The 60948-nt window shown below is 63.5% G+C and overlaps 1 protein-coding gene across 1 annotated transcript; it reads right to left on the bottom strand.

The window, feature by feature from the left end:
* Positions 1-2062: 2062 nt before the first annotated feature.
* RUNX3 (RUNX family transcription factor 3) lies at positions 2063-57156 on the bottom strand. Its single transcript, XM_051856666.2, has 6 exons — positions 56385-57156; positions 24889-25160; positions 23048-23204; positions 15455-15559; positions 7093-7251; positions 2063-4241 (listed from the first exon to the last, which is right to left on the bottom strand). Exons 1-6 carry the CDS (start codon positions 56440-56442, stop codon positions 3700-3702), a joined length of 1293 nt encoding a protein of 430 aa, XP_051712626.1. The 5' UTR covers positions 56443-57156; the 3' UTR covers positions 2063-3699.
* Positions 57157-60948: the final 3792 nt, after the last annotated feature.

Here is a 60948-nt window from a genome sequence, read left to right as displayed (position 1 = left end):
GAGGTGGGGTTTGGTGACAGCAAATACGTGCAGGACAAGGCCTTAAAGACAGGGGTCAGAGCAGAGTGGTGTGGCGCTGGGCCCCAGAGCGCCCCCACGGCAGGCACACAGGGAGGGTGGCTCCTGGGCCCCGGCCTGGCGACTCCTGCAGGCTGTGCCCGGGCTCTCGGAGGTGAGGGTAAACACTGCACGCAGTGCTCTTAGCTGCAGGACTAAAAATAGGAAGCTGCGGCTCCCTGGACCACACAGGTGCGGCTGCGGACGCCGGCAGCGGAGCCGGGACTTCCGCCAGGAACAGTTCATTCTTTCTGTCTGCACCCCGCCCGTCCCGCTCCCCAGCTCCTTCCGTTTACGACCCCGAAATGAACTGGCAGGCTGAGGGGCCTTCCCTCCGCCCCTGGCCGGGCTTGGGGCGTGCTGGCGCTGAGAGCCCGCCCCTGGGCTGAGCTGGGAGGTCTGGGGTGCGTTTATGGGGTGCAGCCTGGGGCAGGGATGTCTGGGCGAGGGTGAGGGGGCCTGTGCCACCTCCCCCACTCTCATGGTTCCCACGGGTACCTGGCCTTTCTTCCGGCCTGGGACTGCCTGCCAGACGTGGCTGCATTTCCAACCCCAGCTCTCCCATGGCCAGACAGGCTGCGGGGCTGCTCCCTGCCAGGGCCACCTCCCTGTCGTTCCCAGGCCAGCCCCAAGGGACACCAACAGCACCTCAAACTGTAGGGACTTCGGAGACCGAGGGCTCCCAGCCCCAGGGACACACGGCCTCCCCCTTGCCCCAGCCAAGGAGACGCCTACCTAGGGGCAGGGGCCTGTTCACTACCTGAGGGAGGAGGGGCTGCAGAGACGGCTCCAGGCCTACGGGAGGAAGCCCCGTCCTGCACGTCAGGGTGCTTCCCCAGGCCCTCTCGGAGTCCTCTCCAGGATCCCACCGGAATTCTGGCTGTCACACCGGATGTGCCTTCTCCCCCTCTCCCCGGAGGGGAGGCGGTCGCTCCCTCTCCACCTGCTGCCCAGCGACACCCGCCCTGCCGCCACCTGCAGGCCACTGCAGGTACTGCAGCGAGTCCTGGTGCGGCCCTGGGGGGCATGGCTGGGTCCTCTGGCGAGCGGGTGCGCCGGCCTGAGCCTGCTGGGGTGCTCACGAGGAAGGCTCGAGGGGCTCTGGATGTTGCGGCCCCCTTCCCATCGGTGTGGGGGAGGGGCCTCGGCTCCCTAACGTGACCCCGGAGAAGCAGAGACAGCAGCGGGGACACCATGCAGGCAGTGCCACTGGACCTGCTCTGTTGAGCCCTGCCAGGTGCCACCCAGCGTGGCCAGGACCCTGCCAGAGACAAACCTGCTGTCCCTGGGGCTGGGGAGATGGCAGCCTCCTGCTGGGTGCTGGGGTCCGGGCAGAGGCTGGGCGCCCTCTGAATTCAGTGCCCGTGGGCATCACTCAGTAGCGAGGCCTGTTCCCTGGGGACTGCTCTCTGCCAGTCGCAGCTGGCAGGCACCTGGCCAGGCATGGGGCTGCAAGGAAGCCGGGACTCCTGGCTGGTCGGGTAAGTGGGGGTGCATGCCGAGCCGTGCTGGTGGCCCATCCCTGGCTGTGGTCCCAGTGGAACCTCCAACAGCCCCCACTGCTGCCTCCTCCACCTCTCAGCACCCCCACCCCGTCACGGTCCCAGCCAAGGATGTCCTGGCGGGAGCACCCACCACGGTAGCTGCACATGCCTTCCGCCTCTGCCAGGCCCCCGAATCCGTGCCCGGGAACCAAGCTGCCGTGGGCACCCAGCGGCTCCTGCTTCCAGCAAGGAACCTAGGCCACTGGGAGCAGGGGTACGTGGTGGCACCTTGATGATCACGGGGTCCCAGCCACGCCAGGGGGAGGCCTCACAGGCCATCCTGGCACCTGAGTGGTTTCCTGATGGAGCGGGACGAAAGGCGGCCATGGGCACAGGAGTTCCCAAAGCAGCAGGTGCAGCCCCCAGCCCCTGCCCTCTCCCCCCAGCCCCCCACACACAGCCCTGGAGGCCTGGCCCCGGGACCCTTCAACACATCTCCGAGTTCTATTACAGTGACAAAGCAGCCGAACTCCCACTTTCCAGTTAAATAGTACTGAAGACAGTTTACTGTACAAGCAGGTTGTGCATTAAAAACACACACACCAAGCAAACAACAGTGCAAAGCAGTTCCCAGCCCTCTGCCCGCCCGTCCGCCCGTGGGGGTTCTGAGGCCGGCGGCCGGCCAGCCTCGGCACGACCACCTGTCACCGGGGCTGGGCCCGCAACCCACGGGCTCCCAGGGACCGCCGCACCCTCTCCTTGTGCTTTTGACATCCGTGAGTTTGCAGGGTCCAACTTGAGGGCAGCCTTGCCAGGGCCCTCGCGTGGGCCCTGGCACTCGGCGAGGCTCTTGCCACACCGGGGCAGGGATGGGGAGGGGATCATAGGGCTACAAAGTGCTGGGCGCTGGCGACCCAAAGGTGCCTCCCTCGCTGGCCCGGGCCAGTCTGCAACCACTGAGCAAGGAAGCGGGGGGGGGGGGGAAGTGGACTTGTAGCTGCTTCCTGAGAAGGGGTGGGGAGGCCCCCGCAGCCACCGGGAAGAGTGGCCTGCTTTCTCCTGTGCGGACAGGAGAAACTGCAGCAGGAGCAACGTGAGCTGGATCACCAGAAGGACTTCCTAACCGGGCCAGGGTGTGCGTCCGGCCTCTGGCTGTTGCTCCACATGTGGGGGTGGCACTGACAGCCACTAAGGAGCATCTCCAGGCGGCCCGGCTGGAGCGGTTATGGGAAGCCACGGCCGACCAGTGCTGTAGTTCTCATCTGTCTCCCTGAAGCCCTCGAACTGGAGAACCCAGATGTGAGAGCCCACGCAGCCTGTGGAGGAGGGACACAGGCCCCTCCCAGCTCCTCCGACCTGCCCTGGAGCCCCCTGCTCTGGGAGGACGCTGACAGCCCCTGACGTGAGACGTGAGGGTCCCCGCGCGGCACCAGAGCTGCTGCAGGAAGGGTGGGGGTGGGGGACCCCCCCGCCCCGATCCCACGCGCTCAGAGACTGTGTTTAAAGAGGTCTGACTGAAGCTTGTTTCTGAAATCCATTTTAAAACCGGCTTCCGGTTCCAGGCTGTTTGCTTTGGGGGCCGCGGAGAGGCTGGGTGGGGCACAGCTTGGTTGGCCCTCGGGGGGCGGGGCGGCTGGCTCAGTAACCCCTCGGCCCAGGACCCCCTGCCCTTCCCAGGGTGGGAACTAGGGGCCCCCACCAAGGGAACTGGAGGGGGCTGCCTCGGGCTAGGAAAGTGCGTGGGGGTGGGGTCCCGGCCTGCAGGTGCTGGGACCCGACGGGCAGCTGGGGGCCAGCACGTCCCCTCCTTGCCGGCGCCGCCGCCAGCCAGGGGCCGGGGCCCACCCCATCCATACCCGGAGCGGGGGTGCTTTCCAGTTCGGACTCAATGTGTGCCAATGCAGCGGGAGGGCGGGGTCTCAGGAAGAGGGTGGAGCACGGGGGGGGGCCCTCTTCCAGGGACCCTGAGGCCTTCCCCGCGGGCAGAGAGGGCCTGGGGCAGTCGCAGGTGCTCAGATGACTGGGCTCAGGGCGGGGGTGGGGGGCGGCGTTCCTGGGGAGGCCCCCAGCCCTCGGTCCAAAGAGGGAGCTGCGCAGGTGCTCTCAGAGCCACCTGCCGCCTGGGAGCGTCAGTCTCGTCCTGCCGGGCCCGCAGCGGTCAGTAGGGCCGCCACACGGCCTCGTCCATGCGGCCCGGCGTGCTGAGGGCCGTGGGCGAGTTGCTGTGGCTGCCGTCGGCCTCCACGCCGTCGCTCTGGCCGCCCAGGCTGGGGTTCATGAGGTTGCCGGCGGCCACGGCGGCGCTGCTGGTGCAGGAGGCCAGCATGCGGCTGGGCGAGCGGTCGCCGCCCCCGCTGCCGGCCACCATGGAGAACTGGTAGGAGCCCGAGGAGGCGGCCCCGTAGTACAAGTGGTAGGGGGACGGGTTGGCCTGGAAGGGCCCGGCCTGGTTCTGCGGGGCGCCGGGGTAGGGCGGCGGGAGGTAGGTGTGGTGGAAGCGGCTGGTGGCCGGCATGCCAGCCACGCTCAGGCTGCTGATGCCCGTGCCGGACGGCGTGGCGCTGTAGGGGAAGGCGGCCGACATGGCCCCCGGGTAGTGCATCCGGGGGTCAGGGAAGCGGCTCTCCGTGAGCGTCTGCAGCGCCGGGAAGGGGCGGTCAAACTGGCGGGGGTCGGAGAAGGGGCTCAGGTCCGAGGTGCCTGGGGAGACAGCAAGGAGGAGGGTCAGTCGCGGCCCGAGACCACCCGAGCGCTCTTCCTGAAGCGAGATGTTGGGGTGCTGTGTGCAAGCCCACCGTGGGGGGTCCCTGGCTCCGATGGGGTTCTGCCTAGGGCAAGGGGTGGGCAGTGCGGGCCTCCCCCCAGGCCCGGCCCGGAGGGGAAGAGGTGGCGTCTCCTGGCGCATGCGCAGGAACGGGTGCCTGCCCAGCCCTGCGGCACCTGGGCTTCCTCCTGGAAGTGGGCCCTGACCCAGTCCCACAGAGACACAAGGGCCGGCCAGAGCCTGTCCCGGCACCCCCAGGAGTGCGGGTCCCCCAGGAGTTCCCGGATAAGTGTTCCCACCTCCACCCCTGACCTCTCATCCCCGTCTCCCCAGACCTCTGCCCTCAGCATGCAAAGTAGCTGAGGTTCAGTCTAACCCAGCTGGAGAGAAAGCAGGCCTGGGGGCAGTGGGCAAGGCACCGGCCCGAGGTCACACAGCCCCCACGCTAGGTAGGCAGCAGGCCCAACTCCCAGGCAGCACAGGAGCCAGGCTGTGTGGCCTCTGGAGCTGGGCAGTTACCTAGGGTTTTGCACTGATTAGCTGTGTGTCCTCGGGCAAGTCGCTTAACCTCTCTGGGCATCAGTTTCTCCATACTGAAAACAAGGACTGTAACAGCTGATCGGGATTAAGCTGGTTAACCCACATAGAACGGAGCCGGGCTGGGGCGGGGCCTGCCAGGTAGAAGGCAGAGGTGAGGCTCTCGCGCAGGGCCCCCTGGTGGTCTGGCAGCAGTGAGAGGAGGGAGCCCCCAGGGGTTCCAAGGTGAAGGTCTGGCCCCACCCGCTCTGTCACCCCTGAAGATGAGGCCAGGAGGGGGCCCTGGAGCAGCGGGTGGCCACCCCAGTCGTGTCCGAGGCGTGGCTGAGGACGGAGGGCTGTGACCCCCGGGGAGAGCTGCGGGGTGCCCTGGTCCTGCGCGTGGGCTGGAGCCGAGTGATGCTCCTGGCCCAGGCTGGGGGAGGCACACGGGGCATGCACGCAGGGCCGCACCTGTCGGAGGCCGGGACCTCGGTGCCGAGCGGAGTGGCAGTGGGTGCTGCCCGTGCATCAGGAACCCCACAAACAGGAGCCGCAGGAAGGGCCTGGGCCTGGCGCGTGGCGCTGGGGGCCCCGTGGGCTGCCTGGACCTGCCGCGGTCCCCTCCTGGCCTTGTCCCCGGGGTGAGGGAAGTCCCTGCTGTCAGACCCCCACCGGCTTCCCCAAGGCCCCCCACCCAGGCCTCGAAGCTCCAGGAAACCCGAGCTGGCCGGGCCACGGTGGAGCAGCCAACCCCAACAGGGGAAGGGAATGTTTATTTTCTTCTCCAAATTGCCCCAGCTGCTGTGTGGCGGCTGAATGAGCCCTTTGAGCTGCGCGAAGCCCCCCATTGTGGGCGGGCTGGGGGCTGGGGTCCGGAGGGGCTGGGCCTCGCCTTGCTTGCCTGGGACCAAAGCTGGGGGTCAAAGCCATTAACAGGCACCAAGGGTGGGCGGAGGCGGCCTGGGGGCAGAGGCTCACCCCACCTGTAGGGGGGTGCAGTGAGCGTGGCTCCCCAAGCTGCGGCCGCCAACCCGCTCTGTGGCTGGGCCCTCCTCCCCACTCTGCAGATGAGAAAGCTGACGCTCAGAGAGGTGCAGTGACTTGCCAAAGATCACACAGCCAACGTGCAGAAGAGCCAGACCCATTCTTAGCGAGGTCTGACCTCGAAGTTCACACTTCGGGGTCCTGGGTTCCCAAGGACTTTCGCTTGCCCCAAAGGGGCCAGGTCTGGGAGGAGCTAGAGGGCCCTGGCTCAGGCTGCAGCAGGAGGATGGGGGTCTAGCCCCCTCTGTCACCCCAGACCCGCCCCCGGAGGTCAAGCTGAGCGTCTCACACCTGCTGGTCCAGGAGCTCAGGGAGGCTGGGCGGGGCCCTCTCCCCAGGTCCGAGTGCAGACCGAAGGGGAGCTTCGTGGGCTACATGGAGCCGCACCTGGAACCCATGGCAAGCGCCTGGGCAGCGGCCAGTGGACCCACCAGCTCAGCCTGGCACAGGGGGCGGGGCGGGCTGGCACAGCTTCTCCTGTGTCCGCAGAGGGACAGGAAGTTCCCCGGGGGCAGGTGCAGTAGGGGCTGTGAGACCCACGGAGGCCCTTAGGCTCTTAGGCCTCGATCCACTCATCTGCCGGGGCCTCTGAGCAGGCCCTGGAGAAGCGAGGGAGAAGGGAGGCTGCGGCCAGCACCTGGCTGTCCTGGCCCCACCCAGTCCCACAGCCCGGCACCCTCTGACCCCCGGCCTAAGGGCGGGCTGTGCACGCAGCCTCCTGACCTGAGAACCTGGAAGATGGAAGAGAGCAAGCCAGGGCCCAGCGGCTTCCCAAGCACCTGCAGGTGCGCATGCGCTCCAAGACCTCTCCGTGGCTGCGCCTGCTGGACCCACGAGGGTCGTGCCCTGGTCCCTCCCATGGGAGGAGTCTGGGCAGGCAGGGGGAGAGCTTGCCCAGAGAGTGCGTGGGCCTGCAGCTGCACCCTACGGCTCGCCACGTGCGCCTGAGTGCCCTGAGCTCGCTCGAACGCCACTCCAGCCCTGGGCAGAGGGAGGCGGAGGCTGGGGGCAGGGACAGGTCTGTCACCTCCTCGGACAAGACGCTGCGGGATTCGCCCCATTTCCCCAGGCAAGCGCGAGCTCCCGGGGCGCAGGGCTGTGTCTGTGCCGCTGGTGGGCGCGGGCACTGTGCACATCGGCTCGCGTCGGCCACCTGGGCCACAGAGGGCCATCCTCGGAGAGGGGCTCTCCACCCCCTCCGCCTGCCGCCCCCGCCGTGTGTACCTTGGATCGGGGTCTGGGCCTGGCTGCTGAAGTGGCTCGTGGTGCTGAGGGAGCCGCGCGGGCTGGGCGTGCTCGGCGCCACCCGCATGCGGAGCCGCTCCAGCTCCCCGAAGCGGTCGGGGAACGCCTTGGTCTGGTCCTCCAGCTTCTGCCGGTGCCCTGCGGAACACGGGGAGCCGTCAGCCGCCGCCGACACGGTAGAGCCCCACTCTCTGCCGGGAAGTTCTCCCTGAGGTCTAGCCACGGGCCTCGGCGGGGAGAACCCTGACATCACCACCAGCCTCCCCTCCAGGGCTTCCGAAAGACCGAACAGAGAACCGGCAGCCTGTCCCACCCCCAGACTGCGGGAGCTCCCCTACACCGCGTGCGCCAGAGGGGCTCAGATCAAAGCCTCTGCAGCACTGCTTGGCAGAAGGGGAAACTGAGTCACCAGGCCCGGGAAATGCCTCAATGCCCAGGGGAGGCGGGGCGAGAACCCAGGAGTGCTGCCGCCCCCGCCTCCTAGACATCCCAGAATGGGAGGGACTGCTCGCTGGTGCCCCCAGAACCCCTGCCCCTCTCCGGGCCCCAGAAGGGAAACTCACCCTCCTGAGGCCACAGTCACAGCTAAGTGACACCCAGCTTGCGGGACAAGTCCTGCACCACGCCCACGCTGCCTCACCGGCTCACTGGACACGCACAGATACACGCGCCACAGGAGGCTCTCCCCGCCTGAGCCCCCGCCCTCTCCAGAGGCCCCGGGACTTTTCCTGGCCAGCTTCTGGCTCAGTGTGTGTAGGAGACCCCGAGCAAGGTCCCCTCGGGCCGGCTGTGCCCCTCCAACTTGCCCTCTGAGCAGCTCAACCTCCGTTTCCTAGTCTGTAAAACTGGCCCCACGGAAGTGACAGCGTGCCCGGAAAACCCTGGGACCCCTCCCTGGGACAGCGAGGGCCCAGCAACTGTGACGAGCACTTCGCCGCGAGCCCACTGGCCGTCCCGCCTGCCACGGGTGCTGAGGGAAGCAGCGCCCTGACCACAGGGCAGGATGCTCGCCGGGGTGACACACGGGGGATGGGGTGGGGCTTCTTGAGCCCCAGGCCCTCATAGGAAAGTGTGGGGAAGCGGCTGTGCAGGAGGGGGAGAGAGAAGGTTTGCCCGAGTCCTGGGGTCTGGTAGAACGTGGAATTTTCTAGATTGACAAACACAGAAGAGAGAAGTAGGTGGGGAGCAAAACACAAGCCGTGCCCGTCCTGCCAGCGACGGGCGATTCCCTAGGGAACGTGTGACGGGGACAGGGACAGCACTGCAGGCTTCCCCAGGCCTGACTCTGATCTTCCGAATGATCCGGTACCCGCAGACCCCCAAGCTCCCCACGTGTCCCTCACAAAGCTCAGACGGGCATCCGAGAGCCCGCAGAAGTGGAGCAGGTGTTCCTGGGAGCCCCAGAGGGTCACCAAGCCCCGGGGGACCCCAGTTAACTTTCCAGTGACGCCCAGGCCATTGGAACACTGTGGGTCACCTGGCAACGGGAGTGAGGCCGTGGCCTCGGTGCAGTCCCCCAGTGCTGCCTCCCAGAATGCTCAGCAACAAAGGGTGAGAGCTGGGGTCCCAGAGGCAGGTGCACACGGGGCTGGGCATGTGGGATGGGTGGGGACTGCGGCAGACAGGAGAGGGCTGGGCCCAGTGTCACCAGTGCTTCCCACACCGGGTGGGGCGCCGGGGAGCGCAGGGTGGTCTGCCTGCCGGATGGCCGTGGGGACCACAGACTGACCTCACGGCAGCCTGGCTGCGGAGGATCTGGGTGTCTCAGTCCACCACAAGCTTGACGTGAGCCTGTGGGCTCCATGAAAGCGGGTGCAAAACCTCAGGCGTGGCTGTTATCGTCACGATTAACAAGGCCCCTTGTTTCTGAGTCACCCACAGACACAAGCGCTTACGGTTACTCCTGTGGCCTGGTGGGGGGCGGGGGAGGGCGGGGTTCACCGCCAGCTGGGGTTCGAGGACCAGCTCAGCAGCTTACAGCCTGGGGGCCTCGCTCAAGTCCTGCTCCCTGCCCCCACCCCAAGCTGCAGGGTCCCCGACACGCTGGCCCGACAGGGCCTGTGGGCAGTCGGCCCGCACGGGGGGCGGGGGACATCGCTCTTAGGACCGGTGCTGGACGCCAGGGAGGCAGGACTGCCCCTCCCCCACCCGACCTTCCAGCCCAGGACACCGAACTCAGGCAGCACTCGCACCCAGATCCCGGCCCCCAGGCCGGTGCTCTCCCCTCGGACATGTTCCTTTCCTCCCAAGACGGGTGCTGTGCTCAGGGGCTGCTCTGGCACCCGGGCTACGGACCCGGGCCCGGCCCCAGAGCACACAGCACGTGCTGTCAGAGGGCAGACTTCTGGAGGAAGGGATGTGTGCAGCAGTCAGGAATGGCTTCCCTGCCAGGAAGGGGAAAGGGGAGCACGGGGCAGGGTCGGGGGCGTGTGGCCAGGGCGCCAGAGAGTCTCAGAGCCACGGGGCTGGGGCCTTCACGCGGGGAGCCGAGCGGAAGTTCCTGCGCCCGAGGAGAGGCCCTCAGAAAAGGCCCTTTCATTCCGGTCCCACAGTGAGACGGGGTGGGTGGTGCTGCCCTCTGCTCACTCAGGCACCTGCGGCCTGGTCCTCCAGGCTCCGTGCCTCGGTTTCCCTCCAGCCCGCTGGCTCACCGAGGCCCCTCCCTCCCACAGCTGGGGCTTGAGGGCTAGGATCAGCCACCCATCAGCCTAGGGCCCCAGAGAGGAGAGCGGGTGGGGCCTCTCCCGGCAGGGCCCACCCATCACCGCCTCTTCCTGCCCCTGCTCTGTAGAGATTCTCCGTCCCCCACACTTCGGCGCCCCTGGCTCAGGACAGCCTCTGCCCGGAGGGGTCTCCTGCCCTTTGGGGCCTAGGCCAAGAGCCCCCTCCTCCAGGAAACCCCGAATCTGTACCGCGGAGCCCCCATGGCACCTCTACAGGCTACGACCACTAGCAGGAGTGGAAACAGCTCGGTGGCGGTGGACACCCCACCCCGCCCTGCCCCTCGTGGTGCCCAGGCTGCCCACATGCGCGCCTGTCCCCATTTTGCAGGTGAGACACGGAGGCCTGGTGCTGGTCACACCTTCTGGAAGGCACCTGGCCTCCTGCTCTCCCTGCAGCCCAGACACCTTTCAGGCAAAGAGCCTCGCACTTAAAAACCTAGGGCTCTGGGGCCAGCGCTGTGGCATAGCGGGTAAAGCCACCACCTGAGGCGCCGGCATCCCATATGGGCGCCGGTTCGAGTCCCGGCTGCTCCACTTCCAATCCAGCTCTCTGCTGTGGCCTGGGAAAGCAGTGGAAGATGACCCAGAAGAAGCTCCTGGCTTCAAATCAGCGCAGCTCCGGCTGTTGCAGCCATCTGGGGAGTGAACCAGCAGATGGAGGACCTCTCTTCCCTGTCTCTGCCTCTCTAGTGCCTTTCAAATAAATAACTTTAAAAAAAAAACAAAACAAAAGAAAGAAAATCTAGGGCCCCAAACTGGGGCGCGGAGCTGCTCTGTGCAGAGGAAGATGAGCAGCGGGCCCTGCCCTGCCCGCGCTCGGAGCTGAGTCTGGCGCTGTACACGCGCCACTCCGGCCCACCGCGGCCCCGCCTCCCCCGGCCTCTGGGAAGCGGCTGTGACACTGTCTAACCCCAAGGGCGTGGCTGAGTTGGGGGACAGATCACAAGTTTTGGAGAGGAAGGTATTTCGGGGGGAGCATGGGCAGCACCTGGGGCACCCCCTCCGTGGCCTGCCTCCAGCAGCCAGGCTCAGATCCCAGAGGGCTCCCCCAGCCTGGTTGGTGCCCAAAGCCCTCACTTCCGGGGGAGCAGAGCACGGCCTGCCCCGCCCCGAGGGGCTCCAGGGGGCCCAGGCCTGTGCCAGGCAGCTCCCGTCCACCAGTGTTCTCGGGTAAACCACCTGTCCCTCTAGGCCTCAGCTGTCCCTGTTGAATGGAGGCCTCGCGGCTAAGGACAGGCCTTGGGCTTCACTGGCGGGGAGGTGACCCGGCTTCCGGCTCTGCCAGCTCATCCTCCTCAAGGCGCCTATGGGGCGGGGTGGGGGGAGACCAGGGTCCCAGCGGGAGAAGGGGTCACACACAGCAGAAGCCACACGACAAGGAAGCTTCCAGGTGCCTGGTGCTTCGGAGGGGCCTGGGCAGCCATTGGGGCCATCCTCCTGCCTCCACGCTGCCCAACACGAACCCCTGTGATGGGAGTGGGGCTTCAGCAGGTCCTGTGCCAGGTAGGCCATGCGTATCAAGTCCAAGGTCCCCACCCCCTGACAAGCTGCTCCTCGGCCCCCTGTTTTACAGATGGCAAAGGGGAGGCACAGCCGAGCAGCACCCACGGGATTCAAACCCGGATTGCTCAGCTGCTTCCCAGGGCCTCCAAGGGAGGAGGGCTGGGTCCCCGGACCACGAGGTGGGCAGCCAGGCAGGAGGGGGGGCAGCGGAGCCGGCAGGGCCACAGGGAACAGCCTGGGCCCCGGCACCGGGCCCTCGGCCCATCCGCGCCGCCTGCTGCGCCGGCCGTGCACACACAGCTGCCACTGTGCCGCAGCCGGGTGGGGCGGCCGGCAGGGCGCTCTGCGGCCTGTCAGGAGATTTACACCGGCTCTCAGCAACCGCGGGGGTGGGGGGTGGCGGCGGGTGCTGGCCCGGGGTGGTCTGTCGTGAATGGGCCCCCTGTGAGCAGATGAAAGGCTGGCGCTGGCAGGGGGCCAGCGGGCAGGGAGGCGGCAGCTCCCTCCCAGGCCTGGGCTTGATTAGGGAGCCCGGGAGGTCTGAGGTTAACCCCTTCCCTCCTGCCGGGGCCCAGGAAGCAGCTGTGCGGCTGCAGTACCTCTGGGGTCACTCTTGGTACCCACGCCTGCCCCACTGGGGGCTCCCTTCCTCGGCGCCGCTGCTGCTGTCCCGGCTGCCCCCACCCCACCTCCCCACGCCTGGAAGCACATGAACTAACTCTGGTCACTCTGGTACTCACTGAATCTCGGCTGAGCACCTACTGAGCGCTCGGGTCTAGCTCTGCAGAGACCCCAGCCCAGCAGAGCAGGTGCATGGCGGGCTGAACAGTCAATGACGTAAGCACGTAAGCGGATGATGCCGGATGCCGCGCCTCCGAGGGGGCAGGTGCTGTGGTGAGGGGAGGGCTGGGGAAGGCTGGAACGGGGTGGGTGCCGGGGAAGGCTTCAGCGTTGGAGCACTGCGCCATGCCTTCAGGTGTGGGCGGGGAAGAGTGCCCCAGGCAGAAGGAACAGCGGTGCAGAGGCCCCGCGGCAGCAGTGTGCCTGGCAAGTTCCAGGACTGGTCAGGAGGCCAGTGTGGTGAGTGGGGTGGGCAGGGAGGAGGGGCTAGGAGAGGGAGGCGGACAGAGCGAGGGGCCCGAATGGGGCGGGGCCTTGCGGGCTGAGGTGACAACAAAACCTGTTAGCATCTCTTCCCCCACCCTGGGGTGTAGGCCCCAAGAGGGCGGGAGCCCCACTGGTTGGGTTCATGGTGGCACATGCCGGGCACGGAGCAGTGCCTGAGACCAAGTAGGTGCCCAAGAAAATGTTTGTTGAAATCATTCCATATTGTACACTTTGGGGAAGAAAGGGCCCACCAGGAGGACCCCAGAAGCAAGCTTCCCTGGGCCTCGGGCAGCGTCAGGACCTCGGGGTCTCCCTTGTATGGCAGCAGCACCCGCGGGGCCCGGAGGATGGAGTCAGCCCTGCCCAGGCCTGGCTCCCCCGGGAGCCGCCGGGCACGGCACAGCTCCTCCGGACCCGCATGCAGCCTGGCAGCCTTGCTCTGTCGCCAGGCCCCAGCGCCTCTGGGACACCAGCATCGCGAACCTCAGAAACCAAGGCCACACAGGCAGGAAGCCACCAAGCCAGCCTCAGACCCAGCTGGCCACCTGGCTGCAGGTTGGGCACGCTCTGCAGGGCACCGGAGGGGAAGAACCCGGCCACAGAACCCACAGCCAGGCCTCAGGGAGCCCCAGGACCAGCCCCCAGGCCCTGCCCTGCCGCCGCCTCAGACCCCACAGGGGGCTGGGGCCTGGAGAGGAGATCCCGGAGTGCAGCTGGCGGTGGCAAACCTGGGGGCCGCCAGGCAGCGAGCATCTCACTGAACCCTCACAGCACTGGCCCGCATCCACACGGACCCCACCCATTTCACAGATGAGCACACTGAGGGGGGAGGCCCCTGGGCTGCACAGAAGCCGTCACCCTGGCTTCGACCTGGTGGTAGAGGGTCTGTTCCCAGAAGCTCTGCACAGCGCACCCAGGGGCTCTCGGGGGGCAGCAGCCCGGGGCTGGCCTCTGCCCTCTCACCCGTGCACAAACCACAGCCAGCAAAGGAGAGGGCGTGTGAGGTCACAGGCTAAAGGCCAGGAGTGGGCTGGAACCAGGGTACTGGAACCGGGGTACTGGAACCAGGCGTACTGGAACCACGGGTACTGGTACGATGTGACCTGGGCCAAGAGCAAGCAGGAGGCCAGCTGAAGATGGGGGGGAAAGAGGGGAGCCCGCGCCCTCCCACCTCGGCCCTGCTCCACGCGGGAGCCTCTACTAAGACTTCCTTTGTGCCAGTCACTTACCCCACTGATCTCCCGCGGCCCAGAGAGGGGCACTGCCTGCCTCGGGTCACACAGCAAGCCGGCATCTTGCCTCCCGGCCCAGCCTCTCTCCCTTCCTCTGGGGCTATCTCAGGCCTGGGAGACCCCAGAGAGAAAAGCAGGCAGTGGACTCAACCAGCGGCTCCCTGAGGGGGGGGCGGGGCCTCACATCCACCCAGGGGCTTCGGTAGGGGACGGCAGGCAGCTCTGGGCCAGGCGGTGCTGGCCCCCTGGGGCCTTCTCACCCAGCCTGCACCCGTGCCTGTAAGAGCAGGTGCTCCTAGACGCCAGCCTCCGCGGGGCCCAGCTGTGCCCGGTCCTCCGCAGCCAGCCTGTGGCTCCCGAGACAGCAGTGTGGGGGTGGGAGGCTCCACTGCTGATAGCCCCACAGGCTCTCAAGCACCCCCATCTGCTCCAGCCACCAGTGACTCCCGTGTCACCACCGTGCGCCAGGCTGCACTTCACGGCCCTGAGTGGTCAGTGTCACGCCCAAGGTCACACAGCAGGTAACAGCCCTGGCTGACACCACCCATCGCCTGCTGCCCCTCCCCCACCCGTGAGCAGATGGACACCACTCCCTCCTCACAACAGCACCCTGGGAATCCCATTTTCCAGACAAGGAAACTAAGGCACAGAGGTGACCTGCCCCAGGCCGGCTGGCTCAGCACCTGCTGGCAGCACCACGGTCTCCCTGGGTCACGAGAGTTCCTCAGCCATCGCTACCTTCAGACGCCTGGGGTCCCTGACCCAGTTTCCAGATGACAAAACTGAGGCCAGAAAGGAGACAGGACTTGCCCAGGGCCAAGGGCACAGACCTGCCCCTGCCTGGTCCTAGCAGAAAGGAAGTGGCAGGGATGTGGCCAGGCCTGGGGACCACGTAACGGAAGGCACACAGGTGGGGCCCTAGGCAGTGACCCTGAGAGGCCAGGAGGGAGCTCCCCAGGGAATGGGACGTGGGTGGATGGGGAGCCAGGCCTGGGCCTCCTGGGCGCTGGGGTGACACCGGGTGCTCCTGCCGCAGGCCCACTCGGCCAGAATGGAAGGCTGGCTCTGGGTGCCCAGCCGTGCACTGTGGGGTTCTCAGCCTGGGGCCTCGCCGCCCTGGGACACAGGTGACCCTCTGTCTCTGCTGCCATGACAACGAACAACACAGAGTGGCAGCTAACACCGATGGGCTGGCTGTCCACACCCAGGCCCAGAGCCCCGGGATGGCTCACCAGCCCACAGCTGTTCCTGGCTTCACTCGCTGGCCCCCTGGGCCCACACAGACCCGCGGCCTCCGCTCAGCTATCCCCACCTTCCCTGCAAAGCCGGCACTCTGATGGGTCAGGTCCCCCTGCACACAATAGGTGCCCCATCCTATCTGGGGGATCAAATGCGCACCCCCGACCCCCCTGGCTGTGTGCGGCTGGAGCCAGTCCCCCCCCCCCGCCCTGTAGCCGTGGCCCATCAGCCAGTGGTGGCGGAAGCTGGGGAGGCCCAACCTTCCTCCCCACCCCCCCCACACGCACCACAAACGCCCCAGCCAGAACTTCGCCCATCCTCTTCCGCCCCTTGACGCCTCAGCTGGCCCCCGTGGCGGGCAGTCACCCCACGGCGGAAGTGACCTCACCACGCACGCAGCCTCCCACATCTGCAGCGAGGTCCATGGGCTCTGCACACGACGACGGCGTGGGGGTGCAGAGCCTGGGACGCAAGCAGAGCGATCCGGCCAGTGCCCATCCCTCCCTGGCCTGGGGCTCGGCGCCCAGTGGCACTTACGTCTGGGCTCCCGGGGTCCGTCCACGGTGACCTTGATGGCTCGGTGGTAGGTGGCCACTTGGGTGGGGTTAGTGAACACGGTGATGGTCAGCGTGAAGCTCTTCCCTGGAGAGAGGACGCGAGAAAGGCAGGGGGTTGGCACCTGGACCCCACCTGGAGCCTTGCGAGAAACTGTCCCCTTTGAACTTGGGCAGAAGAAGGGGCTCTGGGGGAGCTCCAAGCAGCTGGGGCTGACAGTCAAGGCCCAGGGGGGTCTCGGCCCCCCCTTGCCACCTGCTCCCTGCCCCCACGCCTGGGCCGACCAGGTTTGTTTCTCCTCTGCTCCTTGGCCGTTCGTTGCGCTGTTCCTCCTGTTTGGAGACTTACATGATGGGGGTGTGGGGAGGAAGGCTAAGTAAGACCTGGTGGTTTCTGAAAATGGCCCTTGCGGAAAACTTGGAAAACACAGAAATCAGAGAAGAAGACGAAGAAAAAGGCCCACAGTGCTAGCACCCTCTGGGTGCCGCTGCTTCTGACCCCGGGGGACGGCACTGCGCTCCTGAGTGGGCCCCACGGAAACACAGATTCTCGGACCCAGCTTTTAGCATCTGCAGACTTGCCGCGTCCTCACAAGCACCATCTGCCGCGACCCCTGGAGGCCCCCGGCTGCAGGAGCTGCCGCCCCCGGCCCACCCTCCCGGCTGCGTGCAGCGGGTCTGCCAAGGGCCTGATCTGGGAGCTGCAGACGCTTCGTTTGCAGACACAACTGTTATTTCCAGAACCCTGTTCTATTTTTAGACAGACATTTGGCTCCGAAGTCTCCATTCAAAATTCCAGAGAGGGGGGGACAAAGTTTTGAAAATAATACTATTATTATTATTTTTTTGGCCCTTGAAAGTAAAATGAGAATGACCTTGTGTGTACAGAAATCTCCGTCTGCATCTGTGCCTATGTCCTTAGCCTGGATTCCAAGAAGTGGCGACGACAGCCGCGTGGTCTCCCTGCGCCATGACGCGGGCGGCGGGTGGGACCCCGGGGCGCAGGCTGCTATCGGGCGGAAGATCTCTGAGCCGCTCTCGGTTTTGTTGGTCTTTCTTCCAGATTAGTGAGACCGAAACTTAGGCGGTTGTCACTGTCCTAATCCAACACTGATTACTGCTTTGCCTTCCTTTCTACTTCTCCCGTTAAGGGCTCTGCCCCTTTTAACAAGCCCGGCCTCTGGGGCCGGCGGACGCTGTCCACGGGCGCAGGCAGCCCCCCGGGGCCACCCCGGGCTGTTTCTCGCGCCAGCCACCGCCACTTCCTTCGTGGATCTCAGCCCGAGACAGGTGTCCCCGCGGCCCAGGCTTCCGCTCAGCAGGCACTGCTCTCTCTGTACTCCATGTCTCACTGCCTGTCTGTGCTCTGCTCTAAGGCAAAGAGTCTTCCTCAAAGCACAACGGACTTTGCTGGCGCCGTGGTAACAGTCTCCTCTCAGGGGGCCGGCGCTGTGGCGCAGCGGGTTAAGCCACCATCTGCGACGCCAGCATCCCCTCTGAGCGCAGGTTCGAGTCCCAGCTGTTCCATTTCTGATTCAGCTCCCTGCTAATGCTTCCTGAGAGGCAGCCGAAGGTGGCCCAAGGGCTTGAGCCCCTGCCACCCACGGCGGAGACCCTGATGGAGGTCGAGGCTCCTGGTTTCAGCCTGGCCCAGCCCTGGCTGTGTGGGGAGTGAACCGGGGACTGGAAGCTCTTTCTTTTCACTATGCCTTTCAAATCAACAAGTAACTTAAAAAAAAGAAAAATCTCCTCTCACACTGTTCTCTTATAAGAGACTGCGGGGGAGTTCTATGGACCCGGTTCCCGCGAGGTAGCGGCGGCCCGTGCCCCCAGGGCTGGCCAGGGATGGGCAGATGGAGGCTGCCCAGTGTCCCCTCGGGTGTCCTGGGGCCAGCAGGTCTCAGGACTCCGACTTCCCAGGTGGAGTTGAAGGGCAGGGCGGGGACGGATATCTGAGGGATTTTTTTTTGCACGGCTGCTCCAGGAATCAAGAGGAAATTCTAGCTCCAGAAACAGGAGGCTCCCAAACATAATTCAAGCAGCCGGGCTGCCCGGGCCACACCAAAGAACCCCAGGGCCTCCTAGAGGCTGGGGGAGTGGAAGCTGGGGTGTGGCTCTGCGGGGAGGGGGCCTCCTTGCCGCCTCCCGCCTTCCCTTCCGGAGGCCATTTCCCTCGTGGGCCCCTCCCCCCGCACCAGGCACTGGGGGGTGGTGTGTGTCCCACGGGGCAGCATACTGATGGGGTCTTACACAGACAGCCCAGAACCCCAGCTGGACTCCAGGTGACCAGGACCAGGGGGGCCCATCCCCTGCGGCGAGGGACGCTGGCCGCTCCTTGGGGTGCCCACTGAAAAGTCACCTCCTCTGAGAAGCCTGCCCTGCTGCTCCACCCAAAGCAGGCCCCTCCCGGCATGGAGGGGAAGCACACGGTATCGGGAGGTGGCGTCTCCCTCAAGTGAGCGCGTGGGCAGCCAGCCCCAGCGATTCTCGGCAGTACCTGTGACCTTGCCGCCGGCTGACGTCACCGTCACCGATCGCGTTACAGTCCTGCGGCTGCTCTAAATGTGCTGTCTGCTCGCCTCAACTCCAGGGTCGCTGGCGTCACCGCCTGCCGCTGGCCCTGCTGTTTAATACGTTAAGCTACGCAGCACGCACGCCGCAGCTCCTTTAAGAGATTTTCCAGCGGGACTTTCACACCACGGTTTCCGTGACAAGCCCCTCCACCTCGAGCCCCTCCGCCCGCCCACGCCCCGCCCTCTCTACACCCTGCACCTGCTGGCGCCGCCCCAGAACGCCCGCCACTTTCAATAATCCACATTCTTCTTCAGCTCATTTTGTCTCCCTCTGCGAGACTGTGATAAGCTCCTTGGCAGCCGGATTTTCTGTCTTGCTCGTGGCTGTGTCTCTAGACCCAGGGGCTGGCTTCCGGCATATGCTCAATAGATGTTTGCTAACGGAATTAATGACAGAGGCTACTGCTCCCATTTTACAGATGAGAAAACTGAGGCTCAAAGAGGGGCTATGCATTGGCCAGGACACAAAATGTACAGGGAGGGTCCAGCAAGGTCAGAATGTGTGGAACCTGCCCCTAGGACCTACTCCTGGGAGTGAGGGGCCCCTACCCCCACCAGGTAGCAGCCCGCATCCCACGGCCGAGACCCCCAGCTTCCTCCCAGGTGCCAAGCGCACTGCCACCCCTCCCAGGTACCTGCAGAGCAGAGAGAGGGAGTCAGGAGGGCTGGGAGCTGGATCTGGAAGCAGGAGTGGAGGGAGAGGCAGGGGCCGGGGGTCCCAGGAGGCAGGGGAGGGGCAAGGGTATCTCCCTGGGTGCCCGTCCCCTGTCTGTCCTCCGGCAGCAGGGAGCTGAGAAATCGAAGGGGAAAAACTCTGCAGGGGCCCAGGGCCAAGTGGTACCAGGGCAGCCCCCGGCACAGGGAGAGAACTTAAGTCCGGGAGGGGATGCAGGTGCGCCTGGGCGGCTCGGAGCACCACCCCACGACATGCCTTCAGGCCTCAGGGCCCCGGGCCGCTCAGCAAGTCCAGCGGGGCAGGATCCTAGGCCTCTAGCTTGGGTTCCCATGTGACAAACCCCGCCCCCAACCCCGCCCTGGAAGCTGCACGGGCAGCCGAGGGGCCTTCTGGGCCTTCTGGGATTGCTCAGCCTTGACCAAGAAGCCGCCTCTCTCCTCCCGAACGTGCACGCATCTCACTCGCACGGTCTGCCCATGCACTACGGCTTCTACCCAGTTCACACAGAGCAGGGGCTCACACCTCGTCATTCGCACCCAGGACAGTGGCTACCCACCGGGGGCATCGCAGGGGCGTGTGGCTGTGTGAGGCGGCCAGTGATGGGGACGGGGCAGGGGGAGCGTCCAGCAGCACCCGGGGCCCTGGGGGTTCATTCTCCCTGAAGGCAGACTCTGAGCTGCGCAGACTCTGAGCCCCTAACTCAGTAAGCGAGCGAGTCTGTCTGCGCCTCTCCCAGCTACTGGATTTCCCAGGAGAGAGGACAGTCCTGATTTTTCTTTCAAATTTTATTCAGAACTTTTCCAAGAGCTCAAAACTTGGCAGTCTCACGGCTCTGAGAGCAAGGCCGCATTCAGACGTGGGGCCTAGAACCCTGCTCCAGCACCCAGTGTGGCCTCTGTCCACGCACAGTAATGCGTGCAAAGGGTCTTAGAAATCACTTCCCTGGGGCCTGTACTGTGGCGTGGCGGGTTAAGCAGCTGCCTGCAGCGCCGGCCTCTGAGATGGGCGCAGGTTGGAGTCCCGGCTGCTCCACTTCCGATCCAACTCCCTGCTAATGTGCCTGGGAAAGCAGTGAAAGATAGTCCAAGTGCTTGGGCCCCTGCCATTCATGTGGGACACTTGGAAGAAGCTCCTGGCTCCTGGCTTTGGCCTGGCCCAGACCCACAGCTCTGTGGCCATCTGGGAAGTGAACCCACAGGTGGAAGATATCTTTCTCTCTGTCTCTCTGTAGCTCTTTCAAATAAAATAAATTTATTTTTTAAAAATTATTTGACAGATAGAGTTAGACAGTAAGAGAGAGAGAGAGAGAAAGGTCTTCCATCCACTGGTTTACCCCCCAAATGGCCACTACAGCCAGAGCTATGCTGGTCCAAAGCCAGGAGCCAGGTGCTTCTCCTGGTCTCCCATGTGGATGCAGGGCCCAAGCACTTGGGCCATCCTCCACTGCCCTCCCAGGCCACAGCAGAGAGCTAGACTGGAAAAGGAGCAGCTGGGACTAGAACCTGGTGCCTGTATGGGATGCCGGCACCCACAGGTGGAGGATTAACCAAATGAGCCACGGCGCCGGCCCCATCAAATAAAATAAATATTAAAAAAGAAATAGTTTTCCTTTTCTTCTCTTCCATGGTAGCTACAGAGACTCTGAAACTGTGTAAGGCGGTGGGTACAAACCTATGAATTTCACTGCAGGACCGTACAGGGTACATTCTAGATCATCCCCTGCAGGCTGGGCAGGCCCGAATCACCCCAGGAGACACTGATCAGTTGCCCTGGCCTCGCTCTCCTCCGTCCTGGGTTCACACCCATGAGGGGCCCAGGTTGCAGTGTAGCAGGTTGAGCCGCCTGCACGATGCCGCAGGCCCGCCTCCCATATTGGTGCGGCTGCTCCACTTCTGATCCATCTCCCTGCTAATGCACCTGGGAAAGCACCGGAGGAGGGCCCAAAGGTCCCTGCTCCTGGCTTCAGCCTGGCCTAGACTCCCATGTGGCCATGTGGGGAGTGAACCAATGGATGGAAAATCTCTTTCTCTCTCTTCCCTTTCAAATATATATATATATATATATATATATATATATATATATATATATATATATAAAAGAGCTCCATGGTACTACCGAATCAGTATATTTCATGGAAAGCCATCTTCCTGGAATTCAGACACAATCGAGGAATAAAAATCAAAGAAACGGCAGGAGTTCCCATCTGACTGTTGGCGCTGGCGACTGTCAGAGAGGCAGGGAAGAGAGAGACCCAGACCCCACCTGGTCCCGACTGCGTCAGGCACGGATCAGGCCTCTGAGGGTGCGTCCCCTGGGCAGGACAGGCTCAGCAGACGTGGGGCGGCGCCCTCGGACCCTGCACCCTCCCTGCTCACTCCAGCCGCCTCCACCTCTCCCACTCCACAATTCATACCTTCTGGGTTTCCCCCACCCCCGCCCAAACCGCACCATAATCACAGAATCAGTGAGTGTCACCGCTCAAAGGGACCTCAAAGCCCGCCCCCAGCCCCAAGCATTTGAAGTGACACAATCTCTGACAGGCCTCCAGCTCTCAGCGCGCGCGCCAACTGATTCAGCTCCATCCATTTCCTTAATCCTTCCAGAACACACGCCCCGAGTATCCCCACTTTCCGGAGCAGCTACAGGGAGCGTCATCCAGCAGCTCACCAGCAGGGCTGGGGACTACACCCAGGTGGGCCAGCCCAGAGCCTGGACTCTCACGGACCAGACGCCCTTGAGAGCCCACGGCCTGGTCCAGAGCTCCAGGGCACCAGCCCGGCCTCCCGGGACCGCGGAGGCTGGGGAGGGAGTGCGCGAGAGCCGGTGTGCAAGCTCAGCCGCCTGTGGCTCCCCAGCCCCGGTCCCGGGCTCAGCTTTCCCAGCCAGGTCACTGCCAGCCACCAAGGCTTTAGTCCCCCTGCCTCCCTGCCGGCGGCCAGCAGCGGGTGGGCTCAGGCCGCGAAACCACAAAGAGTTCATTTTCAGAGACTGGCCAGGCTGGCTCTCAGCAAGCTGGCGACTCCCGGCTCTCTTCTCGCTCTGCATCTCGTCTCCCAGGAGAGGGCGCGAGAAGTGAGCCGGCGACACCGAGTTCCCGAAGCCGGGAGCAGCCTCGCTAGGGGCAGCAGCCACTCCCCCCCTCCACGCACACCTGGGCCAGCCACCGAGCAGCAGCGACACAGACACCGAGAGCTGGGGGGGTTCGGATTAAGTTGCAAAGCGCTTGAGAGATTGGGGATGACAAAAGGGGCTTGGAGACTCATTAGGAGCAGCAATGAAAGCTTAATTCATAAAAGCAAACATTTTCCATCCATCAACCTGCAACTAGTTAAGGGCAACGTTTGAAAGAAATCTGTGCGTGGGGAAGGGAGCCAAGAGGAACAGGAAATGTTTGAAAGAATGTAAACTATTTCAGTTTCATAAAAAGTAACAAGTAAACAGTTATTACATGCAAATAATGCCCTGGTTTTAATTAATGCTGAAAAGTCAAAATATGTCTGACATTTGCGCGTATACATTGAGGGGCTTCGGAGGAGAAGTGGTACCCAGATGCCCGCTGCAGAGTGGGGCTGGCGGCTTGGGGGAGCGGAAGCCCCGCGCAGGCCTTGCTCACTGGTGAGGAAAAGCACAGCTCTGCGCCGGCCGTGCGTCAGCCCGCGCCGGGTCCGGGAGCGTGGGTACCGGGGCTGGAGGGGCGCCTGCCTCGGGAAGGGAACTGCAGGCTTCAGCCTCTTCGCCACTGGCCCCTCTTAAAGGGACACGGCACGGCCTCTCCACCCAGGAGCTAAGGGGTGGCGGCAGTCCCAGCAGCCCCAGGCGGCAGCCACCGGGGCGTCTGCTCCGGTCCTGAGAACAGCACACCAGCCTGACCCTGGGCGGGTGGGCGGGAGCCGGCAGCCTGAGCACCCCACGCTAGCATCCAGAGGTGCATTAGTTTCTCTTCTAAGCCACCTGGAGGGCTCTGGGAGACCACAGCTGGGGAGAGCAGAAGCAGACTCCGCCCCGGGGCCGGGAACGCCGCTGGGCAGCTCTGTCCCCAGGCCAAGGGCTCCTCCTTGGAGCCTCCTGCCTCTCTGAGCTGGTGATGCCACGGTCATGGTGCAGCATCCTCCCTGAGACCAGGGGAGAGCGCGGCGGTGCCGGATGGCCGCAGGAGCCGGCAGGCGCCAGGAGCGCGCCTTCACATGGGTCTGTGACACCCTCAGGGGTGGTCCAGGCGACTGCGGACCAGCTGGGCCTTTGGGGTGGGGGAACCCCAAGGCCTCTCTCTCTCAGTCTCCTTCCCCCTGCCTCCGCCACGGCCAGCACTGGCCACCCGCCCCCTTACCTCGCCCGCTGCGGCCCACGAAGCGCAGGTCGTTGAACCTGGCCACCTGGTTCTTCATGACCGCCGAGGCGTTGCGCAGCTCAGCCGAGTAGTTCTCGTCGTTGCCGGCCATCACGGTCACCACTGTTCCGTCGGGCACGTCCCCCAGCGCCACCACCTGAGGACACAGGGGGAGCGGGGGCCGCTGAGAAAGGAGGGGAGGGGCCGGGCGAGGGAGCGCCCCAGGTCCCAGGCGCACTGCGGATTCCTCAAAGGAGGGACCAGGAAGGGAACGATCTTTTTCCGCCCAAAGGCAACAAAAACAAGACGGAAGCCCTGCCTTCCGCCCCGCGGTCCTGGCTCCGCTGGCTAACCCGCGTCCCAAGAAATCTTGCTTTCCGCCAAGCTACCTGTGCTGGAGAGCCGTGGCTCGGCTCAGTCACGGTGCGACACACGGTTCCTCTGCCTTCCGCTCGAGCCAGAGAGGAATCTGCGTGCTCCCAGCAAGCAGCCCGCCAAGTCAAGAGCATCAACAGGAATCATAACGGCACTGCTCGCCCCACTCATCCACGCGAGGGCCACTCGGGGCCTGAGACGTGGCCCAGGCCCCGTGGATCAGCCTCCACAGGGCCTCGATTCATTACACAGAGAAAATGCAAAATGCAAAAAATACGCTGGTGCCTTGAGAGGGGTCCTCAGGAAAAAAAATAAAAAACCCTTTTAAAGTGTGTGTGTGCATGTGTGTGTGCGTGTGTGCGTGTGGGGGCAGGCTTTCGTTAAGAGGAAGATGCACCTGCTGGGAATTGCAGGGGGGGGCTGTGCCCCTCCACTCCATCTCCCCCACCCCGGGGAGGGAGAGTCAGATGCCTCCTAAAGGAATCAGACTTTGCACAGAGCCACAGCCATTTCAAGGTGCCCGCCGTGCGCAGGGACTGGGGATCCAGATGGTAGAGATTTCGAGGAGAAATGTTTGGGGTCTGATTAAAAAGGCCAGATTTCCTGTCAACATCCTGTCTTCTTCTAATTTCAAAGATTCCTTTTAAGCTCCAAGTGACAGTAAACCTCCGATCTGAGGACGAGTGGCACACGGGCCTCCCCCCCACCCCCCACCCGGGAGATTTAAGATGTCACCCGGGAGACCTCAAAGAGCCACTCATCCTTTTTTCCAACTCGGAGTCGCCTTAATGGGCGCAGGGCCGGCCTCCACTGCCTGCGGCGGCGGTTTGCAGCCACCTCGGCACCCCCCGCCCCCCGCCGCCGGCCTTTCCGGCCCGGCCCTTTCTCACGGCAGCTGCGAGAGGTTTAGGGGAAAACCGGGGCGTTTTTCGTTTCATCTCGCTGCCCCCTTAAACAAATGAAAACGAAACAGTCGCCCACTCCCTGGCACCGACGGAGCTCCTCCGAGTCGCCGGGGGACTGCCAGGGGCGCCGCTCTGGCCGGCGACCGCGCAGGGTGCGGGAGCGCCCCGAGTCACAGCCTAGGGTGCCCCCCTCCCCGGGAACGCCTCGGAAGCCAGGGGCCGGGGTGAGCAGGAAGTGCCTGCGAGGAGGCGCAGGAGGGCGGTGCTAGGCCCGCTCGCCCCCCACTCCCCACCCCCGGGGTCCTCCGCCCGGCAGCCCAGGGATCCCGATTGTGGGGGGGGATCGGAGCCCCATCCGCCCGTTCCTCCCGCAGCGTCTCCACGCAGGACTCCGCTTAGCCCGGGTGCAGGGGGCCTAAGCCTTGAAAGACAGCCTGCGGGGGCGCGCAGCGACGCCGCCCAGGTACGGCGCGCAGTGGGGTCTCGGGCGCGTCCCCTCCCCACCGCTCCGGGCCGCCGGGAGCCCCGGGGACCGTGTCCTCCGCCCCGGCCCGCACTCACCTTGAAGGCGACGGGCAGCGTCTTGTTGCAGCGCCAGTGCGAGGGCAGCACGGAGCAGAGGAAGTTGGGGCTGTCGGTGCGCACGAGCTCTCCCGCGTGGTCTGCCAGCACGTCCACCATCGAGCGCACCTCCGGCCGGGCGCGCCCGCCGGGCCCCACGGCCGCCTGCGCGCCCAGCGCGCCGCTGTTCTCGCCCATCTTGCCGCCGCCGCCGCCGCCGCCGCAGGGGAAGGCCGTGGAGGGAGGTGTGAAGCGGCGGCTGGTGCTCGGGTCTACGGGAATACGCATAACAGCGGCCGTCAGAGCGCGAGGCGGCGGCGGCGGCGGCGGCTCCCCACTGGGTGGCCGGCGCGGGCGCCTCCTCGGCCGCGAGAAGCGGGAAAGCAGAAGCGGCGGCGCCGGCCCGGGCCTCGGGGCACAGGGGGCGGCGCCCGGGGACGCCCCGCCGGGGCCCGGCCGCCGCCGCGAGGCCTCGCCGCCCCGACGGCCGCGCGCAGCCTGCCCGCTAGCACCGCATCCCCGGGGCGCGGCCCGCCCGCGGCCGCCCCTCGCGGCGGTCCTGGCTGCCCACGCCGCGGCGGGGCCGTGCGGGCTCTGCTGCCGCCGTAGCCGCCGCCGCCTCCCGCCCCCGCAGCCCGCGCGCGGCCGCCCTGCGACTCGGCAGCCGCAGCCCCAGAGCAAATCCTAGAGAATCAAGTGGCGGCGCCGCGGCAGCCCGCGCGGGGTTAGTACCCTGGGGCCAACGGGGCGGGGCCGGCCCGAGCGACGCGCAGGGCAGCCAATCGGAGCCCCCATCGCGGGCACCTCGCGGGGGAGGAAGGGGCCCCGCCAAGGCCGCCCAGCTGGGGAGGGACGGGAGGCCCCGCCCCGCGGAGCGCGCCCTGGGCCGTAGCCCCAGCGCGGTGGCATCCCGGGGCCCGGGGCGTTCCGCGGAGACGGGGACTGACTCTGGAGACGCGGTGGGGGCGCGGGGGTCGCGCGCGAGCCCTCCTCGCCACCACCTCCAAGGGCCGCGTCTGCGCGGCGCGGGGCCGCAGCCACTTCTCTCCGCTCCCCAAGCCTTGCTGCTCCTCGCTCGTGACGCCTGCACCCTCCTCTGGGCGCGGGGAGCCTCCGGGAGCGAGTTCCCTCACCCCGCGCCCGCGCGCCCTGGCCTGCTTTGACCCAAGAGGCTGCACAGCACTGGGGGATCCCGCTGCCGTCGGGGCCCTGCCAGCGGCCTCTGCAGCTCCCAGCGCTGTGCGGCTTTGGTCCTGGCCTCGGTGTCTCCCGTGCCAAGCTGGGGACAGACGGGAGGGAGTCCCCCACGGGCCCGCCGCCGGCTAAGTCCGGCGGTGCCGTTGCTCTCTCCGCTCTCCCTTCAAAGGCAGGTGACAGAATCGCGCAGGCCTTGGGGCGTCGCACTTCGTTGGGGCGGCCTGTGGCGCCGTGAAGGCCCCGCCGGGGCCTGCTGTCCTGACCGTTTCCCTCCACGCTTAGCCCGCGTCCTGCATGATATGGGCGCACGTCTGTGGCGAGGAGTGGCCGCAAAGCTATGGGCCCCGGCTGCCAAGGGGGAGGCAGTGTTCTCCCTCCCGGGGCATGAAAAGTCGCCCCGGCGGATCCCAGCTCACTGCTCCCTGGGCCCCTTCACTCCCGAAACGCGGCGGCCTGTGTCCCGGCCCCGGGTTCCTGCTCCCACCCTGGGCCGCACCGCGCAACCACTCCCGGGCTTTATAGCAGGCAGCCCCCTTCTCTCCCGCCTTCTCGGGCCAGCGGGTCTAGGCAAGGGTTGCAGCAGGGAGCGGGCGGGAAAGACCAAGCCCCAGTTCACTCTCAGTTACACCCTGGATGTGCTCCTTGGACCCCGGGGAGCAGGCGGCATCAGAGTCTCCACGTTGCTTTAGAGAGGGGGCTGGATTTTCGTTTCGTCCAGAGCCCCGCAGGTGCAAAACAACGAATTCCAAGCCTGGGGAGCTGCAGCAGGGCAGTATCTCACTGCACCTCCCAAGACCCGGTCCTGGACCTGACCCCTGCCCCGCGCTCGGCATTTCGTGGTCTCCAAACGAACTCGAGCCCAGCCTTTTTTCCAAGGGGCTCTGGCCCAGCCCCGATGCCCTGGAGCGCTAGCCTCTGGCCGGGTCCCCTGCCAGCCCCTCAGTCCATCTGGAAAGTGAGTGTAGCGAGAGAGTCCCTGACTGGACCAGTTTGGGGAGCTGTCAGCCGCGGGGGACGAGGCCCGTGCGCCCTCGGAGACGCCGCCGTGAGCAGCACCACTGGAGGAAAGCAAGGGATCCCGGCCTTGGCCCTTGGCCAGCGGGATCTGCAGGAGCTTCCTGGGGAGGCGCGCACCGTGTCGTGGCCAGGAAGGGCTCTGGGCCCTCCAGCGGCTCTGGGGCCGCGGCCCGTGGCTTCTGGGGTTTGTCAATTCTATCCCTCGAGTGGTTTCAGTTTGCACCCGTGCGCTTTCCTTCTCCCTCCGCCTGAGTTCTGCCTCTCTCCCCACGACGGGGTAGCAAACGGATTTCCTGAGAATGGGGCTGTTCTGGGCCCCGGCCCCGGCCCTCCGGAGGGCGCTCGCTGCCCGTGGGCGCGCAATCCGGAGAACGCGGGTTGCCGGCGCGCGGGTCCCCCAGCCCCGCGGTCTCTGGGGCCTGTGGGGCAGCTGCAGTCTCGGGAGCCACCGCTAGTGGGTGCCTGTGCCCCGCCCGGAACGCAGTTGCGGGGCAGGGCCCAGCGCACAGATGCGCGCCAGCTGCGGTCCCCGTGCCCGGGCGCGGCGGGCAGCCTCCTACCAGCTGCCCTTTCTGCGCAGACTGCCCATCCACTTCCTCCTCCTCTGGGCGGCCACGTATTGGACAAGCCGGTGTCCTGGCGTCGGAACGCCGCCCTCGCAGCCTCCGAGGGACGGGCCAGGCACCCGAGGGCCCCTGCGCCCGCGCGACGGCACTTAGTCCTCGCGGGAACTGCAAAGCCCTTTCCCGGGGGAGGGTGGGGGCAATGCAGGGAAACAGGCCGGGCGCTCTCCGATTCCTACCTGTCTGCCTGCGGCCGCCGACCCTCTTCCTGCCCACCCCGGGCCGACAAACCTGCCCCCTTGCCTTGTTTGCAGTGTGCCCTTGACGCGTGGAACACCCTTTCCCCGGGCTGAGGTCTCCTTTCCCTCTGCCATCTGCCCCTGCACAGACAGCGCCATTTCCCGCCAGGGCCCCCAGCTAAGAGCGCCCCAGGCTGTCCGCAGCGGGGCGTGGAAACGGAAGGTCGGGACACTCCTCCTCCCCTACCTTGGCGCCCGGGCGCCGAGCTAGGTAAACCCGGACCCCGTGTGGAGCCCCAGGCTGGGGTGGGGTGGGAGGATCCGCCTACTGAGGTCGGTCTACCAGGAGTGCGCTCTGAATGCGTTCACCGCAGCGAAGGGTCCGCTGGGTCCCGCCCCCTCCTTCCAGCCTCAGGAGTGGCGTTGCCTGGGGAGGGGCAGGGACCCCACCGGGTCTGAACAGACGCGCCCGGGCTGTGGAAGAACTCGGGTCTGCAGCGCCCTAGCCTGAATCCCCGCAGTGATGGAGGGGCAATGGCTGAAATCCTCCGCTTGACCTGCAAGGTGGGGGAAGTGCTTCTGTAGCGGCCTCCTCTTAGAGGGGCGTGGGCCCCGTGCTTAGCACCGGCCTGGCACACAGGGGCTGCGCCGTCCGTGCCGGCTGCAGCCATTTTAGCACAAAAAGAGGCCTGTCGCCCTTGCTGGGGGCTTTTGGCAACCCCCCGCCCCTCTTGGGGCCTCAGAGCCTTCATCAGTGAAACACTCTGTTCTCATATTCACAGCCCGCTCGAACTCGAACTCGAACTCAGAACTCAGAGCCGAGTCCTCGGCAGTCCCGCCTGCCTGGGGGTTGCCTGGGGCGGCCTGCGGGGAGGTGGACACCACCTGGGAGCTGCCCCCAGCACAGGTCACAGGTGCCCGAGCTGGGGTCTCAGGCCCCAGGCTCCCACACCCTCCCTCTGGAAACCTGTTGGCTCCGATCCTGCCCGTGCTGTCCCCCCAGGCAGCCACCTTCCCAAGTAGCCGCTGGGCCTCTTTGACTCCCCGGTCCGGGGAAGAGGGCTCTGGCTGGACGGAGGCCTGAAACCTGCCCCGCTCTGGGCTAGTTCTCCCGGGACTCCGGGGAGGCCTTTCTGCCTCTCGCTGAGCCTGGGTCTCCCGTCCGAGTGGTCTCCGCTAACCACTCCCTTTCACCTCCTGGGGTTAAAGAGGGGAGGGCGTGGTGCTGCGCTGCGCTGTGCAGTGCCGCCGCGGGAGGAGGAGCTGCTGCCCCGAAACCGGGACTGCTCTGTGCCTGTGCCGGGTGTCAGGTGCCCATGTGCTGACATGTGTGCAAAGTGTGTACGTGGGCAGAAGGCATCACGCCATAGAACATATCTGACCATAAACTAGCCAGGAACATTCGTGAAAAACCGTCACATCTCAGTCCAGAGGTTGTCCCCTGCAGGGTCCGGACCGCCACCAGGGAGAACCCAGCTGTGGGGCCGCTTCTCTGGAGAGATCCAGTACGTGTGGAAGAGCAAGTGTGCTTCTCCAATTACAATAGATCTCTCTCTCCCCAGGGCCAGTCTTAGAAGGGAGGGAGGACAGCAGGGGAGTGCATGGTGAGGCGGTGAGGCCGCAGCCGCCGTCTGTGCCAGGGACTGGCTGTATGGCTTTTGGCCAGGGTTTGCGCCCCTCTGCGCCGGGGCCCCTGCCAGGTGAGCTGAGTGGTACCGTGTGCTCGGTGCTCGGCACTGTCCAGCAGGTGGTACACTCACTGAACCAGGATTGCCCCAGGTCTGCCTGGCAGAGGAAGCCGGGAGCCAGGTGCAAGCCGGCGCCAGGGGCAAGGCAGTCACCACTTCCCAGCTCCTGAGGGCTGAAAGAGGTTAAGAGCAGCAGGGGGCACGGATCCAATGCAGCCCCGGGAACCTCTCAAATTCTCAAACCCCTCCCAGATGGGCAGCGCTTGCCAGGGCCTCCGGGAGCGACCTGTGCGGAGGCTCACTCACCGGGCGCTCCCCTTCGACCTCAGAAACGGGGCGGGGAACGTTGAGACCAAAAATGGAGGAGAGGCGCAAACCAGGGTCTGGAATGAGCTCGGCAAGGCCAGGGAGCGGGCACTGAGCGGCCCAAAGCACGAGGGGCCTGACCTCAGCCCTGCTGGAGCCGCGGCCGGAGCCCGGGACCGCGCCCGCGCGGCAGTGCTGGGCGCGCAGACTCCGGGGCCTGGACGCAACCCGCGGCGTCGGCCGCCGCCACGGCAGAAGCGCGAGAATCGGCCGCGGTCTCTCCGGGCCTCAGTGTCCCCGTGCGAACGCGGAAGGTGCGCTTCCCCGGCCCTCTGGGCGCCAGGCTGGGTTGGGTTCTGCGGTGACCACAGGCTGGACCCTCCCTGACACCCAGCGCCTTGCCACCTCCTGGGGGCCGCAGCGAGGACCCCAGCGCCAGCGCCTATCCCGCCGCGCAGCGCAACAGAAGTAAGGGGGCGCTCCGCGTGGAGGATAGGAGCGGGTGGGGAGAAAGGAGCAGAGAGCGCACGCGGAGATCCCAGCTCACCGGGCGCAGAGCGCGCTGCGTGCGGGGCGCAGAGCAGGGGCCGCGGGCGCCCTGAGACGCCAAGCCCCAGGGCTCCTACCATTTGCTTGGACTTCCCGCTGCTGTCCCTGCCCTTGTCTTTTGTCGCCTACAAATCGGGGAAATAATTCTAACAGAGAAGCGTTCCTCTATGACTTTGATGACCGATCTTTGCCTGATAATGCCCCTAACGTTCTGGGCAGGCGGGCGTGGGCAGGGAGTCCCCCTCTGCAGCTCGCCCCCTGGTGCCTCTGCATTTTACAGGTGGGGAAACCCAGGCTGAGAAAGCCAGGAGCTTCCTGTGAGGGCCCCTGAACCTGACAGGTTCAAACCAGAGCCCTTTCAGCCACCCCAAGCCAGCTGCATCCGGGTGGTGCAGGCAGGCAGCCGGCCACAGGGCCTGACTGGAGCTAGGCAGGGCAGAGCCTTCAAATGGGAGGCCTCCTACGGTGGGGTGGAGCAGTGGTGAGATGGGACCTCCAGGGGCTTCTGGGAAAGATGAGCCCCGTCCGCAGCCCCAGGCGGGCAGAGAAAGGACTCCTCCAAGTGCACCTGCCGGGGAAGAACATTACTGTGGGGTGGCTGAAGGTATCTCCTCCACGGCTCAGAGAGGTTGAGTCACTTGCCCAGGGTCACACAGCTTGGAAACCGTGAGGCAGCCTGGCCTGGGATCCCAGCTTCCTGCCTATTGCTCTCTCCTCTCAAGGCTCCTACTCAGAAGTGCCACGTTGTGGTGATGGGCTAGAAGTAGGCTCCTGGCATAGGGACCTTGGTGGAATTCAGAGTTTTAGGGGCTCAGTGGGACTCTTAGGTGTCAAGTGCAAACTGCCATTTATGCAAGGGGGAAACTGAGGCCTGGGGAGGGAGAGGGTCTCCCTGAAGGTCACAGCCTAGGCCGCTCCAGGGTCTGGGTGCCCCTGCCCCTCCTGCCACCTCCCACGGACTCTGGTCCTGGTGCCTTCCTCGTCCACCCCCACCCAGCAGCTCCTGGGCCCGGCCCGCCCCATTAGGGATTTTCCACCTCCCCCAAAAAGGTTCTAATGACTGTCAGTCCTGTGAAGCTTTGATTGATCTCAGAGGCCGATGGTGGAGGAGACGGGGGCTGTGGGTTTACGCACATGAAGATTACGGCTGCATTTCATGTGGCGGCGAAGGAACGCCTCAGACATTCCTGCCAGCAATGAAAGCCACATGGCTTTCCAGCATCGCCCTTGGAAAGGGGAAAAAGCACAGGCCTTTGCGGAAAGAGATCAGCCCTGTGCTGCATGCATGGCGTGCGATAAAGACGGGCTCAGCCAGGTGGAGAACAGTCCGTCTTTTATGCCGTCCTGATGGCTACTGAGTGTGGCAGGGGCCCTGCACGCCCACCCCCAGCGACAGCCCTGGGCGACGGGGGTGGCACCCACAGGGGAAGGGCCTCACCCCCCACCTGACTCGCTGCGAGCCACCCTAGCGGGCCCAGAGGCGGGGCCCTGCTGTCAAAGCTTGAGTTCATGCCCTGCTGCTGCTGCCGTGAAATTCTTAGTGCCCTTTGACCCGTCCCTCCTGGGCCCCCAAGTGGCCAGCCCGTCCTGACCACGCCTGCGCCCACTGGCCAATCACCAGCTTGCTCTCAGTGCCCGGGGTGTGGCTTTTCTTGAGCATCTGCCTCTTACGCCCCCCTCACCTGAGATGAACTTCAGATCGACCCCGCGAATCTGGCAGGTGCAGAAGCTGAGACTCAGAGAGGCTTCCATGTGGCGAGGAAGCCTAGGCCAGAAGCCAGATCCTCGTCCCCGGAGCGAATGCTCTTAGAACCCCTGCACTAGTTCATCTCTGCCACACCCAGCAGTGGTGACACCTGCTCGGACCTTTCGCTCGCCAAGCATGACTGAGACCCGAGAGGGCACCTGCCCAGGCTCACGCACGCCCCAGGACCTGGGCCTGCTTCCCTGAGGCTGGCGGTGGGCTCGCAGCTTCAGAGTTGGGCCCTCTGTGAACCCAGGAGCTCTCTCTCCGAGCAGATCATGGCCTTGAGTCTGGCCTGCTCTGTGGCCAGAGCCCTGGCTCCTCCAGCTCTCCCTTCCAAACATCTGTAAGTCTTCCTTAGATCTTCTTCCTCTCCTTCCTACTCCAGTTTTCTCTGCTCCCCTGATTGGCTGCTAAGCAGTTGCACCTTGCATTTACAAATTTTAGAAGAGATTACTTTATTGAAAGGCAGAGTCATGGAGAGAGTGGGGGAAGACAGAGAGAGAAAGGGATCTTCCATTTGATAGTTCATTCCCCAAATGCCAGCAAGGGCATGGGGCTGGACCAGGCTGAAGCCAAGAGTCTGGAATTCCATCCAGGTCTCTCACATGGGTGGCAGGGGCCCAGGCATTTGGGCCATCTTCCACTGCCTTCCCAGGCACATAGACAGGGAGTTGGATCAGAAGTAGAAGTGGAGCAGTGAGGACTTGAATTAACACTCATATGGGATGCCTGCGACGCAGGTGGCAGCTTAATCCACTGCGCCACTCACACCTGGCATCTTGATAAGCTCAGAGGAGTCCAAACCTTCACCGGGTCTTAGAGAGTCGGGGCTGACTGGAGCCCCGAGGCTGTTGTGTCCTCTAAGCTGGGCCAGGCCTGAGGCTCCTGCCCCTGGCCGCCAGCTCCAGGGGGCCTCGCCCTTGTTCCTTGCTGGGTGAGCCCAGGCAAGTTCCTGTCCTCTCCAGGCCTCAGGCGCCCCTCCAGGGAGACAAGGGCAGTGGCTCACACGGGATCCCCAGGAGGCGTCTCCAACTCCAAGCTGCTGTCGCCTGCCAGCCCGGCTGCCCTCGCAAGCCTTTGGAGGAGCCGCCACAGCACCGGCTCTGCTAGCCTGTGCTGTGTTCCCCATCCTGTCAGCTCACCCGTGCCCTGCGTACCCCCCGCGTCAGCTCACCCGTGCCCTGCCCCCTACTGTGCCCACTTGGAGAGCCCGGGGCCTGGAAGTCACAGCTAAGGGTCCTTGGCAGGCACTCAAGGTCCCAGGCTGTGGTCTGAGTGTGCCTCCAATGCCTCTGTTGAAACCTGATCCTCATGGTGGTGGCATTAAGGGGTGTGGCCTTTGGGGAAGTGACTGAGTCACGGGCTCTGCCCACATGAATGGCTTTGTCTTGGAGAGGGGCTGGAGGGGACCTGGCTTTAGCGAGCTGCAGCCTGCGCTCCTCATCAAAGTCTCTTCGCTTCCGCTCCCTGGCTCCAGTGTCCCCCCAGCGTGGACTGAGAAGGCAGCAGGTGACAGCTGAAGTAACCAGGCCTCGGCCTCCCACGCAGGAGTCCTGGATTGAGCTCCTGGCTGCTGGCCTAGCCGCGGCTACGGTGGGCATGTGGGGAGCGAACCAGGGCACGAGAGCTTTCTATCTGCCCGTTTCTCTTTCTCTCATTTTTGTGCCTCTCAAATAAATAGTTAAATGAATATTTTTAAAGAGGGAACTCACGGAGGCCAGCACCTGGGGACACTGCGCTCACGCCCTGAGAGGACCCGGCACGAGGCGCCGCCTTGGGAGTGGAGATGAGGCCTTGGCCAGACGTGGATCCTGTCTCTCCTGGCCCCCGGGGCCAAGAGGGACTTTTCTGTGTCTCCATTTCTGTTTCTAAGTCACCCACTCCGTGTCGTTACAGCAACACACATGAGCTGAGACACTTGGGAGGAAAATGTGCCAGGTGAGCACAGTCCCGTTTAGGCCACATCAGTATTTCCATAAGCAAGCTCCCTCTTCCGCGGGTTATTGAACCAGGAAACCAGGAGGAGAGGTTGGGCCCTAGGACCTGAGGGGCAGAGGAAGTGGAAGCCAGGGAGAGAAAGGGTCTGCCAAGCCCCAGGCATGCGCACAGCGTGTTCCTGAACACAGCACACAGAGCACACGTGCTCACGGACACAGCACACAGAGCACACGTGTTTCTGGGACACACGAAGCTCATGTGCTCCTGGGCACACAGAACACACGTGCTCCTGGGACACACACAGAGCACGTGTGCGTATGGGCACACAACACAACACACATGCTATGGCATACACATAGATCACATGCTCACAGGACAGCACGCAGCACCAATGCTGCTGGGCTCACACAGAGAGCAATGCTCTGGGCACACGTGCAGTCGGTGTGTTCATGAGCTCTTGCACAGCACATGGGGTCATGGGACACTCCCCTACCCACACGCACCCCCAGCTCCCCTCTCTGTCTGGACAGGCGCTGATGTGATGTGCCCACACCCACAAGCCACTCAGTGCCTGTGTGTGCAGACACGTGGAAGGGACCTCTCCCAGTGTAGACACAGACACAGGCCCCCTTAAAGAGCTGTGTAGACAGCGGTCCATACACATTGGGGCTGGAGTCAGAGCAGGGCTCTGAGTACCGGTCCTCGCATCAGCTGTGGGACAGGCTGAGCCCTGGCGGTGGAGCCCTAGGTCCCCACCCCTGGAACACTGGACAATTCCTGCTGCTCCCGGGAGTGAGATGGGGCTCCCGGCAGCAGTGGGCCCTCAGCCTCGCCCCGGGACGTCCCCTTCATTGACCCCGTGTTTCTTGGTGAGTTCTGACGGCATCTGGGACTTTGTCCTGGACAAGAGCAGGTTGGGGGCCGGAGGGGGGGGTGGCACGAGCTCCATTTGCAGATCAATGGAGGGGCCTCCTGGGTGCTGAGGCTAACAGGGGTGCCCCAGGGTGTTGGGCTCCACGAAAGGAAGAGAAGCGTTGAGAACCGGGTGGGAATAAAAGTATTGAGAACTGGGTGGGAATAAAACGACCCACATCCCCCTGGAGGTGGAGAGCTCCCCATTATGGGAGGTATTCAAGGGGAGGCCAGATATTGTAGAGGGGGTTCAAGTGCTGGACGGGACGGGAGGCTGGACGCCTGTGGCCAGCCCAGAGTCAGCGTGGGGAGACGTTCACTGAACACGGGAGAGAGTGGCTCCACCGCTGCAGCGTCCGACCCAGCGTGCACCAGCCCTGAGTGCCCACCGCCGGCAGCCGTGTGTCCCGGGGGCTCCCCAAGCCACAGTTCCCCCAGGTGTAAGATGGGGAGAACAGGTCATCTTCCTTCTCTTCCCCGCCCCTGCAAATGCTTCCAGCAGCTTCCAGGGCTCATTTCTCCTATTGTTGATCTTTCAAAGTTGTCCCCAAATTTCTGCTCTTATCAATAGGACATGACCTTGAAAGCAAAAAGCACGCAGACAGGCGAGAGAATGGTTGCTACAGAAGCTAGGAGAGAGGTCCCCACGGTCCCTGTCCCACAGCAGGGTGGGGAGGGGACCTAACCGAGTCCCGCCGGGGCTTTATAATTTAAAGCCAGGTGGTGGGCATGTGTATGTTATATGTTCTTCTGGATCTATATCACATAATAAAAGACTGAAAAACTATTTTTAAAGGAAAGCAAAAGATAAAACATAGAGAAAGGCCCTTGCCCCCAAATCTTTGAGAAGAAACAGACCCACATGCTTACATTTGCATAGAGCAGTGCAGCTGTGTGCGGTGCCCTGAGCCGGGCACATTTGTTCCTGGCCACGTCATTGCTTCAGCCAGGTTGTCCTGTCCACCTGTTCACTGTCAGCCACGTCCCCCGGTGGCCCTGGAAGCCACAGCGCCTGGCCACCACGTGTGCATGTGTGCTCAGCTGCCAACACTGCTGCGCACTCTCTCCACGGCGGCGCTCCTTAGATCCCACCCACAGCCCCCACGTCCCTGGGACCTGGCCGGGAAGGGCAGAGCTGGGGTGAGAGCCTGAATCTGCCCAGGGTGACACTGGGACTTGCTGTCTGCAGTGGCCTCTCCCGGGGCCAGGCCCGTCGATTCGTGACCAGTGCCGTCTCAACATGTATCTGCACTCACGGTTTCCCATAGCTCACATGGCCATTTGCACTGGGTACCACTATGCCCCCCATTATAATGGGAGGAAGACTGGGGCACAAGGTTAGCAGCCTTTTCACGTTCACACTCGAGGTGGGTGTCGGGGTTGAGCTCTGACCCAGGAGGCTGTGCTGCCTGGCCCAGCTGCGTGGGGGTCTCAGACTCCATGGCAGTGAGACAGAGCTGTGACCCCTGGGGGTCCACAGCCGAACCCTGGGACCGCAGGCCAGCAGTGGAGTTGCTGGGTGGGAGGTCTGTCCCCAGAGTGATGCCGACCCTGGGTCCTGAGCTGTGTGCCCGCCTCCTTTCCAGCTCTGTGGCCCTGGGGGAACAGGAAGGTGCTGCGGCTGTAGGCGGAGCCCAGGAGAGCTGGGGCCCATGGAGCCCTGTCTGGCGAGCCCCGGCCACAGGCTCCGACCAGGGACGCTCTTGGCCATTGCTGTTGGCATGAGCTTGTTACTGGCAAGAAGGTGACATTCGTTGCCTGTGGGTCTCTGGCTGCCCCCGAGTGGGCTTCCAGAAGCCCCCTGCCTGTCCTCAGGCCCCAGGACCCTCCCCCTGCCTCTTCTCTGAGCCTCGGGGGTGGGCATGAAGACCCATGGATGCCTGGGCTTGTCCTAGTGCCCTGGAGAGGACTTGCCCTTTTCCCGCCAGGAGCCTTGCACTGAGACGGAGTGGACAGGACAGAGGAGGCGCAGCACTGCATTTGTGCCATCAAGACGCATCTGCTGAGCACTACTCCGTGCCGGGGGTATTTTAGGAGCTAGGGCTGCAGCAACGGCCGGGAGCGCCGCGAGGCTTGGTGGTGCTTGGCTCCAGCACAGAAGACGGAAGACAAACGAGGAGGCAAATGAACAAACCCAACCCGTCCTGGACAAGGAAGGAAATGGGAGTGTGTGTGAGTGTGAGTGTGTGCATGTGAGTGTGTCTGCCTGTGTGTGTCTGTGTGTGAGTGTGACTGTGTGTGACTCTGTGTGTGGGTGAGTGAATGTGAGTGTGTGTGTGTGTGTGTATATGACTGTGTGTGGGGGTGAGTGAGTCTGTGTGTGTGAGTTTGTGCCCGTGTGTGTGTGTGAGTGTGACTCTGTGTGTGGGTGCATGTGGGTGAGTGTGACTGTGTGTAAGCATGTGTGTATACGTGTATGTGTGTGTGCGTGTATGTGAGTGTGACTTTGTGTGAGTGTGTGTGCCTGTGTGAGCGTGTATGTGAGTGTGACTGTTAGTGTGTGTGAGCATGTATGTGAGTGTGTGTGCATGTATGTGAGTGTGCCTGTGTGTGTGCATGTATGTGACTGTGTGTGTGGGTGAGTGTGAGTGTGCATGTGTGAGTTTGTGCCTGTGTGTGAGCATGTGTGTGCATGTATGTGAGTGTGACTTGTGAGTGTGAGTGTGTGCATGTGAGTGTGTGCCTGTGTGTGTGAGCGTGTATTTGTGACTGTGAGTGTGTGAGTGTGCATGTGAGTGTGTGTGCATGCATGTGAATGTGACTTTGTGAGTGTGTGTGTGTGAGTGTGTGTATGTGTGTGCCTGTGTGAACATGTATGTGACTGTGTGTGTGTGGGTGAGTGAGTGTGAGTGCATGTGTGAGTTTGTGCCTGTGTGTGTGTCTCTGAGTGTGAGCATGTGAGTGTGACTTTGTGAGTGTGAGTGTGTGTGTGAGCGTGTATGTGAGTATGACTCTGAGTGTGTGTGAGCGTGTATGTGAGTGTGTATGTGAGTGTGCCTGTGTGAGTGTGTGTGCGCGTGCATGTGAGTGTGACTTTGTGAGTGTGTGTGTGTGTGTGAGTGTGAAGGCACCCACGTGGCTGGGTGGGTCAGCTGGCCGAGGGCTCATCATGGATCCCTGAGGCGGAGCAGTCAGGGAGGTCTCTCGGGGGAGGTGAGACCAGAGCAAGGACTGAGAGTAGAGAAGGAGCCGAGGAGGAGGGGAGCGGGGAGCAGGCGAGAGTGCACCGCCCGTGGCCTCGCTGCCCTGTCCCTGTTCCTAAAACCCTGCTCCCTTTCCTCTCTTTTGCTTCCCCCGAGGCCGGAGAGGGAAGGAACCTGCCCAGCGTTGCCTGGCCTCGAATGCCGAGGGCAGACCCAGGCCGCAGCTCCCGGCCTGGTGCTCCTAGTGCCCGGCTCCCCGCCCTGCCCCCCGTGTTTGCCTCTGCCGTGCAGGCCACAGGCTGCAGCTGCCCAGTCCGGCTGCGGGCGCGCTCCCCAGAGGTCACGGGCTGGGCGGGGGGCCCGGGCGGAAGGCGCCCAGCCCTGATTGGAACAAGGTGGCTGCCCTGGAAGCCGGCCGGGTTCCATTGATCTTGCCCGGTGTTCCAGCCACCGGGCGGGGCCAGCGCCGGGCAGGCTGCCGGCTTTCCCAGGTGTGGGGACACCCTGGGGGGAGGGCTTTTCATGTGGTCGTGGGGCAGGCCTGCCACCCAGCACGTGGCGGGGGCCGGGGCCGGGGGCCTGGAATGAGGAACCCCACAGCCACGAATGCCGGGCTCCTGGGGACAGAGTGACAGACTTCGCCCCGGGGGCTCTCCCGGCGTGCGTGCCGTGTGCTTCTGTGCCTTCCATCCTCTCTCTGCCCACACAGTGGGGTCCTGTGGTCGCCCCACTTACAGATGGGGAAACTGAGGTACAGCCCAAGTCGCACAACTCTGAGATCTCCCACGGGGGCGGCAGGGGCCTGGCTGCTCAAGCCATCACCGCTGCCACCCAGGGCCTGCGATGGGGGGAAACTGGTGTCAGACTTGGAGCTGGGCATTGACCCCAGGCCCTGGGACATAGAACGCCACTAGGCCAAACACTCCCCTTGGCTGTGAGGCTTTTGACCCAGGACCTGAGAACTGCGGCTGCAGAGTCTCGGAGGGTGGACTGCGCCGGCCGCGATAGGGGGACCTCGGGGGTCCTGAGTCCGTCTGGCCCCTGGGTTGGAGACACAGATCTGCAGAGGGGGCGGGGCATGATGAAGTCACGAGCTGGTCAGAGGCCACGGGCAGTGCCCCGCCAGGACTTTCCCCCCTCCAGGTCACCCTGGCAGCTCGGCCGGTGCCTGAAGACAGCTCCTGGTCTCCTGGACCCCCAGCCAGGACCTATCTCAGATGTTAAGCCAGCACATGGGAAGTTCTTTCAGACGCCTAACCAGAATCCCTCCTGCTGCAGGGACGCCTGCCGTCTTCTTATCGGGAGACGCTTTGGAGGAGACGGGGGCCTTAGACGTTGGTGAAGAGTGCGGATTCCCTGGCAGTGGGGGTGGCGCACTGAGGCCGCGTCCCTCACCGGTCTAAATGTCTTCCTCACTTCCTGCTGCTCTACCTGGGATGCTGGGGCCTTGCTAATAGAGGCCACTGGCAAGAGGCCCGGTGTGGGACCAAGGGGCAGGGCGTGGGGGCAGCGGAGGGCCAGGATGGGGAGGGGCATCCTCGAGTCTGTCTTTCCAGTGGGCCTTGGTGATCTGCCTGCCTCTCCTTCCAGTTGGCCCCTCCCCCACCTCGCTCCAGCCACACTGGCCTCAAACCTGCCAATCATATCCCCAACCACAGGACCTTTGCACTCTCTTCCCCTCAAGCAGGCCCCTGTTGCCTCCTCCAAGAGGCCTTCTCTGGGCCTGTGTGGTAGGCAGGGTGATGGGCCCAAAGATGAACACACCCTAAACCAGAAACCAGTCACGACTCTGCCATTTTATGGTGAAGGTGATGTCACCGACGTGATGAAGATTAGGACTTTGGGGCGGGAGATTGTCCTGGCTTATATGGGCCGGTGTAGCCAGTGTAGTACAGGTGGAAGGAGGAGGCAGAGAAGGACAGTCAGAGGGAGGCGGGGCCTGGAGGACCCCTGGGACAGCCAGGGAGAGCAGGAGGAGGAGCCTCCGCCCCGGGTCACGGCTTTGAAGCTGGAGGTGGGGCCGAGGGAGGCAGGCGACCACCAGGAACCAAGCTTTCCCCAGAACTCCAGAAGGCAGCGCGGCCTTGGCGTAGGCTTTCTGCTGGTCGTGACCAGCCAGTGCGCGTGGCCCCGGGAGTGTGGCCACAGTGGCGGCAGATCGCCGGCCCGACGCACGGCTCCATTGGAAACAGACCCTTTGCGCACACGCGGCCTCCTCTCCCCTTGCAGCCACTCGCTGTCCCGTGCTGCTGCCTCCCTCCCAGCGACCCGCACGGAGCCCTGCGGTGAAATGCTGCGCACTGCTGGAGGGTGAAGGGGTCCCCAGTATTGTGATTATTCACTGTTTACCTGAAATTCAGGTAAGCTGGGTCTCCCGGCCTTTATCCGGGCAACTCCAGCCCCAGCCCCTGTGGCAGTTTCTGAGTATGTGCTGGGTGGGACTTCAGAAAGTTTGTGTAAAAGGAACCTCAAGATCTGGGGCAGATGCCATGGCGTGACGGGTAAAGCCGCCGCCTACAGTGCCGGCATCCCATATGGGTGCGGCTCGAGTCCCGGCTGCTCCACTTCCAATCCAGCTCTCTGCTATGGCCTGGGAAGGCAGCAGAAGATGTCCCAAGTGCTTGGGCCCTGCACCTGCATGGGAGACCCAGAGGGAGTCCCTGGCTCCTGGCTTTGGCCTGGCCCAGCCAGGGCTGTTGTAGCCATCTGGGGGAGTGAATCAAAGATGGAAGATCCCTCTCTCTCTCCCTCTTTCTCTGCCTTTCAAATAAACAAATTAATCTTAACATAAAGAAATACCGATTGAGTGAGTGAATTAAATCAGTGAGCGAATTCACATTCGCTTCCTGCCTAAAAACCCTCGCTGGCTTCCAGAACACCCGCAGGACCCTGAGCACGAAGGCCCAGAGCTCAGTTCACAGCCCTCACCACCTGCCAGACACAGTGCTGTGTGCTCCGTCACTTTGCCCAGTTCTTGCAGCAGCCACCAAGTCCACCAGCCCATTTCCCAGACGAGGAAATTGAGGCCCAGGAGGTCCAATGAGTTCCTCCAAGTCACATGACCATCGAGTGGCCAAGCTGGGCAATTCCAAGCTCTTGAGGACCCTGGCTCCTTGGAGTGGACATTGGGGTGCGGAGGATGAAGCCACCGCTTGTGACACTGGCATCCATAAGTGCACCAGTTCAAGTCCCGGCTGCTCTGCTTCCAATCCAGCTCCCTGCTAATGTGCCCGGGAGGGCAGCGGAAGAGGGCGAGGATGGAGCTGCAGTCACATGGGGAGTGAACCAGTGGATGGAAGCTCTCTCTCCGTGTGCCTCTCCCTTTCTCATTGTCTCTCAGCCTTTCAAATAAATAAATAAATCTTAAAAAAAAAATAAAGACCCTGGCTCCCAGAACCTTCTGGCTTTACCTCCCACTTGCTCCTCCTCCCACAGCGGCCCCCTTCCTCTCCAGGAGCCCCTCCCACTCTCTGGCTGCCAAACTCCTACTTGAACACCCAAGCCTCGTCCTTATTCCCCTGCTGGGGGAGACTGGCTCTGACACTCCCAGGAGGGCTCGGTCCCTGTCTCCTCTCTCTTCCCACGGCTTCCTGTCCTCACCCACTGGAAGGAAACAGCCACTGTGACCCAGCGTTAGTTAGACCCAACTACCCCAGCCTGCGGTGACCACCCTGGGGACACGCATGGGTCACACTCAGCTCTTTGGGTCTGCGTGGAACTTAGAACCGAGCCTGGCTCTCTGTGGGGGTCTTTCCAGGAGCATTTCGGAATGAATGAATGAATGGATGGATGAATGAATGAGTGAGCATCTTTCCCACCGTGGGCCTGAGCGCTGGAGTCTCGGAAAAGGGGAAAAGCCGCCCTTCATCTGCCCCCACCTCTTAAAACAAAACACATTTTTTTCCCGAGTATAAAAATAATGTGCATTCATTAAAGAAAAATTGGAAAATAATGAAATTATGAAGAAGAAAATGAAAACCACCCACAATCCTGCCACCCGGAACAATGGCCAGGGTTTCGGGTTAGGCCTGCAGGTTTTCCTGCTGCACGGATGGCTGCCGCCCTCCCCGCCTGCCGTCTCTGCGTCTGTCCCAGCGTCGGGAACACGCAGCGCTCGCTGTCGGGGCTCTGCGTTTGAATCCAACCAACACTTCATGTGTGTTCCCCCCGTGACATCAAACCCACTCCCGGATGGCAGGGACCGGACGTGCTGGGGGTGGGGTGGGGGAGGGACCACCGCTGTGTCCCCTCGTGGTCAGCTGTCCAGGGTGCTTCTGGGTTTCTGTCATTAGCGAGGCACTGCAGGGAGCACCCTTGCGTAGTCTTAGCCACATCCCTGATTGGCCCTCCCTTAGGACGGGGTCTGGGGCTGGGGCGCTGAGCCCAGGGTGTGTGTGGGGGACCCTGCTGTGAGCCACCAGCCCCATCCGCCCCCTCCCTGTGGTGGCCTACACAACTCCGCTCCCCCCAGCTGCCTGGACTTCTGGGCTTCTTCCACCTCTCCCGGAGACGAGCCGCATCCACATACGTCCCCCGGGCCTCCCTGTGTGCAGCCACGGCTGAGGACAGCCACTCATGCCGCCGCTGGTGTCTGTGCTATGGTCCTCAAATACTTGTTCCCAACCAAGCAGCCACAGAGATCTCCGTGGTTCTCGGGGAGCTCGTGACCTTGGGCCCGTGCGTGACCTTGGGCCTGTGGCGATGCCACACTTGCTGGGAGTTCACTGGCTGGGCTCGCCATGTCCACACAATGACCCTCGGAGCGTGGGATGGCTGTCACCCACCTTGCGGATCAGAACACTGAGGGTCTGCAAAGCCAGGCGGCCTAGCTGACGTCACAGAGGATCTGAGACCCACCCCAAGTCTGCCGGGGTCTGGTGGGAGGCCACATGAGGGGAACAGTGGGTGCTGGGTATTATAATGTGGGTGTGCAAAAACAGTGTCCCACAGCACCTGCTGCCTGCTGCCAATGGGCCACAGTCCCAGAGTCACCCGGAAGCAAAGACAGGCTTGGGCCTAAATGCTGGGTAACTGGATCCTGCTCCTGTCCTGAGAAGTCCCTGCACCTCACCTTCTCCATCTGAAAAATGGGAGAGCAGGGATTTATTTGACAGCCTCATGGGCTCGTGGCTGCTCTGGGCAGAGCGGGTGGCGTAGCTCAGAGCTGAGTCAAAGGGAGAGAGAACCGTCCCACGCGTCGCTGGCCGCAGCCGGGCTGGAAGGGGCTGGAGCCAGCGGGGCTCGGCCCCGGCTGGCCTGGGAGGCACCCGACGGCCCCAGATGGAGGCTGCCTTCCCCGGCCGCGGCAGATGGGAGGCTATTTTTTAACCGACCCCACAGGAAGACGAGGCCAGAAATGAGTTCAGGGGGTTAACCCAGGCCCCTGGGGGCCCCTCCTATTTGCATCGGCTTGGCCTCGCCACCCAGGGAGCTGTGTGCACTTCACCCAGGCTCCCTGGAGCCTGCCAGGGCTCCCAGCAGCTCAGCCCGTCACAGCCACAGCCGGAAGGTGCCTGTGTGGCCCGGGTGCGAACAGGGCCAGCTGCCTCCCTGTCTGCTGGCTCGCGCACTCTCGCTCGCTCTCTCTCCTCTCTACCCTGCCCTCCCCTGCTGTGATGCAGCTCCACCGGGCTAGCCTGGCTTCACCTCTGCCTTCTTCGTGGGGGAACCCGAGGCAGGGCCCTTGCCTGCCAGGCCTCAGCTTGTCCATGTCAGAAGTGGTCTCCAGGCATCTCTGAGGCCCCCCCCAGCCGCTGGGAAACTGCGTTCTGAGCTGGGCCCTTCTGTGCCCTCGGTTCTGGGCTCCCCCACCCCAAAGCACGGGCCCTGGGCAGCGCCCGTGGAGGTGTCCAGGGACTCCCGGAACAAGGAAGGCTCCCCGGCCAGAGCAGTGGGGCACATCTGCCTCCCTTGGGGACACCAAGGGACACCTGGTCCTGTGGCCCAAGGGAGCCTCCCTTGGTGTCCCCAGGAAGTGGTTCCTGGAAAGCCACTGTCTGTCGCGGTGGGCGCGACTGCTGAACTGTGTGCGTGACCTCACGGTGGGCGTGAGCACACAGGCCAGGCGGCCCGACGTGGAGGCAGGTGGGCCAGGCTTTGGTTGCTGTCCCAGGGGAGGCTTAGGCTTGCACGGAGGCCGAGCACTCCCACCAGTCCTACCCAGAGCCCCCGAAGGCACAGCCGTGTGGGGGAGGGTGATGTTGGGGGCGGGGCTTCCTCGGGGAGGGGAGGGGAGCAGCCTGGGCCTGGCCTCTTATTGTCTGACTGCTTAAACAACACGGTTAACCACACTGCTTCCATCTCCGCCCCCTCCCCTGCCCCCCATGGTACAAGTACTATGACACGGCAAGAAAACTTAGAAAACACAGAAAAGCACATTAAAAAGGCTAAAGCCTGAATTTCTAACGCCAGAGCAACCACCGGCAGCACCTGGGAGAGCCATAGCACCAGGGAGAGCCATAGCACCTGTGGCCCTCTGAGGTCATCCCTCCGAGCCCCTCCCATGCGGCTTCCCCATCCTCCACCACCCCGGGGAGGGGAGAGGGGCTGGGTCTCCCCAGTGTCCAGGAGAGGAAGCCAGGGGAAAAGAAGGAATCTCCCTCCAGGAATAGGCGGAGCAGCGGCAAGATTCGAATCCAGGTCCGGCTAATCTGAATGCACACACTTCCGCAGGGCCCGGGGCTTACGCCGCAGCCTTGGCTGCTCTGGGCGAGGTGTTCATTTAGCCAGTCCTCCAGCGGTGTCTCCGGGGCCTGTCCCAGCCCTGGGGACTCGCGGGTGAACACAGCACACGAGGCCCCACGCGGAGCACCCAGATGGCCACAGGCTGACCCCTAACCTGAGCCACCAGGTTGTCGCTGAGGCCCCACGCGGAGCACCCAGATGGCCACAGGCTGACCCCTAACCTGAGCCACCAGGTTGTCGCTGAGGCCCTGCCCTGGCTACTGACCAAGCTGCAGTCCTGCCTCCCTCATCCAGTCGCGGCCTCTGTGGTTGTCATTGGCCACAACGTGTGCAAAGTGCAAGGCCGGCACCCATCTCCCCGGGACCACTGTCCATCAAGGCAGGGACGGGGAGGCCATCTGCAGCCTGCCCACTGGGGCCTCCACCCTGCCTTTGGCCCTGGCAGGTTGGGAAGCCACAGTTAGGCGTAGGAACCAGGCTCCTGTCTGTGCTGGGCAGGCCCAGGGCGCGGGGAGGGGCCAGCAGGGCTGAGTTCGGGGCAGCCACCCGTCCGCCTGCCTGAATCCTCATGCTTCTCTGGGCCCTGGGAGACCCCCAGGAGATCCGAGGGACTGGCGCTCCCTGCTCCCCCTCGGCTGAGAGCCACAGGGCAGGGCTGGAGCAGGTGGGAGTGGGGTTGGAACCCAGGCCTGCTAACCACGCTGCAGGAGGGTTGGTCTGGCTGGCTCTCTGGGGGGACCTCTGAGCTGGGCGCTGGCCGTGGCCTCCCTCTCTTTGCGCCTCGGTTTCTCCAGCTGTGTTATGGTGAAAGAGGGCCCCGTCCCCCTCAAGTGCCATCTGCATGGGCCACACGTGGGTTTTACCACTTTCTCTCTCTTGGCCCTGAAATGATTGCTGGCCAGGTGCCCAGGTGAGGGACCTGGAGCCCAGGGAAGGCCCGACTCATCCAGCGAGAAAGGGGCGGTGCTGAGTCGCCCTGGCCGCCCCCCAGCCCTGTAGGATGCGGCTGAAGGACACAGCGGCACCAGCTCTTCACAATAAGGGCCCAGGGGAGATGCGGGATGCTCCCTGATCAGAGGGAACCCCAAAGCTCTCATCGCTGTGGCGAGGGGCACAGGCCCTGGATGCAGGCTGCCTGCCTGCCTTTGAACTCCAGTTGGGTGACCTGGGCAGGTGGCTTCACCTCTTTGTGCCTCTGCCTTCTCATCTATAAAATGGGCTTCCCAACATTGTTTTCTGGGGTCGCGAGGATCCAATGAGCAAAGCCACATGAAGTGCTCAGTGCACGCGTGCAGTCAGAGCTGTCACAGTGTCCGCTGCTCACATCGTAACTGGGTTGAGATGTCGGAATCTGTATTTTCCGGACAATCACAATTCATTAATCTCAATTTCGAATTCTCCTTTCTGTATTTAGGATCCAGTGTAGTTTCCTTTTCATTCCATACAATTTCCTAGGTCCTTGAAAAGGTGACCGACCACCCTGCGCCCGCGACCCCTGGTGGACAGCACGCTCCCCGGAGCTTCTAGATGCTTCTGTTGGGTCTCGGTTGGCCGGGAGCCCTTTCGTTTCAGATAACAGGGCCGAACTCGCAGTGCGGGAGGCTGCCTGGGCTCCTGCCTCCCAGCTCAGGGCAAGGGGGCGAGAGCCGTAACTGTCGGCTGCCTCCGTGGAAGTCAGCTCCAGGGACACGCACTTGCTGGCCAGCAGCGTGAATATCCCCATCTCACAGATGAGGGAGCTGAGGTTCCCAGGGGTTAAGTGGCCGCACAGCCCAGAGCAGCCAAACTGGAAATCAAACCGCAGCTTCGATTCTGATGCCCGCGTTCCTCTTCTGTGTGGTAATAGGAAAAGTAAAAATAGATTCCGCTCCGGCAGGATTGCTCTCCCCACCATGAGCTTTTAAAACTGAAAAGGTTGGGGCTGCCCTTGTGGCACGGTGGGGGGGGGGGGTTAAGCTGCTGCTTGCAGCGCCAGTGTCCCCTGTGAGAGCGCTGGTTCGAGTCCCGGCTACTCCACTTCTGATCCAGCTCTCTGCTACCGTGACTGGAAAATCAGCAGAACATGGCCCAAGTGCTTGGGCCCCTGCACCCACGTGGGAGACCGGAAGAAGCTCCTGGTTTCTGGCTTCAGCCTAGCTCAGTCCCAATTGTTCCAGCCATTTGGGGAGTGAACCAGCAGAGGAAAGATTCTCTCTCTCTCTCTCTTTCTCTGTGTCTCTTTCTGCCTTTCAAATAAATAAATCTTTAAAAAACAACCTAAAGTGGTTTGCCCTCCGGAGCTGAACGTAGAACTGCAAATTCTCATCAGCTTCCCCGTGACTCTGAAAGCTGCGTGGGCTTCTCACGCACGAAGCTTTGTGTGGAAAAACGAGGAACCCCGTGATCTCCTCTCTACCGGGGAGAGACCCTGACAGCTGGGCACCCACTCCCTTGGATCCGCTGGCGCGGGCCAGCTAGGGAACCACATGGGCTTGTTGAAATGAAAATTAGAATGAAAATGAAAGATCAAAAGTGCGGTCCTCCTCTGGCCCAGCCGCCTTGCAGTGACTGAATATTCCCACGCGGCCGGGGGTTCCCACGCGGGGCACTGGGGGCAGGGGGCAGCAGCACGGAGGGTCCCGGTGACAGCACGGTTCTAGATTCTTCTGAGGCACCCCCCCCACGTCTGCGTAACCGCTGTTAATATTAGTGCGGCTCCCAAATGAGTCTCCCCACGCCTTCAACATAGAGGCACGAACAAGACCTGGGCCGGGGGAAACAGACTGGAAGGAAGCGCACTGCACAACGGGGGGTTTTCTCTGGGTGCCAAGATGGCGGCGTTCGTTTTGGGGTTTCCTGGCTCCCGCAGGCGTCCTGGGCCAGAGCAAGCGGAGGAGGCCTGGAGCGGCTGTCCCCGATGCTCTCACAGTTTCTAAAATCCTCCAGGTGTGAGCCCACTCGAGACTTACTTTGTTGCTGTTTGATTTTAAAAATTAGCTGCCTTTATTTTTATTTATTTGAAAGGCGGGGGCAGAGGCAGAGAGATCTTCCACGGATTCACTCCCCATCTAGATGCCTGCGACATTAGCCAGGCCAAAGTCAGGAGCCGGGAGCGCCACCCAGGCACCTAAAACATGGTGCCATCACCACGGCCTCCCAGGTGCACATGAGCAGGGTGCTGGAGTCAGGACTTGAACCCAGGCCCTCCTGTATGGAATGAGGGTGTCCCAAATGACGTCATCAGTGCTGTGCCAAATGCACACCCCTCCTCTGTTTTAATCTCTTAACTTGTGCCCAAGTCGCAGAGGAAGAGAGCTAGAAGGTGGTTTTCAGGGCAAGGGATCTGTCGGCCAGGCCAGCCTCGTGCCCAGGAGCCCGTGCAGTCCCCAGGGAAGGCCCGTGGTGGTGCAGTGTTCCGTGACCACCGCCCTGGAATTCTCAGCGTGTTTTGAACCCAGGGCCCTGTATTTGCGTTTTGCACCGTGCGCTGAGTCGGAGGTGCCCCCGGCCGGGGTGGGTGTCGTTGTCACAGCTCTGCTCTCTGCCCCGCTCCTGTCTGACCACGCACGTGCCTGCCCGCGAGCACGCGAGCACGCTCCACGTACCCCGCTGCTCAGATGCACGTCTACACCGCGATAAAGATGGGCCTGGCGGGCAGGTGCAGCAGGACACACACACACACACACACACGCACACACACGACGTGTGCTCCAGGTGCACGCCCACGCTGGCCTATTTCAGAGAACTGCCCTGTGCACCACGGGCACTGCCAGTCCAGGTCCTGCCCGACCGGAGCCCTGGCTGTCCCCCAGCCTGACCCAGCTTCCTCCAGCCTCCTCCGCACAGGACCACGGCCCCTCTGCCGTGCTTCCCCGTGCCCCTCCCTCCTCCTGCGCCATCTGCAGTCCTTGCCAGATCCGTCTGATTCCATCCTTTCCTGGAGAAGGACCTGACTGTGTTCTGGTCGCACAGAGGATGACGTGAACCACCTCGTCTGGAGGAATCAGGGAGGGCTCCATGGAGGTGGTGTGGCTAGGCCATCAGGAGGAGGAGACATCTGCCTGGCCAGATGCTGGGCTTTGCGTTTCCTCCCTTACACGACCTGGGTGAAAGTCACTTCCCAGCTGCACAATGAGGGCGACAATAACGGTGACACCTGCTACGGATCGCGATGGCGAAAGGGGATATGCTCACCAGGGAACCGCCACCACGCCTGGTGCACAGGGACGCATGGACAGAGGTTCCCTCTCCCTTCCTCTCCCGGGGGAGCTGCCGCTGGGCCGCGCCACCTGCCCGAGTCTTGGCAAACAGCAGAGAGGAATTAACGGGGAAACGGGAACACTTAGCAGTCCCCAGGGCTGAGGCTCCAGTCGGGGGCGGGGCACAGCTTCTGCAGCTTCCTGGCCATGGGGCCCAGGCAAGGCTCGTGGCCTCTCGGGCCTCAGTTTCCCCACCTGTAAGCTGAAAGACAGTGGGGACTTTCCACAGGACAGAGTGTCGGCTCTGCATCCTCCGTGCCCCAAACAGCGCTTGCATGCAGTAAGTGCTCAATAAATGTCCACAGAGTGACTCTGATTTGCCCATATCCGAGCCCAAGTCCAGGGAAACGTGAGAATCCAGGGAAACCTGGCCTGCCTCTCCCAGGAAGGTGTCTCCAGCTTGGGACCTCAGCTCAGGTCACAGGCGTCTCCCGAGCACCTGCTGTATACACGCTCTGCCCAGCCAGGCCAGGGAGGAGGGCTGCTGGGAGCGGGGGCTGGCAGGAGCCCTGTGATCCGGCTGGAGCCCAAGCTGGATGCAGCATGGCTCCCTGGGAGGGTGCAGCAGCTTCTTCCTCTTTCTTTCTTTGGAAAAAAAAAAAAAATTCTCCCTAAATCTGCCAGTAATGGACGTTCAGTGTTTACAAAGCCTGGGAAGCACGTCACCGCCGACAGAATGCAGAACAAAGCTCCCTGCCGGAACCGCACTAGCGAGGTCCCAGAGCCCACGCCAGGCTCTTGGGGCTGTGGGTGCTGCCCTCAGCCACCGGCACCCTGGCAGTCGGGTCTGGGGACAGGGACACGGCCCCAGCGCACCTCTGCTCAGGCGCCCCCTCCCAGCAAAGCGAGTGGACCAGGGCTCTGGGACCTGAACTCCTGCACTCCCAACAAGCCCACTGGGCAGCGACCCCACCCCCTGCCCCGCTCCGGGTCACCACGCCCCACGGTGCTGGCCACCCTGCGGGTGGGACGTCGCGCAGTCTGTCCTTGCCGCCGCCTACACGTAAGTCTGAACCTTTGGCCAAAAACCCGGTTCCCAGACTCGAAAGAAAACCCCGAAGAGGAACCTAAACCTTCGTGCTGCCTGCACCCATTGGCCAGGAGCGCTGGGGCTCAGGCCAGCAAACGTTTCACAGAAGCCAGACAGCCCAGGGGGAAGTGGCGCGCAGCTGGAAGCCTGCCGGGCGGCGGTGTCGGCTCGCTCACTTGTTCAGTCACTCTTCCTTCCCTCCATCACTGAGCAGGGGGCTCTGAGTGGCTCCCGTGAGCTCCTGGGGCAGGGGCACCCTCTGGATATGTGTGGGGGAGGCGACATGGACGACAGTGACAGGGTCCCCCAAGGCCAGGAGTGGAGGGGGACAGGAGGCTGGGGCTGGACGGGAGGGGGCAAAGAGGGTTTCTCACCTTCACCTCCCGCTCAGAGCTTGAGAGACTTTTTTTTTTTTTTTCAGAAAAGGACAAAGAGCATCAATAAGCAAGTGTTTCTGGCACTTATGGGAGGGAGCTTGATACCCAATACACATCTCACCAAGTCCACCCAGCAAGCCTTGCGCCGGCTCTACTCCACTCCCCCCATTTTACAGACAAGCAAACCGAGCACAGAGAGGCGCGGCGCTGCTTCCACGGCCACGCAGGCGCAGTGTCTGTGTTTCCCCCTCATCACGGGGCAGCTCTCCCTCCCCTCCCTGCACTGCACCCCAGTCGGAGCCAGCCTGGCCCCCTCCCCCAGGCTTCGGGGCCAGGCCCACCCCTCTCTGCAGCCTGCCTTTGGGGCCAGTGTTACAGGGTTGGTGATGGGTTGCCCAGCTGGAAGGCCGGCTCTCTGGCTCCTTGCACGGGGCAGACGGCTGGACCCTGCAGGGACAGCGGCGGGACCGGGCCTCTCCTGAGGTCACTCCCATCTGTGCGCCTCAGTTTCCCCGCTCTCAGACAAGGGGGAGGCAGCGTCTGCCCCAGCCCCAACAGTCTCCTGGGCCGACTCCCGGTCCTCGTGCTCAGCCTTCCTGGGGCCAGGCCGGAGTCTCATCCCTACTCCAGCCCCGCAGCCGAGGGCTTGCTGTTCAGGGCCGTTGATGGGGGAGGGGGGGGTTGTGCAAACTCTCTGATGACTAAACAGACCCCTCTCCCTTCCTCCTCTCCAGCAGGGACGACTCACTGAGCTCCAAGGTGGCCTTGGGCCGGAACACAAGGAGTGGACAGAACTTCCTGGGGGCTGCAGGGGGCCCCAAGGTGACTCCTGGTGGGGAGGGGTGCTGTTTGCATGCAGCCTTGAAGGTTGGGGCCGAGAGACCCCCAACCAGTGGGGCGCCGGGGGATTTGAGGAAGGATCCACAGAGGTGGTCTCCCCAGGAGACTGCCCCCCTGACCCCTAAGTCCAGGGCTCTGTGTCCCCACGGCTGGAGGAGCCTGGCCTCTCTTGGGCAACGCTGGGGTCAGAGGGTGCTGCTAGCGTCCTGCCTCTCAGAGCCTCCTGCAAGTTCATGTCTGCAGGCCCCTCCCAGCCCCTCCCCCTCAGGTAGCCCAGCAAGCATGGGCTTTGATGCTGCCACCTCCGGGCCCAGGCGTCAATGGGCCCTCTATATGACCAGGGGGGCCGCAGTGGGTGCGGGCGAGGCCGGGACACACAGTCCCAGTGTGTGGGGCCGCCACTGGCCCGCCCAGGCCCTGTGGGCAGCGGGGGGCTCCCAGGAATGCCCTCCCAGCCCGGGGGTGCCCTTTGGACAGGCAGGGTGGTCTGGGGAGACGGGTGTGTGCTGGGCAGCCGCGGCGCCAGGCAAGGCCGCCGTCGTGGGCGCCGAGTGGCCGGCAGGCTGGCCTCCGGGGTGCTTGCACTTGGGGTGACCAACTGTCCAGGGTTACCTGGGGCTTTTGGTGTCAGCCCCGCGAGAGCCCCTTGTTGCCAGCTCCTGCCCTGAGCTTAGGAGGGGACAGAGCCGCGACGGATGTGGGGAAGGTCCACGCAGCTTCCTTCCTGTCCAGTGACGTCTGAGTCAGAACCCCCTCCACACAGCCCGCCTGTTGCCTGAGAACCAACCCTACCCATGGCCGAGAGAAGCCTGGCCAGGCAGGGGAGGCCCCGCAGACGGGGCAGCCAGGGCTGGGTACCCCTCCAGCACTGCCCCCCGTGCAAGGCCTCCAGCCCCATCCCTGCCTGCCGGCATGCCTTTGCCCAGCCCTTTCCCTCTGCCAGGGGCCTCCTTGCCCCTTCCTGTCACCTTGTGCCACTCCTGCATGGAGGGGGTTCTGCCGGAAGTCCCCGAGCTCGGCCCATGCCCCTCCTGCAACTCCCAACATCCCGTCCTCCCCCGCGAGCTCTCTGCAGTGCCATTGTCTTCCCTGCAGCCCGCCAATTGCACGGTGGAAGTCCTGCCCCGCTCTGCCCCGTTCCCCTGCTCCCGGCACGGGGCCAGGTTCGCTGCCTTCTGCCCCTTTAATGCCCTCAGCAGCCCATGGGGTGGGTCTGGTCAGCGCCGCTCACCCACAGGGAAACTGAGGCTGCCTGTAGGCTCCTGGTGGGGGACGGGGCCCCAGTGTCACTCTCCACTCCCAGGCCAGGCAGCCTCTGGGGCTCTTCTCCATCCGCCTGCCCTGAGGGCCCCCACAAGGTGCAGTAGAGGGCCTTGCTGCCCTGGCGGGGGGTGGGGGGGTGGGGAGGGAAGGCGCCCCAGGGAGTGCTGAGAAGGGCCTGGGGATGGCGGGGGCCACAGCTCACTAGGCGAATCCTCCGCCTGAGGCGCTGGCACCCTGGGTTCTAGTCCTGGTTGGGCATTGGTTCTGTCCCGGTCGCTCCTCTTCCAGTCCAGCTCTCTGCTGTGGCCTGGGAAGGCAGTGGAGGGCCCTGCTCCTGCATGGGAGACCAGGAGGAAGCACCTGGCTCCTGGCTTCAGATCGGCGCAGTGCGATTGGCCACTTGGGGGGTGAACCAACGGAAGGAAGACCTTTCTCTCTGTCTCTCTCTCTCTCTCTCTCTCTCTCACTAACTCTGCCTGTCAAAAAAAAAAATAATAATAAAAACAACAACAACAACAACAACAAAAAACAAAAAAAAGAAGGGCATGGGCACACTCGGGATATAGGAGCTGCCCCTGAACAAGGTACCATGGGCATCCTCAAGGCCACTGTGCACCAGGGGCAGAGAGGGAAACTGAGGCCCAGAGAGAGAAGAGGGCCCGGCCACAGGGACACAGAGTGCCTGAGATACAGCCCGAGGGCTCATCCTCCCCGTCTGTCAGAGACAGGAAGAAGCACCCCGAGGCCCCCTGGGAGGCCCCCACACTGTCGAACTCCACCCCCGGGGCAGCTCTTCCGTGGCTGCTCCGCGCCCCTGCACGGTTGGGCGGGAACCCAAACCTCGCCCCCATGTGCACGCAGGGCAAAGCGGTCAGGGACAGGGGTTCGACTCTGCAGGGAGTCCAGGGCTCTCGGCCCCAGGCGGTGAGGGCAGGCAGAGGCCGCAGGGGCTGCTGGTCTTTGCCAGAAAAATAAACCAGGGGGAGGGGGCTTCAGGAGCTCTGTGACAGAGCTGGGGACCCACCCAGGGAGACAGAGCAACCCTCACTGGGGACCCGGCCATCTCAAGAGGCAGGGAATCCACCCCACTCCTCCTCATACTACCAGCAGGGCACGGCAAGGTCCACGGACTCGGATGGAGTCACACAGCGCACGGTGCCAGAGGCAGAGGACGAGACCTCTGGCTAGCACGCCCCGAGCTGCCAGTCACCGGGGGGCTTCCCCCAGCCCCAGCCCCAAGGACAAGGCCCCTGGCCAGCACGCTCCGAGCCACCCCATCACTGAAGGGCTTCGCCCAGCCCCAGCCCCAAGAGATTCTCATTCCGGAGTCCAAGGTGGGAGTCAGGAATCCAGCGTCTCGAACCACCTTGGGATGGCGGGCAGGAAGGCGCTCGCTGAGGGGCTGGGGTGGGACAGGTGGGCCTGGGGAGGTGGGGGGATGGAGAGGAGGAGCGAGGGTAGGGGAGGCCTTCCCCCCAATGCATCAACCCCGGGAGATTCTGCAAACGCTGTAGCCCCGGGCTCCTCGACTGGCAGAGGCCATGGGGGTCCGTGAACGTGGGCTGGAAATAATGACATCATTCCCTGATCTCTCACTGAAACCGAGGGTCCTTCCCCACCGCGGTCGTGTGCCCACGTGTCGTGAGGGCTGCCAGGAAGCCTTCTGCTCCCTGGCTCCCGCGCGTCACTGCTGCACGAGGCCGGTGGCTGTGCCACCACCAAGCAGCTCCTATGAAGGGACACATGGCCACCGGATCATAGAAGCGCTTTCTTTCCGAGTTTGATAATGGCATTCCCACAGATGTGCTTTTCTTTATAATCCTTTGTGGGTTTTTTTTTTTTTTTTTTTTTTTTGCATTTAAAAATTTGACTCCAAGATGTACAAAGTCTGAAGGCTTTTAGATTCACCTCCCAGCGGGGTGAGGACCCTGGGTGGGCGTGTAGAATTGGGGCCCTGCGGAGTGTACCCTCAGGCTGGACTTCTCTGGGGATAAAACCGGCAGCTGGGACCTGGTGGGATTTGGGAGCAGAACTGGGCAGGAGAGGGCTCAGCGTGGTGGACGGAGCTGTTCCGCGGAAGCACAGGGAACCCTCGGTCCCCAGACCCCAGACCCAGACCCAGACCCAGACCCAGACCCAGACCCAGACCCAGACCTCCCCGCCACCCAGGCTTCTGCACCTGAGGCACCTGCGGGGCAGCGATCAGGCCGCTGTGCGCGCCGTGGGCCAGAGCAGCCGACTGCCCCTCCCTCTCCTTTGGTGCCACCTCCGTGGCCCCGGGAGCCCTTCAGCCCCATCTCCCAGGGTTCCTTTGTTTTAAACCCTGCATTTCTCCATCGTGCTCACGGAGGGAGAAGCGTAGATTACAAAGACGCAGCAAATGGTTTTTATAAACTCTTATTTTCTTGCCACAGAACTGCCTTTAATTAGCTCCGAGGACTACAAAGGGAACACGTATAATAGCAGCAGCTTGAAGGCAGGAGCCCACGGCCCCGGTCCCAGACGGGCCGCCTGTCACCAGCCCCAGCCAGGTTTGGTGGGAGCACCCCCATGTCGGGGACGGCGGCCTCCCGCCCCCACCTCAGTCTCTGCCCGCCCAGACCCCACCGGCCCCTACTCCAGCCCAGCCTCGGCGAAGCCTCTGGACGACAAAGACCCACATGGGCGTCGGGCCCTGCCCAGAGCTGGCCGCCAAGTGCTTCCTCTGAGTCACCCTGGGAGCCGGCAGCAGGGGGACAGATGGACAGAAGTGCAGACGGACAGTCGGGCCGGCTTCCGTGCCCCGTTGACCACCTCGGCGGAGGGAGGACAGCCACTGCTCCCGAGCCCAGGAGTTCTAGAAAGCCTTCAACTCTCATCTGGCAGAGAACTGGTCCCTTTGAGCAACCCAAAAGCCCAGCCCCCGTCTGCAGCCCAGCCTCAGCCTTAGGACCTCACTCAGGGCTCAGAGAGGTTAAGGAATTTGCTATGGTTGCTCAGCAAAGTGGCTACTGTGCTGTGGGACACTCAGCTCAGGGGACGCTCAGGCCCCATCTGGGCTTCTGCTGGGGACGACAGAGGCGGCTTAGGAGGCTGCCTGAGGCCAAGGCCCATCCACCCTGAGGGCCAGACCGGCAGCAAGAGGCCCCTATGAGGTCCAGCCTCAACCAAGTGGAGAATCGGGGACACAGCCCAGACCTCAGGGTCCCTCCAAGCCACGGATGGATGCAAGCACCCCAAGAAACACTCTCTCTCCCCCATGCCTGGGCTCACAAGGCTCCCCAGGCCTGCCCCCCACCCCCGAGGCAAGCCAAGGCGGCACAAATTCTGCCCCGAATCCAGCAGCTCCCCTCCTCCTGCCGCCCCCCCTCACCCGGGGACGCCGCCAGGGAAGGCCGCCGGGGGCCCACGGTGCTGCCCGGCCTCCACCTGCCTCCCACGGCTCTGCCTGAGCCCAGGTGCAGGGGCCACACTCCGGCAGGCTGGGGGCTGGGCTGCGGGGCCCCCAGAGCCCCACGAGAGAAGCAGGAAGCCGGGCTCTCCCTCCACCCTGCACCCTCCAAGAGCTGGCTGGGGGAGCTGCTGCCCGTGGCCCACTGTCCCCACAGGCTGCGGATAGAAGTCCCACTCCGGGAGACCACGGAGGCCACTGGCTCCTCTTCCCCGCAGGCTCCCCGAGGCTTGCAGGGTCAGGTAGCCAGGCCACGTCCTTGGGCCAGGGTCTGGGTGGTGGCCGCGGCTCCCCACCCGCGAGGGCCAGCCGGGGCCCGGGCACGCGTTACTCACCGCGGATGAAGGCCGGCGAGTAGGCGGGGAAGGAGTCGAAGATGCTGTTGGAGGCCATGCCCCGCTCTGCAGCCGCTTCAGGGGCTCGGCTGGGGCCGGGCTGGGCTGGCCTTGTTAGAGTTTTTTTTTCCTGACTACTTTGGAGAATGAAGGGGGGGTGTTGGTTTTGTTGTTTGTTTTGTTGTTTTGTCTCTTTTTTTCCCCCTGCTGCTACGAAAAAGAAAAAAGGAAAGAACGCGAGAGTGTGTGTGAGTGAGCGAGAGAGAGAGAGAGAGAGAGAGAGAGGAGAAGAAAAAAAATCCCCCAGGAAAGCAGAGTTTCTGTTTGTACCCAAGAATCTGGATCCCTGGTCCCACAGGAATGTCTACCCACAAATTCTCAACAGCAGTTGTGTGCAGTGTATCATTAGATGGCGGGAAGGGGCGCTCGGCAGCCAGGGCGGAGGAGGCAGCGAGGCCCCGCACCAGCGCCACGGGGAATGAATGAATGAGGCTTACCCTCGACGGAGCCCAGGCTCCAGCCGGTGCGAGGGCGGCCGGGGGGTGGGGACGACCGGAGCCAACCAGCTCCCGCGCAGGGCCCTGGAGGCGGCCGAGGGCCTGGCCTTGTGGTTCTGTGGTCGAGGGACCAGGCCTTCCCAGTGTCAACCCAAGCCCGGCACACAGGATGCCAGCAGCCAGCTCGCGGCCTTGGCCCATTGGCTGGGGCGCGGTCACCTGGGCCGTGACGTCATGGCCTCTTAGAAGATCTTGTGGCTGCCTTTCTCTGCCTTTTGGAGAGAGAGAGAGGAGACAGAGAGAGAGAGAGGGAGAGAGAGAGGCAGGCAGTGGCTTTTATTTGTGGGACTGGCCTCAGCACGCGGCCCAGAAGCAGAACTGAAAGCGGTTGGAGTGGGGGCGGCCGGGGCGGCGGTTTGGACCCAGTGTGGGAGACTCCTTCTTAATTAAGGCCAGCGTTGGCCTGGGCGGGCCGGGAGCCCCGCCGGCCCCTCACCGGGCGCCGGGAGCCGGGTGCCGCCGCGGGCGCGGGGCTCACACCCTGCCATTGTCCTGCACCGCCTCGGCCAGGCAGAGGCGGCCACATGTGTGGCTCAGTGGCACTTCAGGGGGTTTTATGGGAGCTGGGATTACGTACAAATGGGAAACACATGAGGCGGCACCGCCAGCCCTCGTGCCCGGCAGAAGCCCCGCCTGCGAAGGCGGTGGCGCAGTGGTGCCAGGAGGCCAGGCCTGAGCAGGGCTCTGAGGCCCCGGCTTGTCAGTCCGGCCCACCTGAGCCCACCTGAGCCGCCCCAGGGTCCTTGGCACCACCCCAATGCCCGGGGGTCTCCTCGCCTCCTTGCCCAGTGCCTCCGGCTGAATCTTTCACATCCCAGAATCGTCCCGGCTCACAGCGGCTCAGGAGTAGGAGAGTGGAGGGCGGCTGCTCAGCCGTGCACACTGTGTGCCCGGGGCCAGCTAAGGCTTGGGGCTGGGGGCTGGGGAGGACAGAGAGGGCTTTTTCCGTTTCCCTGGTGAGCTCTACTCTCCCATTTCACAGGCTGAGGCACTGAGGCCCAGGGAGGTGCGGTCGGCTGGGCTAAGGTCACATGGGGCTGGATTGGAACGCCAGCCTCCCACTGGCCAGCCGTGACGTTGCAGCTCACGTCCGAGACTTCGGGAAGTGCCCCCTGCAGCCTGGGCACCACCCCGGCCCCTCCCAGCACCAGCCCTCCACCCTTGGACACACGATGGCCTCTGTAGGCCAAACAGGAGCGGGGGGGTATGGGGAGGAGCAGGGGGCTTGTCCGAGGTCACAGAGCCCCGCTTGTGGCGAACGAATGAGAAGCCCTCCACTGGGGGTGGCTCCTGGTGCTGGGGCGGGGGCAGGGGGTTCTAATTCGGCCGGGGAGGAAGCAGGTTTGTGGTGAAAACCACAGGGCTCTGGAGTCTGATTTGGGCTCCAGCCCCAGCTCCGCTCAATCCGAGCCTCGAGGCCTTGGAGCGAGTCACTTCCCTCCTCCTCGTCTCGGTTTCCTTTCCTGTAAAACAGGGATAACACCTTGGTTGACGGGGCGGGTGCCAGGCGCCGGGTGCCACAAACATGGGTTTCCTTGGCTCAGTCCCTGTGACGCCATTCGGGCTCCGTTATGAGTCAGCTCAGGTACGGAATCAGCACCAACCGGCGAGGTGGGGGTGGGGGGCACAGACTGCCCCACCCCGACCCTGTGTTGTGCCCGGGCAGGGTCCTTGGAGATTGGGGCCCTGATTCGGCTCAGCGCATTCTGGGGTCTCCCATGCTGTAGGACACTCAGAGATCGACACGGTGGGGAAGACCCCCCCCATTTACTGAAGCGGAAACGGAGGCCCCCCGAGGGGCAGAGACTCATCCCGGCTCCTCGGGTGAGTCAGTGGGAGCCGGGCCCCTGCTCCCAGCCCGAGAGTGGTTTCCACTCTGCCCACACCGCCTCTAGTTTCCAACCCCACCCACTTGGCTGTTTTTTTCCACACCGAGGAGCAGGCCCCCAGGCCCCCATAACTTGATCACCCAGAGGGGCTCCTCCTCCCCAGAAAGCTGAGGCGAGGCCCAGAGATGAGAAGGAGCCCAGGGGCTGCAGGGGCCTGGCGGTGCACCTGTGCGGTTCCCCGAGGCCGAGGGACGAAGGTCTGCTGAGTGCCAGGCTTGACCCTGCCCTGGAGGGAGTTGTACCCACCACCTGCCCGCCGGAGGCGTGAGCTGCCCTTTGAAACAACCCCCTGGAAGCCGCTTTAGAGGGGCAGAAAGAACACAGAGGCTGGAAGCAGCCGTCCCTGAAGGCGGAGCTTGGTTCCTACCAGCAGTGAGACTATGGGCCAGCGGCTTTACCTTTAGAGCCTTGCTTTCCCTGTCTGTGAAATGGGCCCCACCACAACGCCCATCTCCCCAAAGTGTAAAGAGGAAGAAATGAACAAATAGTTGTGAGTTTCCGTGGCACAGTGTGGGTGCCCAGCTCCAGGGAGCTCCTGTCCCTTTAACTTCTGGTTGTGTGTTCCCTCTGCACGCCAAGGAAAGTCAGGTTTCCTCTTGTTCTTCACTGCAAAAAATGAAGTCAGATTAGTTAAAAAAACAAAAAAGCAAATTTGATTAAAGAAGGGATCATAGGAAACAGTATCTGAAAAAATCACAGAAATTGTATCTTGGAGCCGGTGCTGTGGCGTAGCTGGTAAAGCTGTCGCCTGCAGTGCCGGCAACCCGTATGGGCGCCAGTTCAAGTCCTGGCTGTTCTGCTTCTGATCCAGCTCTCCGCTATGGCCTGGGAAAGCAGTAGAAGATGGCCCAAGTCCTTTGGCCCCTGCACCTGTGTGGGAGACCCAGATGAAGCTCCTGGCTCCTGGCTCCTGGCTCCTGGCTCCTGGCTTCGGATTGGCGCAGCTCCAGCTGTTGCGGCCAACTGGGGAGTGAACCAGCGAATGGAAGACCTCTCTCTCTGTCTTTGCCTCTTTGTAACTCTGCCTTTCAATTAAAATAAGTAAATCTTTTTTAAAAATTCTTATCTTAAACCCACGAGCGTTGAACTTCCAAGTGTGCCTTTGGCAGTTTCCTCTTGCTCTTTCAGCTAAGCCATCCCAGGAGGCCTCTCTTTCTATCTCTGGCTGGGGTTTCTTTCCCGGGAAGGGGAGAGAGCCCGCCTCTCCTCCCCCGCCCCACCCCGGTCTCACAACACCTGCCCCAGCCCTAGTGCAAGGTCTTTTTCAGCAACCTGCCTTTGCCAAGTCTTTCCGAAGTGTCCATTGTGGTTTTCGTTCAATTGGGGCTCCCAGGCAGTGTCACGGGGGGTCAGGGTCCACCCAGAAGACGGCGGCCGCGGTGAGTGTTGGAAGCAGTGACAGTGATTCCAGGGTTATTGGAAGCACAGGTGAGGGGAGAGCACAGGGCCTGGGTGAGAGGGGGGTGTTCCCACAGCGCCCAGCACAGGCAGGAAGCAAGTGGCCCAGGCTGGCATCTGCCGGAGGGAGCGGGGCGACCACAGAGATGTCCACGGAGACCTGCACCAAGGGGGAGAGATGGCATGACGGGACAGGGACACAAGGCCAACTCGTGGGGGCAAGTCGACAGCGGAGAGGCTGGTGGGGCAGAGGTGTGGCACCCCGGAGGGCCCTGCTGGCCAGCGGCACGGACTGGTGCACAGCGTGAGAAGTGAGTGTGGGTGACTCCCACAAGCCAGTGGTCTAGGGGTCAGTTAGGAAAGCACCTGCTAGGAGTGACGATAAAATCTGTTTCCTCAAGCAGGGTGCAGAGCTGCTGTTTCACCGTGACCTTGGTTTGCTGCCATTGGGGGATTTCCTTGCCAGTCAGGAGCACTGGACACAGAGCACTGTGCTGAGCTTCACCGTGGACAAAGGGAGCGCACCCCAAGCCCACCGCATCCCCCCACTTTTCACACGAGGCAAAGAAGACTCACCCCGGGGATGAACCCCAACTTGGAGTCTCACAGGACACAGGCCGGGCAGAGACAGAGGCTCAGGGGAAGGGCCTAAGAGGGGTGGGAGCACAGGTGTGCTGCCTCCACCTGCAGCCCGGCCCCCACGTGCCCCTGACTTCTGTT

This window comes from Oryctolagus cuniculus, chromosome 7 (genome assembly GCF_964237555.1).
Source record: "Oryctolagus cuniculus chromosome 7, mOryCun1.1, whole genome shotgun sequence".
Classification (NCBI taxonomy): domain Eukaryota; kingdom Metazoa; phylum Chordata; class Mammalia; order Lagomorpha; family Leporidae; genus Oryctolagus; species Oryctolagus cuniculus.
The sequence above is the reverse complement of the archived record's forward strand: the minus strand, read 5'-3'. Positions and strand labels throughout refer to the sequence as shown.

Coding starts and splice junctions, on each gene's coding strand:
- RUNX3 (XM_051856666.2), bottom strand. CDS start 56,442: ATGGCCTCCAACAGCATCTTCGACTCCTTCCCCGCCTACTCGCCGGCC. Junction 15,560..23,047: donor CGTGGGCCGCAGCGGGCGAG/GTAAGGGGGCGG, acceptor TCCTCTCTCCAG/GGAAGAGCTTCACGCTGACC. Junction 4,242..7,092: donor GGCCCAGACCCCGATCCAAG/GTACACACGGCG, acceptor CTGTCTCCCCAG/GCACCTCGGACCTGAGCCCC.